General features: G+C 45.3%; 1 protein-coding gene and 1 long non-coding RNA gene across 3 annotated transcripts; one reads left to right on the top strand and one right to left on the bottom strand.

Moving 5' to 3' along the window:
• Positions 1–21,437: 21,437 nt before the first annotated feature.
• LOC131497492 (uncharacterized) lies at positions 21,438–28,899 on the bottom strand. Its single transcript, XR_009254987.1, has 3 exons — positions 28,829–28,899; positions 27,591–27,731; positions 21,438–21,883 (listed from the first exon to the last, which is right to left on the bottom strand). It is a non-coding gene; the product is annotated as an uncharacterized LOC131497492 (long non-coding RNA).
• Positions 28,900–29,041: 142 nt separating this feature from the next.
• On the top strand, positions 29,042–65,477 carry TEKT3 (tektin 3). Of its 2 annotated transcripts, none has more exons than XM_058703880.1 (8): positions 29,042–29,117; positions 39,321–39,927; positions 43,295–43,378; positions 48,784–48,854; positions 53,385–53,528; positions 55,335–55,557; positions 58,103–58,257; positions 65,129–65,477. In XM_058703880.1, the coding sequence occupies exons 2-8, from the start codon at positions 39,349–39,351 to the stop codon at positions 65,343–65,345; spliced, it is 1,473 nt and encodes a 490-aa protein (XP_058559863.1). In that variant the 5' UTR covers positions 29,042–29,117; positions 39,321–39,348; the 3' UTR covers positions 65,346–65,477. The 2 variants fall into 2 exon arrangements, with proteins under 2 accessions (XP_058559863.1, XP_058559864.1); XM_058703881.1 differs by lacking the exon at positions 29,042–29,117 and adding an exon at positions 29,473–29,703.
• The last annotated feature ends 6,164 nt before the right edge of the window (positions 65,478–71,641 follow it).

Here is a 71,641-nt window from a genome sequence, read left to right as displayed (position 1 = left end):
TCAGATGCTTAACCGACTGAGCCACCCAGGCATCCCAAGATGTTTTTTAAAATTATGTATTCTAGATAGCAGTCCTTTGTCAGATGTGGGATTTGCAAATATTTTCTCCCAGTCTCTAGCTTAGTTTTTCATCTTCTTAATGTATATTTAACTTTGTAAGAGCCAAACCAGTTTCCAAAATGGCGGGACCATTTAGCATTCCTACCAACAGAATACTAGAGTTCCAGTTACCCTATATCTTCACCAGTGCCTGAGATAGTCAATCTCTTTCATTGCAGATATTGTGTTGAAGACGTAGTGCAACATATCAGCAAGCACTGTTTTAATTTGCTTTTCTCTCATGGCTAGTGACGTTGAACGCCTTTCCATGGGTTCCTTCGCTACCTGTGCATCTTCTTTGGTCAACTGTTTGCCTAAGTATTTTGCCCATTTTTATTGGGTTGTTTGTCTCCCGTTGGGTTGTTTGTTGTGAGAGTCCTTTAGATATCTTGGTATAAATCATTGATTGGATGCGTTTCGCAAATATTTTCTCCTCCTCTGTGGCTAGGCGGGCTGTGTCTGAAGAAACATCTTTTCTCTAAAAGAACTAGATTTCACCTTTTTTCCTCAGGACAAAAAGCAAATATTTTTTTTCATTTGGCTGGAATTAAGACTTGGGAGGTTAAAATGATTAGTGTGGCAAGTGATGGAAGAAATTTCTTTCCATGTTACTGGACTATCAAGGAAAGGAAGCAAGGACAAGCCAAAGATGGGTGAATGTTTCTAAAATATTCCCTGATTTTAGTTAATTAGTTATTTAGTATTTCACCAATCAGTTATTTTTCATGTTTTTGGCTAGATTATCACTGAATAGCTGCTGTTATTTGGATTTGGTTTTATTGATGAGTGAGATCTAACATTTTTAGTGGATGGACCATCTGTGGTTTTTTCTCGGAAATGCCTATTCATCTCCATTCATATTTTTCTGTGGGATGGTTTGTGTTTTGCTGTTGTTGAAGTTGGTGTGTCTGACCTGTTTGTTAATTAATGTTTGTATATATGTTTGCATATGACTTGCAAATATTTTTTCGGGGGCCAGTTTGATGTTTTGTCGGTGGTTTTTTTTCACATAGGAGTTAAACATTTTATTTTATTTTTTTAAATATTTTTTAGGGGCGCCTGGGTGGCTCAGTCGGTTGAACGTCCGACTTCAGCTCAGGTCACGATCTCGCGGTCCGTGAGTTCGAGCCCCGCGTCAGGCTCTGGGCTGATGGCTCAGAGCTTGGAGCCTGCTTCTGTTTCTGTGTCTCCCTCTCTCTCTGCCCCTCCCAAGTTCATGCTCTGTCTCTCTCTGTCTCAAAAATAAATAAATGTTAAAAAAATTTTTAATTAAATATTTTTTAAATGTTTATTTTATTTTTGTGTGAGAGAGAGAGAGACAGAGCGTGGGCAGGGGAGGTGCAGAGAGAGAGGGAGACACAGAATCCGAAGCAGGCTCCAGGCTCTGAGCTCTCCGCACAGAGCCCGACGCGGGGCTCGAACTCACAGACCGAGAGATCGTGACCTGAGCTGAAGTCGGACGCTCAACCGACCGAGCCACCCAGGTGCCCCAAGAGTTAGACATTTCATAAGCAGGGTTGTAAATGGCGAGAAATGGAGGTAAAGCTCCAGAGACTTGACAGGAATCGCTCCTTTTCTTTGGTACTGGTGGCTCACTGGGATGAGAAGAGGCTCTGTTTTGTAGGGAGAAGGATCAGGTGCCATCTGGGCTTGTTCAGAACAGATTTATGGCAAGAAAGCGGACCTGCTGGTTACAGAGCCCTGGGTTCTAATCCCCACGCTGCTAACACCCAGCAACCTGACATTGGATAAGGCAGCCATTCCCTCGAGGCCTCCACTGTGACAGTGCTAAAAGAAAGGATTTGGTCCAGATGGTTTCTAGTATCTCTTCCCGTTTCAATACTATTTGCAATTGGCCTGTGTCACCATCTCATTGACACGAATCCGCTGCTGGGTTTCTTCAGACAGAACCAAATATCCACCCCAGGTGGGTCAGCCCAGAAGCTGGGGATCTATCACTCCATTTGTAGCTTTCTCTCTGGTCAGCGCTCCTGTCGGTTCCGTTTAATGGCCTTGGCTCAAAATACACAGCTTGTGGGGAAGGGACAGGAAATTGCACAAAACCCTCAGATGATCCTGGGTGTCTGGGGTTGGCAGAAAGGCAGAAAAGCAAGAGCTTGGCTCTTGGAGCCCGATGGGCTTGGCTCTGATCCTAGCTCCGTCCCTCACCAGCTGCAGGGCTTTGCACGGGCTTCTGAAGCTCGCTGGGTGTCTGTTTCCTTTTCTGCAGAATTTCGTTGTCTGCCTTTCTCCTGGATTATTGTGACGATCGATACCAAACAAACATACACTCTTCCACCTGTTATAATAATGAAAACTCAGTGACGATGAGCACGCTATGCATTCATAGATGCTTTTGTTTTTACATTTTAGTTTTAGGTTTATTTATTTTGAGAGAGAGAGCAAACGCATGAGCAGAGGAGAGGTGGAGACAGAGAAGGAGAGAGAGAGAGACTATCCCAGGCAGGCGCTGCACTGTCAGAGTAGAGCCCTATGTAGGGCTTAAACACACAAACTGTGAGATTATGACCTGAGCTGAAATCAAGACCCAGACGCTTCGTCTACTGAGCCACCAAGCACTTGTTGATTAAAGGGATATACAATGTAGGAGAAGAAATGAGCACTCCCGTTTATCGTTTGTGGGGTTTATTGTTTCAAATAGTATACTGGTTTTAGAGGCCAACCTCGCACTATTTATCAAGAGCTTTAAGATTGGCAAGTCCTTTGGGACACCTGGGTGGCTCAGTTGGTTGAGCGTCCGACTCTTGATTTCGGCTGAGGTCATGATCCCAGGGTCGTGGGATCGAGCCCCGTGTTGGGCTCCACGCCACTTAAGATTCTCTCTCTCTCCCCCACTCACTCTCTCTCTTTAAAAAAAAAAAATGCAAGTCTTTTAATCTGGCAATTCTAGTATTTTTTTGTAAGAAAATTATCCAAGCAAAGACTATATAAGGATATTTGGTGCCACAGTGTTTATAACAGTGAAAAAACCCAACAATACTCTAGATGCACAATAATGGGGGACTGGGTTCACCCCCAGTGGATACACGTAGCCGTGCAAATGGTGTTCCAGAAGAACATTTGGTTTTGAAAACAGGCCCCCTTGCCTGTGATGAAGGCTGGCCAGATGCTTGCTAGTTCTGTGGACTTTGGCAACTTTACTTGAAGTTCGTAAAACATTAATTTTTCCATGTGTAAAGTTGTTATAATGATGCCAATCCCATCGGGTCAGAAAAAAACTTGACAAATGCTTAGGACAGCTGCTGGTGGGCCGCCAGGGCCCCCGAAATGGCAAGAATGAGCAATTCACATGAAAAGTTGGAAGATAGCAGGTGAAATAATGTAAGCTAAAAACCCGTAGGATCACATTTTTGTGAGCAATAAATGCATCTCTGGGTGGAATGTATAGAAAAAGTCTGGAAAGATACAGGCAAACCCGTTGATTGTGGTGTTTCAGAGGGGGTGCTGTGGACGGGTTTTAGGTTTCTTTTCGTTCATGTGCTTTATTCTATTTTCTGCTGTGTAATACGATCATTTCTGCAAAAGACACATTCGAATGTGTATATGTATGTGTATATACATATACATATTACGTAATTTCTAGAGTATCTGGGAAAGAAGTTTTGTACTGTTTGGTACAATTTGATGCTTTAAAAAAAAGAGATTACCTGATGGGCAGCTTTATTTAGTCTGATCAAGGTTTATCAGATAAGAGTCAGCTCCATCCATTTTGGATGACCTTACATTATAGTCCCATCAAGGGACTTTGGATACTAACTCATTGGGTGTGGTTAAGAATGCAGCATTGGGGTCTCCACCAGTAGTGTTCCTTGGGAGGTCTATAATGGCAATAACAATAACTAACATTTATTGAGCACTTACTGTCTGCAGGCATATGCTAAACACTTCCTATGGGCCGTCCAGCCATAACAACCCTGTAATATGGAACTCTTTTTACCTGTATTATATGGGCTAGGCAGTGGAACTATGGATTATCTTTTAGTTTATTTTTATTTTAGAGAGGGAGGGAGAGAGTGTGAGTGGAGGAGAGGGGCAGAGGGAGAGAGAGCGCGCGCGCGAGAGAGAATCTCAAGAGAGAATCTCACACTTAGTGTGGAGCCTGACGTGGGCCTTGATCCCATGACCCTGGGATCATGACCCGAGCCGAAATCAAGAGTCGGATGCTCAACCAACTGAGCCACCCCGGTGCCCTTGGAACCACGGATGATCTTAACATAAGTTAAAATATGTTTAGCATAGTATTTTCAACATAGGTTTAAAAAAAATGCCCACGCTTTCATGGCGTTTCACCTTTCTAGGTGCTATGACCAGGAACTGCGATATTCAAATGTATTGCCTCCCAGCTAGAGAATTTTGACCAACGAGACACCTTGACGACACCCAAGGACCCTCATTAGTCAACGATATCTTGTGCAAGCTTCTTCACCAACAAAATGGCGACATTAACGGGGCTCGTTGTGAGGAACCCATGAACTCCTGCACAAAAGGCACCTATCCTGGTGCCCGGATGGAGTAGTATCTGCAGACGATTTGTTCCGGCACCGTTACCCACCGAGCTCTATCGGCAGAACCCCTCCCAGCAGGGATCCAAGGGAGCACCCCAAGAAACCAGGGCCCTTCCTTGAGCTCTTTGTGCTATCACTTCCTAGATGTTCTGATGATATCAAACAACGAAAACGCAAACTCTGGTTGCTTGTGGTCCTTTCACATTCCTCATTCTCAGCTGCTGTCTGCCCGTACATTTCAGAGTTACAATTGTTTTCCCCCTGCCCCGGGGATGCGTGACGGTATTATTAACTCTAGTCCCCTGGCACCACACGCAGTGACAGATTTTTTCCTCCCCCAGACATTTTCGTGGGCAAATTCAACCTGCCAAAGGAAGTGTCTTGCTCTCCCAGAAAACGGAATTGTGATGGGGATGAGCCCTCACCGGGCGGCAGTTCTCCAGCTACACGATCCCGTCCGTAAGGCAGGTGTGTTATTTAGGGAGTTATCTAGAGATTACGCAGCCGTGTTCGACACAGTGACTCATACCTTCTGGCTCTGGGTCACACGGACGTTGCCACATGCTGTGTAAACATTAGCCTCCATCCAGTTTCCTAGTCTGCCAGTGGGAAGAATATTAAGCTTCGTAACAAGAAAATTATATGTTAAAATCCAGCGGAAATAAGTTATGGCCAAAGTGAAAGGGCAGTAGTCGCGGAAACATCCAGGACTCACAAGTATGTGGATTAATTATCCTAATGTGAATACTCCCAGTGTTTTCAGGGTTTCATTCAATTTTTTTCCTCGTCGGATGGAAAACTTGGTGGCACTGTTTCTACTTCTTTGAGGATGGAAGCCCAGGATGGGGGTCCTTCCTGTTGTGGGGGGAATCCAGTTTTTCCACTTCTCCCCAGAGAAGGTGGGTCAGGGGGGCAAAGGGTAACAAAGACCAGCTAACGTTAACCGAGCACTTATCACATGTTAGACACTGTTCTGAGTCTGAGAACTTTAATACGTTTTATTTATTTAAAAAAAAAAATTTTTTTTTAACGTTTCTTTATTTTTGAGACAGAGAGAGACAGAGCATGAACGGGGGAGGGGCAGAGAGAGAGGGAGACACAGAATCGGAAACAGGCTCCGGGCTCCGAGCCGTCGGCACAGAGCCCGACGCGGGGCTCGAACTCACGGACCGCGAGATCGCGACCTGAGCCGAAGTCGGCCGCTTAACTGACTGAGCCACCCAGGCGCCCCTGAGAACTTTAATACGTTTTAACTCGTTTGTGGTACATGCTTTTATTAGTCTGATGTCACAGATGGCAAGGGTAAGGTATAAAGGAGAATTTGCACACACGAGAGTCTGTGGCGGGGCCAGAATTTAAACATATGTGATCTGACTCTAAAACCTGGCTCTCAACCTGTATGATTTGTTCTGCCCCTTCAGTTGCACCCCTACCATTTTAAGCTATAATCTGCCCATCATGACTTGTGGATTCCCTGTTGGTGAATTCATCTACTCGCCAGTACTCATCGCTGTCCTGGTCCTTCTCAGACACGTGCATGCACAACAGGGGTGCCTGGGTGGCTCGGTCGGGTGTCCAGCTTTGGCTCAGGTCATGATCTCACGGTTTGTGGGTTCGAACCCCGCGTCGGGCTCCGTGCTGACAGCTCAGAGCCTGGAGCCTGCTTCACGTTCTGTGTCTCCCTCTCTCTCTCTCTGCCCCTCCCCCGCTCGTGCTCTGTCTCAAAATAAATAAATGTTAAAAAAACTAAAAAAAAAAAAAAAAAAAGAAAACCCCGCAAAGTGGCAAAAACACGTGAGGTGTCCGAAGCGAGCGCAGGGTCACCTCCGCCTTCCTGCTCTGGATCGCCATGAGGCAAGCAAGCGTCCTTTCCCTGGTATATTTAGTGCCATATTTTTCACATGTTTGCGTTTTTTAATTAAAAAAAATTTTTTTATTGGTGATTTTGTTGCTGGAAGTGGCTTCCAGAGGGAGTGCTGAAATGCCGTTTGGTGTTCCCAAGTGCGAGAAGGCTGTGTGTGATGTGCCTTATGGAGAAAAATACGTGAGCAGGGAGGCCCTGCGGAGCACGAGTTACGGCGCTGTCGGCTGTGAATTCAGCGTTAGTGAATCAACAATAGATATCCAATAGACTGGCTTTAAACAGAAGCACGCATAAGACGGGGCTATCTATTGATTGGTTGATGAAAATATTGTGGTCAAAGACTCACGGGAACCCGGCCTCGTATTTCCCGCACGAGCCACGGTTCAGTATTTACTGATTCAGCGTCCTTAGTGACTTTACGGACTACGACTGCTAGGAAAAATGAGAACCAACTGTATTTACATTGGTGATTTCTACACCTATCAAAACAACTAAGCTTCCATAGTGTTAAAATGTGTCATTAGAGCGAAGTCTCTCCAGCAATGTGGGAAAATGATTGCTCCACTGGAACCGTCCTGCTCCCTTGAAGAGTTGAGTGCCGTGCGAGGCTACCGTAAGCCCTTGGGACACAGTGACCAGTGAAGGAGAGCGTTCTGAATCACTTCAGGTAGGTTGGGACAGACCAGCAAAGTGGCTCCCAGTGTAGGCATTAAACCCACACCCTGCTCCCACCCTTCTACTAATAACAAGTCCAAATTTCATAAAAATTAAATTATATGCCCAAGTCCAATGGGAATGACTCACTGGAGGAGAAACGCTGAAAACATGTCCTGCATCAGCCACGAAGGTGAATCTGCCACCTAGGTAGGGCCCAAGTGTGTCTTATGATGATTATTTTGCAAAAGACTTTCTCCTACTGCTTTAGGGTTGACCGCTCAGAGTTGGTTCGCTTCAGTTGAAATTGCCGCCTATCATTCAAAGATTGGGATTTGCTGGTTTTTGTGGTGGCCGGCTGGAGACTGACCTTGGGACAAACCGGGGTTAATTTTCACAAAGAAATAAAGCTGCAGAACTGTGTCTTTTGAGGGCGAGGAGAAAAACTCAGACGTGAATGAGTTTCCTGCCCATATTTATGCAGATGAAGGAATTCCGGTCCTGTCTCCCACCCGGCCCCACCAGCTGGTGAAAGAGACAGCCTCAGGTCTAGACCCCATGACTCCCATTCAGAATTCTTGTCAGCACACTTTCTCCCTAGAGCGGACGGAACAAGTCCCATCTTCTTGGCAAAAAGGAAAGCTAGGGGGTCCCAGCTAGGGCGGACACTAAAACATTAAGCTGTCTTCCAGCCATCTCTCCACTCTGCCCAGTGGTGGTCAGCGTTTAAGACACCTGAGCTCAGTTAATGCCTGAGTGGTCAAAAAGTGCACCATTCATCCGGCCAGCCACCTTCTCAACGCATACGTTTAGTCCCAAATGAGGCTAAAAATTTGTGCATCAGCGCAAGTCCTGCCAAGCCGGAAGGATCTTTCAAAGCATATCTCACTGATCCTGGATAGGTACTTACGATATGGCCCTTGACATGATTACCGTAGGTCCATTTACTGATCACTAAGTGCCGGGCACTCTCCTAAGTACGCCACATTTCCCATCATTCAGTGCTACTGAAGGCCTATGATGGAGGCACGGTCAGTGTGCCCGATGTAAAGATGAGGAGAGCAAAGCACAGAGCTGTGTTCATCTTGTGGCTTATGGGCGAATAAAGAGGGAAGAATGGGAGACAGGTTACCTACTGGTGTGCCAATATTTCCCTCCAGCGGCATGGTCTTCTGTGTGGTAGATGTGGGAATCTACCCAGGGAATGCAGGCCAACAGATGTGGATTAAAATTTCAGCCCCTCCAATTAACCTTCATCCAGATTCTTAACCTCCTGGATCTTTGGTTTTCCCGCTTCTAACTCGGCAATAGTAATACCTACCTAGTGAGCAAAACTGTACCATGAATGTCTCTAATTACAAGGCTTACCTAGAGGGAAATCAAAATGGCCACTTATTTCTACGTGTGGATGAGGGAACTGGGGGCTGGCGCGGGGTTGAGCGAAGCGGGGGGTGGGGGAAAGGTGTCTTTGGATGGCTGGGTCTATACGCGCTTCACACAATAACCCACCCGGCTTTCTAGAGATCGAGTGCTTACGAAGTCCTTCATCCTGGAGTCAACTCTTCTGAAAGTGGCACCCTTTCTTGAGAGGCTGTTTGCTTTCCTTTGATAGACCACGGTCCGCGAATTCCTGGAATAGTTTCGCCGTAAAAGCCAAGATCTGGGACATCTACGATCTGCTCTCTGGACTGTGCCTGTGTTCACTCCCACTGGCTGGAATTTTTTCCGGGAGTTCGGACAAAGGCCATTTTGTGGCTACTCCCTCTGCCCCCTGCCCAGAACTGGCTCTCCTGGAATGTCCTAATTGCTGCTGAACAAAAGGACGCCTATGTCCCTCACTACTCCATGGCTGTGCATTGATTCTTTATGGTGTTGGCAGCAAAACAGCCAGTGTTTCTACTCTGTGGTCATTTTGCAGCGGCCGAACACAGCACCTTGGTCTCCTAGGGAAGTGCGTGCGAGGCTGTGGTATGCAAGAAACGACAGGCTCCCTTTACATAGCAGCCTGTGGAGGAAAACACCTTCGGCTGGTGGCAAGAGTCTATTCCAACCTATTAGAACCATTCAAACATATGAAATCCACCAGCTGGGTGTGGGCCTCAGAAGAAACGTGGTCCTACCCAGAATGGTTTTTTTAAAAGCACAGGGGAACTTGGGTGGCTCAGTTGGTTGAGTGTCCGACTCTCGATTTTGGCTCAGCTCGCGATCCCAGGGTCGTGGGATCAAGCCCCGCGTCTGGCTCCCCGTTGAGCGTGGAGTCTGGGTAAGATGCTCTCTCTCCTTCCCTCTGCCCCTCTCCCCCACTCGCGTGCTCTCTCTCTCTCTCTCTCTTTCTCCAATAAGAAAGAAAATAAAAGAAAAAATTAAAACAAGAACAAAATGGAGGGCACGATGAAGGGGGCAGACAGAACTCCTGTGGGAAAGTTTATTGAAGTCAGAAATCCATTAAGAGCTCGAAAAGATAAGATTGCATTCCCGTAGACAATAAGGATGAGTGAGGGTGGTTCTTGAATACGGAGGGCAACGCAGAACAGCAGGCAAGCTGCCCAGAGGACGTCATTTTGAAAGGCTGAGATGCAGATATAGTGACGGGAGGGAGACCCATGCATGGTCTTCAGCTAAAAACACAGGCGCAGCTAGGACTCCAGGACTTTCTTTGGGGGCAGTAATGAGGGCTGCATTCGGAAGGCCAGGCAACTGCTTCCCCCAGCTCCTACTTCCAGAAGCAATGGTTTTGCCTGATGGCTCGGGTAGCGAAAGTGAGCTCTTGGCACTGAGAGGGAAGGAAGCGCCCCCAGAGGCTACTGAACCCCAAGAAGGATGGAGACCTGTCCACAGCCAGAAAACCCCACCTTGTAATCACTAAGAGCAAAGCGCAGTGAAAACACACCCCATCCACAGCCAGACAGGGAGGGAATTCTCAATACAAAAGGAAGCGTAAGAGTGACCATTCCGGAAGAACAGACACCAGAAAGAGAACCACTGAGCATAACAGGGTGTGTTTGTGGGGGAAAATCATCCTCCAAGGAAATAATAAAAACAGAAAAATACTGTAAAATAAAGGTAGTTAACATCTTATAATGGGTTCATTGGATAATCACCATGAGGTAAGAATAGCTGATGTGAAAAAAAGAACCAAGTAGAAATCCTATAAGCTGGGGTGCCCTGGGTTGTCCAGTCGGTTGAGCGTCTGACTTCGGCTCAGGTCACGATCTCACGGTTTGTGAGTTCGAACCCCACGTCGGGCTCTGTGCTGACAGCTCGGAGCCTGGAGCCTGCTTCCGATTCTGTGTCTCCCTCTCTCTCTGCCCCTCCCCTGCTCACGCTCTGTCTCTCTCTCAAAAATAAATAAAGATTAAAAAAAAATTTTAAACTGAAACTCTGTCCTTGTTCAACGTCAACTTCCCCTTTCCCCTTCCCTCCAGCCCCTAGAAGCCACTATTCTGTTTTCCATCTGTATGAAGTTGACTCCTTTGGGGACTTCGTACAAGTGGACTCATACAGTATTTGTCCTTTTGTGACTGGCTTGTTTTCCCCCTTAGATAATGTCTCCATGGTTCATCCATGTTGTAGCCCGTGTCAAAATTTCCTTCTCAGGAAAGGCTGAATAATACTCCATTGTATGTATATAGCACATACGCCCTTCCACCGATGAACCCTTGGGTTGTGTCCACTTTTTGTCTATTGTGAATAACATGACATGTTCTGGATTTTTATACAAATGATCAGAAGAAAGAATAAGACAAAAGGTAAGAGATCTGGAGACCCAAAGCTCCAAACACCAAATTCTGAGAAGGTTTGAGAAGAAGTAGAAAACCCAAAGAAACCAATAAGCATAGAAAGATCGAAAAGGCTATGAAAAATCTAGCCTTTAAAAGGATACAAGGCCCAGGTACTTTTCTGGACAAATTCTCCCAAGAAATATAGTAATGCTCCCAGAACACAGAAAAATATATAGACCTTCCCAATGCGTGCGATGATCTGAACGTTGAAACTGGAAAAGAACAGAAGGAAAAAAAAGAGCTGGTGAAAGGTGGCAGACTAAATGTACGTATATGTCTTTTCTCTCTCCCATCTTTACATCCAAGACCACTCTGAAATAACATTATAGGAGGGAAAACAATGTACATGTTCATAAGGCTAAAGAGGGAAGGCAGAAGCCACCACGGACAAGAGAGTTAAACACAGTTCTGGCAGATGGAAAACAGATGGGAAGGAGGAGCTGACTTAGGAAAGAAGAAACTTTTCGTGTGATATAAGCAGGGAATACTGAAGGAAAAAGAAAACTATTTAGTTCCGTAAAGTCCCCTGAAGACCCTAGACTCAGAAGCATTAGGTACCTTGGAAAGTTGGAGGCAGGCTGGGGGCTGCAAATAGGCAAGAGGACCATCACCTTCCTTCAGAGCAGCTGGCCTACGTCGCCTCCCTTGCTCCACACAAAGAGCTGAGGGTTTATATTCTGGAAAGATAAGACAGAAGGAGCCCTGGTCTTGGACATTTAAGGCATGATGCTCTGCTCACACAGTGTCAGCAGCTTCACAAGGGTCAGGGTTTGGGGACTCTTCCCCAGAGAAAACAGGTGCACCCGGTGAAATCTGGAGGTGTCCAGGTACGGAGGCCACCGGCTCATGGGACTTGTTCACATAAAGCTCCCGGTCACCATCTTGGCACCTTGCTCTGAAACATAAATGGACAGTCAAGGATCACCAGTGACACAAGTGCTCAAAGCCAACATAAGAAAAGAGGAAAGAGGGGCGCCTGGGTGGCTCGGTCAGTTGAGCATTGGGCTCTTGATTTTGGCTCAGGTCGTGATCTTGCAGTTTGTGAGATCGAGCCCTGGGTCGGGCTCAGCACTGACAGCATGAAGCCTGCTTGGGATTCTCTCTCTCTCCCCCCCGCCCCTCCCCCCTCAAAATAAATAATAAAAATAACCTTTGAAAAAAGAAGAAGAGGAAGGATATTATGCTGGGAAGAGAAGGCAACTGAAAATACTGCACAGTTAATGTTTCCAAAGAGGTGGGAGATGACCACTGCATCCACACAAGAGCACCTTTCTCATAAAAAAAGAAAAGAAAAGAAAAACTGGATCGCAACGAAAGGCTCTTAGAGATGAAAAGTATCACTAAAATAAATGTGGCAGGAAACCTGGGGATAGGGTCGAGGAGGTCTTCCGACAGCGGAGAAACTAAACGGCAAAGTCATGGCAAGCAGGATAGAAACGATAAGAACGTTAGAGGCTCGATTCAGGAGAAGCAAAATCCACCTTATACCGGTTCCGGAGGAAACAGAAAGGAGAAAATTGTCCAAGAAATAGCGTAGGAAGATTTTCTGGAACTGATGGACATGACAGCCTACATCGTGAGGGCCAGCCACGTGCCCAGCATTACGGCAGATCAAACAAGCGAACGCCGACTGCCTAAGAAATCTATCTTCATAAAATTCCAGAACAGTAGGGTTGAAGAAGAGGGAAGAAGAGGGAAAACGAAAGGATGAAGAATCACAGTGGTATCACGCAAACCGGGAAGGCAGATGACAAAATCCTGAAGGAAAATTTTTTTTCAACCTGAACTTTATTACTGAGCCAACCTGTGAATGAAGAGTGAGGGGAGGATGATGCCATTTTCAGATAGACAAGGAACCGCACATTTTACTGACCGTGAACTTTCGCATAGGAAGCGATCTTTATTCCACCGAAGTGAAAGAGAAAACTAGAAATGAAAAAAAAAAAAAAAAGCCAAGGAGCCAAGAAAGAGAATATTTAATAGAGAGAGGGAGAGGGGGAAAAGAAAAGAAGGCACCTGGAAGTCTCAAGATGTCAGCTCTGTGAAGTGAAACTCATATGTGATCTGAGAAAAACATTCCACTGAGTAGGGAAATGTTCCCTGGGGTCAGGGTGCCTTAGTTTTTGGTCCAGATTCTGGCAACAGTGTGACTTTGGGCCACTCACTCAAACTCCCCGGGCTTCACCTGGGTTTCTTTGTTTGCAAAGAAATGAGACGAAACTGTATAAATTTTTAGTGTCCTTAGATTTCTAATATTCTTTGCAGAGCAAGAGGAAGAGGTCAGTGATTAACTTTTTCCAGAAGGAGAGTGCAGGTATATCTACTTTTCACTTCCTGTGGAACGAAGTGTTGGTACAGAAAAAGATGGAAAGAAAAACAAAGCCGCTTGACGTTCCTTCTAGTTCTAAAAGCGACTACTCCTTCGTTTGCGTGACCATCAGAGTTCAATTTGGGGTGGTCTGTGTGCGTGCAGCTATTGTGAAACTGAACTAAGCCAAGTAAAAATGCACTCAGTGTCATCTTTCTTGAGGTCTTGTGTTGGCCCAAGCCCCTTCTGATGGACCTAGTCGAGGCTGAGGCATCTCAACCAAACATACACACTATTTGTTAAATATTAGCCCATGTTTAGATCCAAGAACGTGTTCTTAAATCTTACGGTTATTTTTAACCAAACAAACATCTGAGCGGAAACACAGGTAACCCCTCCCCCCCCCCCCCCACACTTTGACCCAACATCCTCAAGCTCTGGGTCATGTGATATTTTATAACACACCCTAGTCCCCGTTGACTGGTGTCACCACTTGAAATCCCATGTAAGAAGGAGTCACAGAATAATCAACTCTGTCTTCTCTGGGTTCCAGACAAGGGGATGATGGCGTGCTTTCTCCTGCCATGCCCGATGGCATGCCTGATGGAATCCACCAAGATTTAAGAGCCAAGCATCCCCAGACACTGAGTAAAAATCAAGTTTTTTTTTTCTGGGGCATCAGGGGTGGCTCAGTCAGTTGGGTGGCCGACTCTTGATTTCAACTCCGGTCCAATCTCATGGTTCGTGAGTTCAAGCCCCACATCAGGCTCCACGTTGACCATGCGAAGCCTGCTTGTGATTCCTTCTCTCTGCCCCTTCCATGCACTCTCTCAAAATAAATAAACAAACACCACCGCCCCCCCCAAAAACCCCCATAAAATCAAGTTTCTTCTGAGAAAGCAAACAATGATAAATGTCAGAGATGTAGATTTAAATTCTAGCACCGTGACACAGTGGACTAATTGAGTTCTCTAAAATCTTGTTTTTTTCTCCTGTAAAATGGGGCTAATAACACTACCCCTTTGTACAGGGGTTTTGAATTTCAGTGACATAATACATGCGAAGCACACTGTCCTATCTGGGACACATGGAGCGCTCAACATACACTTGCTATTTTGTAGCACTTGTCGTAAGCAAATTCAAGTTTCTTAAGGTACTCGGTAAAATTTTATAGATGTGGAAATCTTGGCAATCACTGTGCAAACAATGTAGTTCTTTCATCCAGTGCCAAATCCAAGGCCGTGAAGATTTTCTACTGTGCTTTCTTCTAAGAGGCTATGGTTTCAGCTCTTTTAGGTCGTTGGACCATTTTGGTTAATTTTTGTCATATGGCATGAGGGAGGTGTCCAACCTCATTCTTTTGCCGGTAGATACCCAGTTGCCCGAGGACAGTTTGTGGAAGAGACTGTTCTTTTCCCATCGGATGGTCTTGGCACCCTTGTTGAAAATCAATTGACCGGAGATCTCCGGGATTATTTCCGGACTCACAGTTCTATTTCATTGAGTGTGCCTACTCTTACGCCAATAGTACGCTGTCTTGATTGCTGTTGCTGTGCAGTAAGTTTTGAAATTGAGAAGTGTGAGTCTTGCAGCTTTCAACTGCATTCTCCATTTGTTTTGGCTCTTCAGGGCTCCTTAGAATTCCTTAAGAATTTGAGGACCAGCTTTTCCATTTCTGCAAAAAAGGACATTGGAATTTTGAAGGGGATTGCATGGACTCTGTGGATCACTTTGGGTAGTGCTGCCATCTTAACAATAACCAATCCATGAACATGGTTGTGTTCTCTTTATTTAGGTCTTGTTTAATTTCTTTCAGCAATGTGTTGCCGTTTTCAACTCGCAAGTATTTCACCTCCTTGGTTCAGTTTATTCCCATGTGTTTTATGTTTGGGGATGATATTATCAATGGAATTGTTTTCCTAATTAGCTTTTCAGATTGTTCATTGCTGCTGTATAAAATCACGACTGCCTTTTGTGCATTGGTCTTGTATCCTGCAACTCTGCTGACTTCATTTGTTGCTCTAGAAGGTTTCCTTCGGAGTCTTGGGGATTTTCTCTATATAACGTCATGTCATTTGTGAACAGAGACAGTTTTACTTCTTCCTTTCCCATCCGGATGCGTTGTATCGCCTGCTTGCTCTGGTTAGAGCTTCTAGTACAATGCTGAGTAGCAGGAGTGAAAATGGGCATCCTGTCTTGTTCTTGATATTAGGAAGAATATGTGTGTTCTGTCACCACTGAGTGTGATACTAGCTATGGGTTTTTCATAAATGCCCTTTATCGCATTGAGAAAGTTACCTTCTAGTACCAGTTTTCTCAGTTTTTTTTTTTTTTATCAGTACAGGGTGTTAGATTTTGTTAAATATTTTTATGCGCCAACCGAGAGGATCATGTGTTTCTTCCCCTTTGTTCCCTGAATGCAGCGTATTACCTCGACTGCTTCTTACGTGTTGAATCACCCTTGAATTTCAGGAGTGAATCACTCTTGACCGTGCTGTACAATCCTTGGAATATACTGCTGGATTTGGTTTGCTGGCATTGCGTTGAGGAGTTTTGCATCTGTATATCTAAGGGATATTGGTCTGTAGTTTTCTTTCCTTGTGCTGTGCACGTCCATTTTACGCTATGCGGGTTTGCGTGCATGCACACACACATTTATGATTCACCAAAAATCCAAGCTGCTCCAAACACCCGAGACAACGTGTTTGCCCAAATAAGTATATTATTATGCAATACGCCAAGAAGGATAACAACCAAGAAGATGTAGTTTTCCTTAGTGTTGTTGTTTCTCGGTGGAGGTTCTCGAGAAAGATACAGGTCTCTGCAACTTACACCAAGTGGCCAACCCTCACCTACTGAACTATGTGCCATGTTGTCCAGTGCTTTGCACGCTTCTGTGTACATACCCCTCGACGTGCCGTAAAACGTCGGATTCTGCAGTTCTGTCATAAAGGCAGGATCTCAGGTTCTGCATTGCTTATAAGCTCCCCGGGGACACTGTTGCTGCTGGTCTATGGACCACACTTGGCGACGCAAGTTCGCGGCCGTGGGTTAGCTGGGGCTGGGCCCATTCTTGCTTTGACTACTCATTACTTTGGCAACAAAACTCTCCGATCGTGAAGGCAGCCACGTCCAAACAAGAATGCTTCCGGAGGTGCTCAAGGAACACGAATGTGTGTGTATGCCCGTGCAGGAAGAGCCAAGACTTTGTTAACGTGGTCAACTGGTGACATGCACAGGATCTAAGCCATCTGTGTGTACAATTCGACTTGCTTCTTCTACCCCGTTGAAAGCAAACAGAGCCAGGCCCTGGCAACACCGTGCAACTGATGAGCTTTTCCTACAGCGTGTCCAGCTTCTGCTTTTGGTGGCCTATTTTGGAAAATTAAGGCCCCTCCCCGATGTCACGGGGCTCAGCGTCTCCTGCGGCTACTTCCTGCTCATTGCTCAACACTGGGATTGAATCTGTTACCAGTCAGTTGCATTCACTCCGATACCCACTTTTTGGTGGGAGATAACAGGCTTGACTCACGGCAATGCTGCTAAAGGGCAGGTTCGTCTGCAGGTGCTGGGGACCCTGAGCACGCGTGGGGGAGGAATACGTTGATTGGCCTTGTGGTTAGCATCTGTCCTGGCATGTCCCCTCCACATCCTTTCTCTGGTCTTTCCCCTCTGGTTCCTGCCAAATCATGAGTGGGAGCTGCCTTGCTGTTCCCCTCTCCCAAGGTCATCTTTTCTCCCATCCCAGATGTAGCTCGTGTGTCCCAGGAACTGCACGTACTGTAGCTAGCTCTGGATAACACTTTTGTCGCTCCTTTTATGCCCTGAAAAGAGTACCATAAACTTTCATATGATTTGTACCTTTTGTGGAAAGATATGATGAAAAGATATTTAACGTTTATTTTCAAAAGGAAACACGAAAAAAATTCACAATATGGGGCTTAGGTAAATTTAAAATTTGGTTTTGAAAAATTTTGTACTCTCACACCCTTCTTAAAGTTGATGTCTTAAAAAAGAAGTATATGTTTAAGAAGTTTTGAAGGACTAATTTTTATGATACTTAAAAGTGAACTTGTCATATCGTTCTTTGTAACATATCCAGTTACGTGCCGTAATGAATAATACCCACATCACCCATGAAAAGCTTTTTTTTAATGTTTATTTATTTTTGAGAGAGACAGAGACAGAGTGCAAGGGGGGAGGGGCAGAGAGAGAGGGAGACACAGAATCTGAAGCAGGCTCCAGGCTCTGAGCCATCAGCACAGAGCCCGATGCGGGCAGGGCTTGAACTCACAAACTGTGAGATCGTGACCTGAGCCGAAGTTGGATGCTTAACTGATTGAGCCACCCAGGCACCCTGCACCATTACCCATTTAAAAATAAATGAACAAGCTTATCTTAATGGTCAGAAATTATACCTCAGTTCTTTGAGCTCATTCCCATTCCAATTCCCTCCCTAGAGAAATGCATTTTATTTGTTTATTTTTTACAAGTTTATTTACCTATTCTGACAGAGAGAGAGAGAGAGAGAGAGAGAGAGAGAATCCCAAGCAAGCTCCGTGCCATCAGTACAGAGCATGATGTGGGGCTCAGTCCCACGAACCATGAGATCATGACCTGAGCCGAGATCAAGAGTCAGACACTCCACTTACTGAGCCACCCAGGCACCCCTGAAAATGCATTTTAATGTGATGTACAGTTAGGCTTGGAAATCTCCCACTGATGACCCTCTTGTACTTCTCTGCCAAAATTTGTATAGAAATCAAACAAAAATAAAATATAAACAAAGTAAAAATGTGTATATAAATGAAATTTAACAATTTGTAAATTCTTTGTAACTCCATCACATAAGATTCCGAGCATAAAAATGTCAAACATAAATTTACTTTATTTTATTTTATTTTATTTTATTTTATTTTAGTATTAAACTCCCAAAGCAACACTTTATTGGCAATGCACCTCTCGGTGAGATGGATGGGAGATGATTTACTTATTTTACTATTAGTACACAGATCACTGTTAAACTGAGCTGAGTTTCAGTGTTATTTCTGTGCCAATGTCTCCTTTTTATTGATGCTGGTGTTGAGAAACTTTGTTTATACAAATTAGATAGGACTGGAAGGAGAATCCTTATATCAATGCTACTCAACTTATTTTATTTTATTTTTTAAGTTTTTAAAGTTTTATTTACTTATTTCAAGAGCGACAGAGAGTGAGCAGGGGAGGGGCAGAGAGAGAGAGAGAGAGAGAGAGAGAGGCTCTGGCAGTGCGGAGCCTGATGCTGGGCTTGAACTCACGACCCACGAGATCATGACTTGAGCAGAAACCAAGAGTTGGTCACTTAATCGACTGAGCCACGCAAGTGTCCATATTTTTTTTTTGATGTTTATTTATTTATTAAAAAAAATTTTTTTTAACGTTTTTTTAAAATTTATTTTTGAGACAAGGAGAGACAGAGCATGAATAGGGGAGGGTCAGAGAGAGGGAGACACAGAATCTGAAACAGGCTCCAGGCTCTGAGCCGTCAGCACAGAGCCCGACGCGGGGCTCGAACTCACTGACCGCTAGATCACGACCTGAGCCGAAGTCGGCCGCTTAACCGACTGAGCCACCCAGGCGCCCCTTTTTTCTTTTAAAAAAAAAAAATTTTTTTTGATGTTTATTTATTTTGAGAGAGAGCAGGGGAGGGGCAGAGAGGGAGGGAGGGAGAGAGAATTCCAAGCAGGTTTCATGCTGTCAGCGTAGAGCCTGACACCGATCTCAAACCCACAAATCATGAGAACATGACTTGAGCTGAAATCAGGAGTCTGACGCTTAACCGACTGAACCACCCAGGCCCCCCTCAGGGTTACTCAATTTAAAATGTAACTCCTTCTGAGTGATATGCCCCCCCAAACCCAAGATCATCTATCATCAAAACCTGTTTGATGAATGGACACCTGTGTAGGTCTTCCTTCAATTTTGGAGGAAATGAACTAAAAAACCGCGAGGTTGGCAAAATAACTCGTTGCCTAATTATTGGAGTGATTCACTTTCTGGACCATCGCCAAGTCTTTGGGCTGTCCCTCTGTGTGGCTCCCCAGAATGTTTTACACTTGAGGCCAACACACTGTTGAGAATAGGAAGGGTCTTGGTGGAAGGGTGAGGGGATCAGGAGGACCCCTTGAACTTGCTCCCCTCAAGGCAGATCCCTTGTAGGAATGAATACGTACTGAAGCAAAGACGGGAGAGTGATGCTGTGAAACCATCTGAGGGCCGACCCGCCCCTTGGAAAATGTTCCAGTGCCTCCAGTAGGCTTGCCTAACAGTCCAGAAGTCTCCACCGGGTTGCACAGAGTTTCTGTGCTGTACCCAGCAGACACTTCGGTGTTTCCTGAGAACCACTCTCAGAGCCATGGTAGACTCACAGCGCCCCTGTCCCCTGCCATCACCTGCTGGCTCTCTTAGACACCCCCTTCCACCCCCCCCCCAAAAAAAAACAGTGCAGCACCCAATAAATTATTTAAACCTCCAGGATGTGTGTCTCAGAAACCAACGAATCTAATTTTTCCCCCTTAAGTCTAGTTATTTAAAAATAGTTGTCACCTTTCCAGAAGCCTTGGCCGTTTTCTGTAAGCACTGATGACCTCATCCAATGTTGTGGCTGACTCGCAGCCACATATGATTAAGTTCTGTCTTGCCGTGTTTCTGCTGCAAGATGATGCGAGGCTTCCCTTCCTGCTACGCTGCCGTGGGAGGAGGACGCCGGGAGAAGATACCGCCGTGTGTGGCTCACAAACCTTCCACCGTCATCCCTGTCTTGCTCTGTAAGAAGGGCCATGCGCTCTTCTGCGGGGCAAGGGGGGGCTGTCCCTTCCCCTGTGCTCCTACTCAATTTGCCTAACAACCTGTAAAGGCAGTAGCATCATCCCCCCTTCATGGATTAGGAAATCGAGTCTCAGAGAGGTTATGATTCGGTCATTGTCTTGCACTGGTGGAGGGCAAACCCAAGACTACAAGGCTCGGTCTGTCTTGTTACTGAGGCTGTGTGTCCTCACCCACGCGCCCGGGGCCACCTTAGACAGAAAACACCTCCTTAGCTGCGGAGGGTACCCCGGGTGGGGGTGCGGGAAGCTGTATTGGCAGATGACTGTGGTCTTCAGAAACGCCTAGCAGATGTGTGCCTAGAGCAGCGCTCCCCAAGGCCGGACGCGAAAGGCCCAAGGCCGTCCCAGCCGCTGAAGTTCAACAGCGCGCTTGCGCCCCAGGTAGAGCGTGGGGAGTGGGCGGTGGGACCCACAGCGCCCATCACACTGTTCCTGGAGGAACAGCCGCTGCGGCGGTGGGGCATCTGCAGAATTGCAGCGATGACACACTGAGTGTCCTCGGAACACCGGGGACTTTGAAAGGTAGGGGGGACGAGGGGGAGAGGACCCTGTTTCGTGGGCAGCTATGAGTAAGACCTCTTGTCCCTGGGGGTGGGGAGGTGGCCTGAGGTTGCCTGCAGGTGATAACACAGGTCATTGTCTTTTCTCTTTGTCTTTTAATTGACAATCCACAGGTTGTTCTGAATGAAGTAGGAAGTAATACAGTGTGGAGTTTATGGTTTTCACTTTGGACTCAAATGATTTCTAAGGGAGGAGAGACTATATAGGTTTATGTGTATATATATACACCTATATATACATATATATATATATACACGTACATACATATAGATGTGTATGTATGTGTATATATATATATGTGTATATATATATATACACATAGGTGCGTATGTACATATATGTACATATATATGTATATGTACACATATATATGTATATGTATATATATGTACATATATATGTATATATATACACCTATATATACATATATATACACATACATACACACCTATATATACATATATATATGTATATGTATATATACATAGGTGCGTATGTACATATATGTACATATATGTGTATATGTATATAGGTGTATACATATACATACATACAGGTATATACATATAGGTGTATATGTATATATATGTGCATATATATATACACACATACGTATGTGTACTTATACACACAGAGACAGAGACAGAGAGAGATAGAGAGACAAGGGAGAACATATAGGCATATATTCCCAGCAGATACGTATAAGCAGGCTCCGGGTATTTATGTAAATGAGAAGAGATTAGAATATCTTGGGGCATGGTGAAATTTGCTTTTTTTTTTAATGTTTATTTATTTTTGAGAAAGAGAGAGAGAGAGAGAGAGAGAGACAGCAGGTATGTGGGGGAGGGGCAGAGAGAGAGGGAGACACAGAATCCGAAGCAGGCTCCGGGCTCCGAGCCGTCAGCACAGAGCCTGACGCAGGGCTCGAACTCACAGACCGCGAGATCGTGACCTGAGCTGAAGTCGGACGCTTAACCGACTGAACCAGCCAGGCGCCTCTGCTTTTGTGTTTTTGTTTTTAATCTCGAAGACTCTTCCGCAGGGAAACTTGGAGCTGTGCTGGGTTCACCCAGAAGTACTGTGTGTGGAAGCAGAAATGAAGCTACGAGGTGAATGCTCACAGGCCTCCGGGGTGTGGGGGAGTCATCGAAGGATGCTGGCGATGTGTCTCCCAGGCCCGGGGAGGGAGATACAAGAGAGATACAAAAATTCCTCCTCCGATCCTTAAAAACAACGACAACGACAACAACAACAACAAGAAGTTAATTTAAATTCGAAATATAAGTAACTATTTTAAAAATCTCACTCACAGGCAGGAGAAAGGACAACTTGTTTATAATGTCGATTATGTCAGTTTAGAAATACCCATCGCAAGCAAAAGAAATCAGGAGGCAGAGTATCTCCTTTGCCTGTAGACGCCCCCTGATTGTATTTTACACCTGAAACTAACATAACCCTGTATGTTCATTATACGTCAATAAAAAAAAAAATCCCTAAGATTAAAGTAAGGTATTACTGCCCAGATCCAAGTAGACTCCTTTGCAATAAAGTTTGTAGGGATTCCCAGGCCCCACCCTAGACTTACTGAATCCGATCCCCTTGGGATGAGAGCCTGAAGTCTGCATTTTAAAAGCTCTCTGGGCAATTCTGATGTGTCATGCTCTGTACTTGGGAATGTTCTAGCAGAGCAAAGATGGCTGTGCATTGTGACTCAGATGAGCTAATTATTGGCCTATGAAGAGCACTTGGTATTTTTATGAGCATTCTAGAGAAGTGTGGGGTGGGGAGGGGGATGATGTTGATTCCCGGCAAGCTTGAATTCTGTTTGCATTTGCTCGTGTCTGTAACATTCTGGCTTTCCATTCCAACATCTCCACACCCTACCTGGCCTGATCCCTCAAAGATCATTCAACGTCCACTTGTGAACAAAGATGTCTGCTCTGTGCTCCTGTCTCTTTTTTGGGGTCCTGGTGAGCCAGGCTAGGTCAGAAGGCCCTTTTTAATCTAGTCATAGAGCAAACATGGAGCAAGTCCCAGACGGCGTGCCTTAGCTTCCATTCTAGTCTGGTCCTGTCTTCGCTGAAGGCATCCAAAGGCATCCAAAGCCCCCAGAGTCACCTCTAAGCCAAAAGGGCTCCACATTTATGGTTTATATATAGTTCCCTCCACCCTCCTGGTTGGTAGACTTTCCACTCTCTGTCTCCTCCTTAGTTTGGGAGTCTCATCTTGGTTGCTGCAAGTGACAGAGGGGCTATGGAAGTCGGAAGATGATTCAGATGCTTTTTCTACCCAAACACGGACACTAGTCGGCCTCCTTTCAGCTTTTCAATATCTCAAACAGATTGCCTCCCATCTCCGTTATTCAACTTATTTGGACACTGATTTGGCTTCCAGTCGCTCCTATTTAAAATCATCATGGCCTTCTGGATAATTCTCAGGAAACTCTCCCTGAAGGATTTGGCAATGAGTGGCCAGAACATTGGGGCCACCGACGAGGTGGTTCCCAGCTTGGGTTGTAGGCTCTTTGGGAAACAGAGATATCTAACTACCTTGAATGCTGAGGGCGGCAGGAAGGAGAGGCAGGTAGAAATAAGAAATCTCACGGAAATGGGAAAATGTTTGCAAACTGGAGAGTCGCTGAGGATACGGTAGCGCCTCAATGACAGGACTGTGTTGTTCCTCCCTGGCAGTCCACATGTATGAACGTCAGCCAGAATTTCGCAACATCAAACATGCCGACTCAAATACTCTCTGCGTGACTCAAAACCAAACTTTCCAAGAGAGAGGCTCTGCCTTGATTGGGTCTGGTGCTAGGCTACCTCAGTCTTCTGGCCAGACTACGGATGGGCTACCTTTGAGCTAGGTGCCCACTTGTGGTCCAATCAGTTGTGGCCAGGGAGAGTGCTGGATGGGAGTAGAGAGCCCATCATAGGAACCATGGCCACTGTCATAGGTTGGGTTCCGTAGAAGCCGACCCTGAGGATTAGCGTGAAAGTGACTTATTCAGAAAGTGTTCCCCTGGAAAAACTAGTAGAGAAATGAGGAAGTGAGATCTAGACATCTAGACGGGAAGTCAGGAGAGGAGGGGTACAATATCTAGCCAAGTCCCCAGGAAGGTGGGTTCGGTTCAGTGCCTCAGGGGGAGCTCTGGAGATAGGGTAGGTCCCACCTCAGAGTTGTCCCAGTCAGGGCAAGGCAACTGGGACATTCATCCCCGTGAACTCGTTAGTCTTGGGTAACGGTTGGCCTGAGGCACAAACTCCTAGACATTTCTAGCGTTTCTTCTGCAGGCAAGGTAGCTGCTGGCAGCCAGAAGGCAGTCCTTCTTCAGGGAGATGTAAAGCCCAGTGTTGCGAGTGACAGCGCTCTGACAGGCTGTGCTCACGAAACGGTCAAAGCATCTGACGGACTGCGGACTGTAGCACTGACATCATCTGCTACAGCCAGCTGAAGAATGTGCTAGAGAGGTTCTCTTCACCAGAGCGCTGCGGTCGTGGCTGACGCCACAAGCTGACTGAAGTCTTCCCCACATTGCCTGACTGTGACGACGACCCAACGAGCCGGGAGCTTAGGTTCGGGTCGTAAAACGTGCAGTCGTGTGTCTAGGGCCTGTGTCTACAGTATGGCACCTGCAGAAATGGCCAACCGAGGCCAACATACGTCAAAGGCCGACACACAGCAGATAAGGTCACGTTCACCAGACTCTGGCTCTTTTCAGTGTAGGAAGAAGGGAGGAACTCTTTTCAACCATGTCAGCAAAGAGAAATTAACTTCCTTATTAATCACTGAGAAACACCGCTTCAAATACCTGATACAAACACAGCACGTCTGTCTATAGAGCCGGCTCCATTTTTATTTCCGCAAACTCTCCTCAGTTTGAGGAGCGGCAGTATTCTGTGTCACCTAGAAGCTAAGCTTTCAGGAGTCCCTGGCTGACTGTGCGTTCCCTCTTTTGGGGACTCTCCCCACACTGGAGCCCGCACCATCCGGGCTTTCCCGTGTCCCATCGGATGGTAATCTCTTTAGAGGTACGAACAGGGACCCACTCATGGGGATACAAATATTCAACCGTTGGCTCTCAGGGTAAAGTGTATTCCTATACACACATACACACAAATTTATTGTATACTTGAATGATATAAAGGATGTATAGCTCACAATTTACAAACGATAACGATATACGATACTCTGTGTTGTAAGTTCCATAGAGCCAACTGATTTTCCCAGAGTGCTTTCCACTGATTTCTCGCTAAACTCTTCTGTCTCTGGGCAGCCTACGGCTGCGGTTGATGAACGAGGAAGCTCCAACCTGAATGTTGGTCGGCATCTTCATTTATGTGAACAGGTAAGACAAGCACGGGGATGTGTGTTGGAACTTCACTCAACGACAAGAGTGACGTCAAAAATGGTTCTGGGGACCACGGCTGGAAGAACATCAGCCCTGTCCCCAAAGGGCTCACAGTCTCACGGGAGAGACGATACGTAAAAGCATGTGACAAGGCGACAATGACTCTGATGGAAACACAAGGAAAGAGAGCCCTGTGGGAGCCTGTCCCACTGGATCAGGAGGCCACCCCAAAATGGGACCTCGGTGCCTCGGTGAGGCACGTAGCTTCTAGAATCACAGCTCGTCACCTGCTACACAAGGGAGTAGAAGATGGTGTTTAAACTTGGTAGGGTCTATGTGTCTTCGGCTCTCCGCAGGTATTCCACTCCCCACAGGGCGTGCCCTGCAAATTCCAGGCTATGACAAAGTCTATTCGGTTGAAAAAGCTTAGATGATACACACCCCTACCTACAAATAGCTTAGTAACGTAAGCAAAACACAACAGCGGCAGCTGATATCGCCTTACTGCGGTTGTAAACGATAAAATTCTCAACGAATGCGTCCCACACTCACATGGCCCAACCAGTGCCTTGTGAAGCCCTTTTCTGTAAGTGTGAGTGCTGTGTTCTGCGCCCTCGAGTCAACGTGGATCTCCTCTCCAGTTCACAGGTTGACGGTGCACCTTCCACAAGCACCCATAGTCAGCCCAGCGCTCAAGGAAAATAAAGGCAAGCCGTTGATAGGGGCGGTGCGAGTTTGAAAAAAATGTTGCAAATCTGTGTCTCCGTCCTTCCTGAGAACGAATGGCGGGGGGACGCAGGTCAAGATTTACACTACTCTGTAATTTTAGACCGCACTTCAGGACTTACGTTATCCTAGGACTTCGGCTCTCACGTTTTTTACAACGCGTTACTTCCGATTTCCCCACTAAATAGCCATTAGATGGACTAACGGAATGAAAAGAATTTAGAAAGAGCGGGCGGGTTAAAGAGACAGCCGGATATAAAGGTAACATACTCTCTTTTATTTTCCTGAGTGCAAATGTTTTTTTGTTTTTACGTTTTTAACATTTAAATTCAGGTTAGTAGGGGCGCCTGGGTGGCTCAGTCGGTTGAGCGTCCGACTTCAGCTCAGGTCACGATCTCGCGGTCCGTGAGTTCGAGCCCCGCGTCAGGCTCTGGGCTGATGGCCCGGAGCCTGGAGCCTGCTTCCGATTCTGTGAATCCTTCTCTCTCTGCCCCTCCCCCGTTCATGCTCTGTCTCTCTCTGTCTCAAAAATAAATAAATGTTAAAAAATTAAAAAAAAAAATTCAGGTTAGTTAACATACCGTGTAGGATGGGTTTCAGGAGTAGAACCCAGGGATTCATCACTCACATGTAACACCCAGTGCTCATCCCAACAGGTGCCCGCCTAATGCCCATCCCCCATTTAGCCCCTCCCCCACCCAACACCCCTCCAGCGGCCCTCAGTTTGTTCTCCGTACTTAAGAGTCTCTTCCGGTTTGCCTCCTTCTGTGTTTTGATTTTTCCTTCCCTTCCCCTACGTTCATCTGTTTTGTTTCTTAAATTCCACAAATGAGTGGAATCATATATTTGTCTGTTTAATTTTCCTAAATAAAATTAGGAACACACTCCCACACACTCCCACCCCTATACACCTCTTTCACTTCCTTACTCTCTCTCTCCCTCTCTGTGGGTCCTTCTTCCATCTTTTTTTCCATGTGCCACCCTTTGGCTTCTCCTCCCCCCCCCCCACCCCCCCCACCCCCAGTTCAGATGGGGAACTGCCTTCAAGCCTCAACTGACTTAGAACCTTTCACTGAATACACAGATAAACCAGGTAGTTTTCAACTGCTTTGGAGAAGGTCTGCAATTAGCTAGACATGCACATGGATTTTTCTTTCTCTCACCGAAGCGTATTTTGGGGACACATTTAATGTTAAGCCAGTGTTGCCCAAACTGTGTTCCGTGGAACAGTTAGTGTTCTTGGAGATGATAACAAGCGTTCTGAGTTGACCAATCGCCTCTTTAATGGTCCGGGAACACACTTTGGGAAACACCCATCTCATGCAGTAAGACTTTTCTTTTTTCCGTGCTAAAGGGCTGAGGAAAGGAGCCCTCAGATTCCATCCCAGCCTCCCAGGGCTGCCCCTCTGGGGACGGAAGTGGCGGTCTGTGATGGGGGTCCCTGCTTACTTTCTCACTCCTGCTCATGTTTGACAAGCTTCCCACCCCGTCTCCTGCTCTGCCCTTCAGGATGAACAGAAGCTTGTCCGCGACCCCCCCTTGTGATCTTCGACTTTGAAAGGATCTCACAAAGCAGCCGTGGCCCGGCACTAGCTTTCTAAGCCCGTTCTCTTGTGGTTCCGTTGGCCTTTGTGCTGACAAGCAAGCATCTTCTGCAAAGACTCTGATCCCAGAACCTTGAGGAGGTTGTGTTTAAGCTCTCTTGGACCAGCCATCGAATCCTGATCTGTGGGCCACTCGCCCTCCCTTCTAGATGGTGTCAAAGTTATTCAGACTGCCTTATTAAAGGTGTTATCCTATAAAAGATGGCTTTAAAGCCTCCGAACAGGGGACCTTCGCCCCCGTGCCTGCCTTACCTGTTGTTACAGAAAGCGACTCCCCAGGTCTTCAGCAGGTACTGATGTGTGCTGGGCTGCAGTAGCTTCCTCACAGGGGTGTGTTGATGAGTTGAAGGTCAATGTAGTATCTACCGAGTCTATGGCCTGCAGGCCAGAATTCTGAGAATTAATACAAAATGCACACTATTCGTGAGACAAGGTAGTTTCAAAAAAAGGTAGCTCGGGGTAAAATGTGTGTTAGGCAAGAAATAGAAAGAGTCCCTGGTAAGGAACATAGGAGGACGGGAGAGGGTTGGGGGAGCCCTGGTGCCCTGGTGGGGTCTGGGGGCCCAGACTCGTCCTGTCTAGTTCTGTGGCTGGGCTGATGAGCAGCTTTTGATCATTGGATGCCGTCTGTGGTTTTCCTACTCGGGGATAATATTCTGGGTTTGTATCCATGGTCAGACCTGCTGTGTTGCTTTAGTGGAGACACTGGCGGAGGAACAGATTTTCTAGTTCAGTTCACGTGAGTTGGCCTCTAATCAACCTGGAAAACAGACAGACTCACGTCTCTGAAGGGGCAGAGCTGAGGTCCCTAACCTTTAGTCACCTCACTAAGGTCTGCCGAGGGCCAGCCTGATGATGCCTTACCCTGGCAGCAAGTCCCCTGGTGTCACCCTTTGGTGGGATGTCACGCGGGGATTCCCAGACCAACCAAGAATGTTTAACCGGGGGCTTTTTTTTTTTTTTTTCCTTTAGCGTTAACAGTAACTCCCTGGCCTCACTGTTCACCCATTAAGACGGTTGCCTTGTAGAAAAGAGCTCCTTGAAGTCTGACAGATCTGAGTTTTAGTGGGACTTCTGCCACTTACTGTTTGGGGGGCCTTGCCTATGTGAGATAACTTCTCCAGGCCTGAAGTTTTTGTGTGTGTGTAAAACGTAAATTCCTACCGCATGGTTGGAAGGAAGTTGCACGGGTGAATAGTGATATATGGAAGACAGGTGGACCCAGTGCCTGGGCGAAATAGGGCAGGCTACTGTTTACGGAAATATTTGCGAGAGGGAGAGAGAGAGAGAGAGAGAGCCCAAATCTTTTCCTTAGAGTGAGGAAGGAGGGGAGGATCACTAGATAATGCCACCAAGGGAGAAGGCTCTGCTAGACAGAGGACAGGTGCGAATGTGGAGTCCTGCCCGTATCCTGCACGTAGAACGGGCCACAAGTCCCCTGCAGCTGAAGAGTTCCGATTCAGGTGCCGCAGGAAAGTCGGGGGAATCACCTTGGCCTCTCCGTTGAGTGGCGCTTCACCCGGTCACCCCCGGGACCCAGCAGGTCTCCCAGGGAGCCGTGGTTACTAGGCGCGAGAGCGTCCATGGCAACCGCCAGCCACAGGGTTCCTCCCGCGCCCGCCACCCGCCCCTCCTCCTACGGGCCAATCAGCTCCCGGAGAGCCGGCAGGGGCGGCCGTTGAGTGGTCCGCGGGCGCTGACGTCACAGGTGGGCAAGGCGGGGCCAGGGCCGGACCGGTAGGGGTCCCAGCCCTCAAAGGCAGGACTGCGCGCCGACAGGTGAGTGGTCTCACCGGCTCCTGCGTGCCGCTGGGACGACCCCTCCAGGGTCCCCTTCCCCAGTGAGGCCCCAACGTCTGACCTCAGAATTGGGGGTGAAGTGGAAACCCTGGAATTCCTCTCCCCCACCTGCACCTCCCTGCTCCCACCCCTCAAAATAGAAACCGTCCAAACCCACTGGTACCCACTACCCAACCCCTACCCGGTGCCTTTGCAACTTACATTTCCCATGCTCTGCAAGGATTGAGGAGTTATTTCTAAATACGGAACCAGCAAAGGGGCGTCCGACCCCCCTCTCCCCCCCCCCCCCCCCGCCCCGTGCTCCCTCGTGTGATTTCTCAGTGCTGTGCGGTTCCACTGTCGCGCTGTGTCCTGCTTCATTAGCTGGGTTTCTAAGTGCCACCAAGGGGAGGGCCCTACAAACACCTGGCCGCTCAGAGAGGGTTCCTGAGGTTCCCATCGAGGCAGGTGTTCTCCCGCGGCCTGTGGCCATTTGTGTTCCTGCTCTGACCATGAAGCTCTTGTATTTTGACCGTTTAGACCAAGTCCCTTTATGTTTCCCCCCTGGATGCTTATAATGATGCAGGTAAGCATTTTAGAAATGGGTTAAAATTAGTTGTCTGGTCACTGTGAAAAAAGGCAAGCAAATTGTTTCACTACTAGGCAAAGTGTTTTGGGGTTTCTGATAAAAATATTCTGCTGTTTCCTTTTTCTTTTTATTTATTTATGTTTAAATGTTTATTTTGAGAGAGAGAGAGAGCATGAGCAGGGGAGGGGCAGAGAGAGAGAGAGAGAGAGAGAGAGAGAGAGAGAGAGAGAATCCCAAGCAGGCTCTGTGCTGTCACTGCAGAGCCCGATGTGGGGCTCGATCCCAAGAACGGTGAAATCATGACCTGAGCCAAAAGCAAGAGTCAGACTCTTAACCGACCGAGCCACTCAGGCGCCCCAACTCTTTTCTTTTTAAAATGAAATGTTTTCCGCGGTAAGTAGAGCATTCAAGCATCCATGCATCCATCATGAGGCCTCCCTCCTATGTACCCCCTTGGGAATCGCGTCCCCTCTTTTCCTTTCCTGTCTGGTTTCCACGGCTCCCAAATGCTGAGGTCAGACGTTGGGGCCTCACTGGGGAAGGGGACCCTGGAGGGGTCGTCCCAGCAGACGTACCTACCAGAATTTAGTGTTTACTTATACTCTGTGTATTTTTATACCTTTACTACTTATGTATTTGTCCAAAAATGAACGTATGGTGTTATTTTTCAAGTTTATATAATGGTGTCATGCTATACATGCTCTAGGTCATGCATTTTAACTGCCCTGTGATAATGCTTTATGAACTTCCTACTGATGATGTGTGCATACTCCTGTTGATAGACTTTTCGACCGTTTGCTTTTAAAAATTGTTAGAAAGGGGCGCCTGGGTGGCTTGGTCGGTTAAGCGTCCGACTTCGGCTCAGGTCGTGATCTCGCGGTCCGTGAGTTCGAGCCCTGCGTCGGGCTCTGTGCTGACAGCTCAGAGCCTGAAGCTTGTTTCAGATTCTGTGTCTCCCTCTCTCTCTGCCCCTCCCCTGTTCATGCTCTGTCTCTCTCTGTCTCAAAAATAAAAATTAAAAAAAAATTAAAAAATAAATAAAAATAAAAATTGTTAGAAACATATTCTTGTACATTCTAATTGTGTACACACTCAACTTTCTCTAGGTATATATCAAAAAGTTGAATTGCTGAATCATAGGGAAGGTGCCTTTTCTTTTCTTTTTTCTTTTTCTTAAAGTATATTTTTATTTATGTTGAGAGAGAGAGAGAGACAGGGAGTGAGTGGGGGAAGGGCAGAGAGAGAGAGAGGGAGACACAATCCCAAGCAGGCTCCACAGTGCAGAGCCTGATATGCGGCTTGAACTCACCAACTGTGAGATCATGACCTGAGCCGAAATCAAGAGTTGGACCCTTTAACTGGCTGAGCCACCCAGGCCCCAGGGGAAAGCGCTTTTTCAACTTTACTAGAGACTGCCCCATAGCTCTCCAGTGTATCCTCACGTATATTTCCACTCTCGGTGACGGGAGTGCCTTATTCAACATTTTTTTTTTTTTTTTGGAAGAAAGAGATTATTTCGCTTTTCCTGCCTTCTTTAACATCTGCTTAAAAAGAAACTGCTTTAATGCTGAAATCTGATACATTTTTTTTTTAAAATTCTGCTGCCCATTAATGTATTGGGGGCAGTGTTTTCTTTCTGTTCCAGTTTGAAACTGGCAGTCATGAGATGGCTATGACCAAGGGGGCTAAGGGGGACTGTATGTGATTATTTCAAGCCTATCTTGGTCACTGATCTGAGGCAGAGTGTGAAGCAAGTCATGTACTCCCACTCTACTTGTCATATCTACTTGTCATATACAGGTTTTTATACCTTAAAATATTTATGAGTTTAAAGTCTTCCCTAAATATGCTAATAAAATATGTTTACCCAACCGAAGGTCATCTTTTGGATTGTCAGTGGAGCCTCCCAGTACTTGACAATCTTTGTGTGATTGATTGTATTTTTGGCATGTTAATATTTATAGAAGACAATTATAGCATTTTTTTCCCCAGTAGGTAAATAACTATTGCCTCCACATTAAATAAATGTAGTCAAACACTGTCTTTGACTTCATTTCTTAAAATGTTTTTCGGTCATGCCTAAAAGTATAATAAAAAAAAAAACACAACAATCGCATAATTTAGGGTCTGAATTTTTCCACAGCTATTTTCGGTCATTTTTCCAAAGAATTTGCTCGGTTTACTTGCAAATAGGAGACATAGCTGATTATCTTAGTATGTGCTGCACGAGCCCTGTTAAGATGTGCCTGAGTTAGAATTTAGAGATTTAAATGTTGTCAAAGGCACATCATCAAAGTAAGCTATAGGCTTTTAAAAAACTGAGGTATTATTCCCTCCTTAAAAGTTTGGTAGAATTCATCAACAAATCCATCTAGGTATGAGGTTTCCTTTGAGGAAAGATTTTAAACTATAGATGGAGTTCCTTTCACTACCAGAGGGCTATTCAGGTGGTCAGTTTCCTCTTTAGTCCCTTTTGGTTGTTTGTATGTTTAAAGAATTTTGTCCATTTCATCTCTGTTGCCAAATTCCTTGGCATAAAGTTGTTAGTAACATTGCTTTATTAATGGTCTAATGTGGGCAGGGTGTATGCCAATACCTCTTTTTCATTCTTGATGTTGGTAATTTTTCATCCCTTTTTATCCTGATCAGTCTGGTGAGAGGTTTATCCATTTTATTGTTAGAATTTCACTGCTTTTGTTTTTCTGTTTGTCTGGTTTCTAGTTCATTGATTGTTCTCTTCTTATTATTTCTTTCCTTCTACTTTGGCTTTACTTTGCTTCCATCCTCCCCACCCCACTGTTAAGAATAAAGTGGAGAGCACTGATTTGAGCTAATTCTTATTTTCTAGAATAATCACTGAAAAATCACTAAACACTGTTTAAGCTGAATCTCACAATTTTGACGTGCTCTGTTTTTATTCTCATTCAGTTCAAAATATTTTCTAGTTCCCCATGTGATTTCTTCAGTGACCTAGAGGATAAGTAGAAGTGTGTTAATTTCCTACGATTTGAGAAATTTCCAAATATCTTTCTATTATGGATTTCTAATTTAGTTTGATATGGTCAGAGAACATGTTCTGTATCATCTCAGTATTTTATGTTTATTGAGAACTTGTTCAATGGTCAGTATATGGTCTACCTTGGTGAATATTCTGTGCAGTTGGAAATAGTATGTAATCTGCTGTTTAAAGATATTTTTTCTTTCAGTTTTATTGAGCCAAATTGAAATAAATATAGCACTATATAAGTTTAAGGTATACAGCATAATGTCTTAACTTACATGTGTTGTGAAATGATTACCACAATATTTGGCTAATATCTATCATCTCATATAGATACAAAGAATCTGCTGCTTTGAATGGTGTGTTCTATAGAGGCAAATTATGTCCAGTTAGTCATACGGTCCAAATAACTTATTTATCAACCAATTTTCTATTTTTTTTTTTTTAACAATTACTAACAGTTGAGTGTTGAAATATCTGACCATAGCTGTGGATCTATTTCTCATTTTAGTTCTGCCAGTTTTTGCTTTATGTGTTTAAAATTTTATTGATGGTTACATAGACATTGAAGATCGTTACATCTCTTTGATTAATCCTTGTCTCCTTATTTCTCTCTTTATTTGTGATAATATCTACTGTTCTGAAGTCTGCTTGGTTTGTTATTAACATAGCCACTTCAGAATTCTTTTGATTTGTGTTTACATTGCATCTTTTTCTATACTTTTATTTTTAACTTATCTGTGTTTTATATTTAAAGTGGTTTTTTTTGAGAAAGCATATAGTTCAATATTGCTTGATAAAAACCAGCTTAAGAATCTGTGCCTTTTAATTTGATTGTTTAAACTATTTATTGTGAGTATAATTATCAGTGTGGTGGGGTTTTTTGCTTACCATCTTGCTATTTGTTTTCTCTTTGTCTTATTTTTGTCTCTTTTCTCTTGGATTAATTATGCATCTTTTTAAGTCTTCCATTTCCCCCCTATCCTATTAGCTGATTAGTTTTAACTCTGTTCTATTTCTTTCTTAGAGAGTGTTCCAGGTCAGGACCCCTTTATACTCAAATAACCTTATGGTGAGGACCTCAAAGAGCTTTAGTTTATGTGGATCGCACCTACTTATATTTACTATATTAGAAATTAAATTGAAAAGTTAAAAATATTATTTAAAAAAAATAAGTATACAACTCATTATAGAGTAACGTAAATAATATGTTTTATTAAAAAGCTATGTTTCTGGAACAAAGATCATCTGGTGAGAAGAGTAGCATTGTTTTACATTTTTGGCAAAGTTCTTTGATCTCTGTCTTAGAAGCTGGGTTCTCCTGTCTACTGTATTCAGTCTGTTGTGATATCACATATCACATCACTTCTGGAAAACTCCATTGTAAATCTTGTGAGAGAATGAGAGTGAGAAAAGAAAACAGCACCTGAGTATTTACTATGAAAACAATTTTGACCTTGTCATCCCTGAGAAAGTTTCAAGCAAGTCTGTGGGTTCTTGGGTCATATCTTGGGAACTGATGCTCTAAATTTTACAATCTGTATCTTAAACTTATTGAAGTACATGTTTAAATAACATTATTCCATTTTAGCTATGACCCTTGCAGTAAGACATTTCCATTTCAGCTCTCCATCATGTGTGCTATTATGACCATATAATTTACTTCTATTTTTGCTACAAACCCCACAGTAATTTTTTGTTATTTCACTTTACACAACCGTCTTTTAAAGAAATTTAAAAGTTACGAAAGGATATCTTTTATATCGGCACACATACTTACCATTTCCGATACTTAATTTCTTTGTGTAGATCCAAGTCTCTATCTGGTATCATTTCCTTTTGCCTGAGGAATTTCTTTTAACAGTTCTTTCAGTGCCGTTCTGCTGATGATCAATGCCCTTGGCTTTTGTTTTCATGAAAAAATTTTACCCCGCCTTCCTTCATCTTTGAAGGATGCTTCCACTGGATATACAGTTGTAGGCCTACACTTTCTCCCAGCCACTTAAAGATGTTGTTCGATCGTCTTCTGGCTTGCATAGTTTTTGACAAGAATTCTGCACTAATTCTTACCTTTGTCCATGTCTTTGTGGTGTGTCTTTTTGCTCTGATTCAAGGTTTTCTCTTTATCGTTGATTTTCAGCAATTTGATTATGATGATCTTTGAGGTGAGGGTGGGTGTGGCGATGATGATGGTGTTGTGTGTGCATCTGTGTGCATGTGTATAGGGTGTGTTTACCGTCTTGGAGTGTTTAGAGCTTCTTGGACCTGGGAATTTATAGTTTTCATCCAATTTGGAAAATATACCGCCATTATTTCTTCAAATATTTTTTCTGTCTCCCCTTTCTCTATGACATTCCCAAGTACATGGTTTAGTCTAACACTTGATGATATGCCTAGGTTCCCGAAGATTCTCTCTCTGTCTCTCTCTCTTTTAAGTTAAAAAAGCCTGTACTTTGGTTTGATTAGATTTGAACTCACTAACTAGACTATGTCTAATTTGCTGTTAATCCCATCTAGTGGAATTGTTCAAGTATGTACTGTAGAAGAAGATATTTTATGTTTTATTCCGAAAGTTACATTTGGTTCTTTTAAAAATCCTCCACGTCTCTCTTCATTACGTTCTTGTTTTCCTTTAACTACTTCCCTGTTGTTTCCTTGTTCTACCACATCTTTCCTGTTGACTGATTTTCTTTTTTTTTCCTAATCGTATGTCACATTTTTCTGCTACTTGGCATGTTTGGTAATTTTGATTCAATGCTGGACATTGTTAGGTTACATACATGAATGTCTTGATGTCATCAGGCCATCAAATTACTTGCAGATTAATTTGATCCCTTTGAGGCCTCTTTTTAAGCTTTGCTAGAATGACTCTTCAGTACTTTCATTCCAGAGATGGGTCAGCCTCATCTCTAACGTGTGACTCCTCTGGGTCTCCATGGAATGCTCTGGATTATCATCAACAACTCTCCACGCTGATTGGTCTGAGTTCAAAATGTCTCTCCACCCTCTGTGATCTCTAGAAATTGTTCAGTAACAACCCTGGCATCCTTCTTTGCCAAAGTTGGTGGAGCGTCCCTTGATGTAGGTACAGCCTGGTGCTCAGCAAAAACTCAAGCGGATGCCTACATAGACTTAGGGAGCTTGACTTATTCTGGAATCCTGCTTCACACCTTCCAGCTGTGTCAGCTTCTCAAAGTTCTGATCTCCTCCTCGACTCACACGTGTTGACAGGCTCTGATCTGTTTTCATCTGTTTTTCCCATAATCTGGAAGTTGCCTCCAGGCAGAATGCCAGGACGAGCAGAAGGCTTGCCTTATTTGTTTCTCTTCTCTCAGGAATCAGAGTCTCGTGCTGCTTATTGTCCAGTGTCTGAAAACAGGTGTTTCATATATTTGGTCTAGTTTTTTATTTTTATTTATTTATTTATTTATTTTTTTTTAATTTTTTTTTTTTTTTCAACATTTTTTATTTATTTTTGGGACAGAGAGAGACAGAGCATGAACGGGGGAGGGGCAGAGAGAGAGGAAGACACAGAATCGGAAACAGGCTCCAGGCTCCGAGCCATCGGCCCAGAGCCTGACGCGGGGCTCGAACCCACGGACCGCGAGATCGTGACCTGGCTGAAGTCGGACGCTTAACCGACTGCGCCACCCAGGCGCCCCTGGTCTAGTTTTTTAGATGTAAGAGCCTAAGTCTAGTCTTTATTACTCTATCATGGTTGGAGGCGAAAGTCTATTTTGAATTTTTAAATATCGCTTAGGCCATGACACTCTCAGTTTCTTTGACCAATAATGATTCGAAATAGAAGATGTTGCCGTGCTGTCGTCTTTTGGTTGGTCCTCCTGAATGACTTTTGAGATGGCTGACTGGAGCTGTTGTGTGACTGTATAGAACATTGTGTATCATGTAGAATATTGTGTCTCCATGTGAAACTTACTGCCACCCACGAGGAGCTCTACATCTGTGAACATTAAATAACTGAGCTTTATGCATCAGATTCCAGATTTTTAAATTACGTCCCATCCCTAATTTAAAAATATAGCACTGGAAACTTTTGTAAACTGTATTGAATTTCTTCATCCGTACGTCTCCTCTGGGTTATGAACCTCAGCATTTCAAAAATCACCACTCAGAGTAGATGACTCATGGTTTGACAAACATGGGTTTAGATGCCTCAGGACCTCAACATAATAGGTGCTGGGCAAACATTAGGGAGCTTGACTTATTCTGGAATAAGCTTTATGCATCAGATTCCAGATTCCAGATACCACAAACATATGTGGTAATTCTACTCTTGGAATTCCTCGGTTGAAGGACCAAGGGAGTCGCTAGCTTTTATTGTCGAGAATTAAGAAAATCCAAGTAAGAGGGGTCCAGTGCCTGCCTGAAGCTTCTTGCTGAAGGAAAGATGACAAGATTATTTCTAGATTTGACTGGAGAAGAGTTTAGAATTGAAAGTAGCCACGGGGACCCGAAGGGCTCGAGTTGCTCTGAATTTGCTCTTCCGAAAAACAGCGTTTAGCTTTCAAACGGAGGTGAAGAGATGTGACTGATTATTAAGGTTTCTTTTTCACCGTCATGCTTCTAGGCTTGGCCAGTACAAGGTGTTTGGGCACTGAGGGAGGGAAGAATTGGGAAAAAGTCAGGAAGGTAGGGTTGTGTGGGCCACCACCACTGGCAGTGGGCAGCTGTTTCACCACATGTGGAACGAGTGCATTTTGATTTGACCACAATTCTACAAATAGATAATTTTGTGGTTTGGGGGCCAAAGGCCTCAAGACATAGCTATTGAAATAATCATCGAATATTTTTTTTTTTTTTTAAATTTTTTTTTCAACGTTTTTTATTTATTTTTGGGACAGAGAGAGACAGAACATGAACGGGGGAGGGGCAGAGAGAGAAGGAGACACAGAATCGGAAACAGGCTCCAGGCTCCGAGCCGTCAGCCCAGAGCCTGACGCGGGGCTCGAACTCACGGACCGCGAGATCGTGACCTGGCCGAAGTCGGACGCTTAACCGACTGCGCCACCCAGGCGCCCCTTGAATATTTTTTTTTTTTTTCCCAAGACGGGTACGGAATTGGATCTGATTTATTTTTCCTTTTCAGCAAATGGGTCCATAGACACTGACTCCCAAGTAGAATGACATTTAGATGCTGGAAAGTATGTCACAGACTACGGCATCTTGCCTTTCTGGACTAATAACGATCAAAAGTTCCAAACAATAGACTACTTTTCAAGGGGTAAAGCAGGAGGAAGTGGAGCTCTATGTTCTAAGAGGGAGAGAAGTCAGAAACATATATTTTTAAAAATGTGTGCTCTAAATGATACATAAAATGATTAAGGTAATTCAATATTTGTATTTAAAAAGCTCTGTTCAGCATCGGGCTCTGGGCCGACGGCTCAGAGCCTGGAGCCTGCTTCCGATTCTGTGTCTCCCTCTCTCTCTGCCCCTCCCCCGTTCACGCTCTGTCTCTCTCTCTGTCTCAAAAATAAATAAATGTTAAAAAAAATTAAAAAAAAAAAAGGGGCGCCTGGGTGGCTCAGTCGGTTAAGCGTCCGACTTCGGCTCGGGTCATGATCTCGCGGTCCGTGAGTTCGAGCCCCGCGTCGGGCTCCGTGCTGACGGCTCGGAGCCCGGAGCCTGCTTCTGATTCTCTGTTTCCTTCTCTGTCTCTGCCCCTCCCCTGCTCACGCGCTCTCTCTCTCTCTCTCTCTCAAAAATAAACATTAAAAAAAATGATACATATGTTGGCATATGAATAGGAAAAATCTGGAAAGAAACAACTATTAATGAACCATTCAATGTCTACTTGGGGGGATGGATGGATGGATGGATATTTATCTTTTACTTTATATACTCTTTTGTATTGGTAGTTGAAAAAGCTAACATTTATCGAACATTGAATTTGTGCCCAGAACTGTGCTAAGCAATCCAAATACTTACCATTGTCTTGCTTGGGCTTCACAATTGCCGTAGAATGTCTATACTGGAGGTGCCTTGAGGTGGCAAGTTGCCAGGAAAAGGGAGCTAGGCACCTGCCTTGAGCTGTGTTTGCAAACCAAGCACACGGTTGTTACCCAAACCGTGTGCTCATTTAGGATCGCTTGGTGTGAGGGGTTCTGCCAGGCAACCCGTTTTTATTAACACCTCTCCTAACAGTCCAGAGAATTAAGCGCTATTTTTATTGCCAATTTAGAGATGAGGAAATTGAGGCACAGAGAGTTTAAGTAACTTGCCCAGTGCCTCACAGCTAGTAAATAGCAGAGCCAAGATTTGAATCCCTGTCTGTTAAAATGCATATTTCAGCCTCTTCATGTAGATTTGTTACAAGATAATAAATTTAAATCACAATTAAAAAAAATTCAGCAACTCAGATGGCTCATCTAAAAACTGTGATTTTAGTGTATTCTAGAAACAGAGATGGGAAAAAATCCTCTTGGAGCATATTATCGCCGGTAAAGGTGGCTGTCGAATTAGAACAGACACCTAATATGTTAGGGAGCACTGCTACTAAAACTAAGTCAAATGTGCCTTTTAATTTTTAAATTTTCACCAAAGATGAATTTATGTGACTGTCTATTTTTATGTTACCCCCCCCCCCTTTAAACAGAGAGATTTACAAACAGTGTCTGAGCATCATGGAGCCTCTAGGTTCTACGTTAACGGCAACTTACGCCCATCCTAAACCAACACCGACCAATTTTCTACCAGCCGTCAGTACTCTGGCATCCAGCTACAGGGACCGCTTCCCCCACAACAATGTAACCCATCCCTTGAGCCTTCCTTGGAGACCAAGCACGTACTACAAAGTAGCCTCCAACTCACCAACCTTGGGCCCGTACTGCACCAGATCTCAGAAGGTGTGCGACAATACCATGCTGCCCTTTGTTTCCAACCGAACCACTCTCTTCACAAGGTATACTCCTGATGACTGGTATAGGTCCAATCTAACCAACTATCTCGAATCCGACACTTCCCGGCATAATTCCGAGAGGCTAAGGGTAGATACGTCTCGCCTGATTCAAGACAAGTATCAACACACAAGAAAAACTCAGGCAGACTCCACGCAAAATTTGGGAGAACGAGTCAATGACATAGGATTTTGGAAATCTGAGATCACTCATGAGTTGGATGCAATGATTGGAGAGACAAATGCACTCACTGATGTTAAGAAAAAATTGGAGAGGGCCTTGATGGAGGCAGAAGCCCCTCTTCAGGTAAATATAAGACCTTTTGATGAAAAAACACTACGCATTTGTATGATTGTAACCCACTGGTTGAATTACTGAGGTTATTGCCTATTGAATTATGTTTCCTTTCACCTGTAGAAGCCAACCTCCTATCAATGCATCTGTAATTAATTTCACCATTGGTAAAACCGTTACGAGTTTCATACAGAACAACTATTTAAATAGAAAGAATTCTGAATGCAAAGCAAAGGAGGCTAATTAGAGACATATTCTTTTTTTTTTTTTAATTTTTGAGGGATAGAGAGTGAACATGAGCAGGGGAGGGGCAGACAGAGGGAGACAGAGAATCCCAAGCAGGCTCTACACCATCAGTGCAGAGCCTTACTCAAGACTCAAACTCACGAACCATGAGATCATGACCTGAGCCGAAATCAAGAGTCGGCGTGTAACCGACTGAGCCACCCAGGCGCCCTGAGGGACATTCTTAAGACACACAACGTTTTATGGTGAGAATGCCATCTTCCCATCTATTAAATAGGCTGCTTGGTCATTGCTGTCCCATTATTTGAGGAAAAAAAGTACCGTTCTTTTAATCTGTCTCGTGAAAGGCCCCCCGTGCGTACGCTGATTCCTTTTGAGGGCACAGTGAAACGTTCAAGACCATCTTAGGAGATAGAATGAGTTTGACTGAATAGAGAAATGGGCCTGAGGTCAAGCCAGTTCTGGTGATCGTGGGGGCAGCATTTTAATTTGTTGCTGGCCTCTGGTTACCTCTCACCCCCGAATGTGTGATGGGGGGGCCCCCTCCAAGCTCATTCTATGCCCCCCCCAACCATTGAAAGAAGACATTCTGTATTTGAAGATGCATAAGTTACAGAAATTATTTCTGGAGGTGTATATATACTGATGAAGCTAACACCATTTTTCTTCACGCTTGTATGACTCATTTCCCATGTGATGAGCATTTGCAGGAGGTCTTTGTTATGACATCTGTGGCAGAAGGGTTTAGAGAATTAAGGAGCCAGAAGTCTAGTGGGTTGAAGAATTTGTTGGAGACCTCTGCACATTGTTACTTCTTATCTTGCCCCCCCCCCTTCCCGGTACCCCCACCAAACACAAGTACGCACAAACACGCACAACCACCAGAAATCCCAAGAAAGAGTGACGGTGCACGAACGATGTCCTTTTAAATTCACTTGTCATGAAATGTTTTTTGAAGATCGGAAGCCCTTCCATACTCTCTTCACACTCTGGCTCATTTTGAGGATTCCTGGTCTGTTCTGCATCCCACCTGACCTTCAGAGTATCCTTGAAGTGACAGCCACTTATGCTCTGAATTTCCAGAGCACATTCAGTTTCTTCCTTTTAGTAGTAATCCTTTCAGTGAGATGGGCCTAATTTGAATTTTGTTTTAATACAATTTTTGTCCAGATGTTCCTGTGTGCTAGAACGTTTACTATCAGCACAGTGTGAGAAGGTCTTGATTAAGATTAGTGTTTGCTGGGCGTCCAACTTGGGCTCACGTCATGATCTCACAGTTCATGGGCTTGAGCCCCATGTCGGGCTCTGTGCTGACAGCTCAGAGCCTGGAGCCTGCCTCAGATTCTGTGTCTCCCTGTCTCTCTGCCCCTCCCCTGCTCGTGCTGTCTGTCCCTCTCTCAAAAATTAAAAAAAAAAAACATTAAGAAAAATTTAAGATTAGAGTTAGTCACATGAACAGATACATCTCAGAAGGGAAAACACAGATGATCAACTAACATGAGCAAAAAAGTTGGGGTGCCTGGGTGGCTCAGTTGGTTGAGCATCCGACTTCGGCTCAGGTCATGATCTCACAGTCCGTGAGTTCGAGCCCCGTGTCAGGCTCTGTGCTGACAGCTCAGAGACGGGAGCCTGCTTCTGATTCTGTGTCTCCCTCTCTCTCTGCCCCTCCCCTGCTCATGCTGTCTCTCTCTTTGTCTCAAAAATAAATAAAACATTAAAAAAAAAGTTAAAATTCAGGGATAAAAATGAAAATTAAATCAATGATGTATCCATCTTTGGCCTATCACATCTGCAACAATGAAAACTGATGACATCTAGAGTTGGCCAAAGTACGGGAGATCGATACCTTTCTATGTGGCTGGTAAGATTAGTAGAGTCCTAATAGACTGTGGGTTAGTAGAAACTTACGAAAAGCAGGTTAGTGATACACATTAGAGTAATCAGCGTTCCTCTCAACCCCTTAATCCATCTTCTAGTAAATGTGACTTTTCCTATTAAAAAATATACATTCACTGAAAGATTTTGTTCAGTGACACTATGTCCAGATTACAGTATGCATGCTATTATATTTTATGCTTAAAAGATTAAGATTATACAGTTGTTCCATGTCAAGAAATAGTCTTTGGAAAAGAGTATTTTAACATTTACATAATGTTCTTTCATACATAATTTAATGTTAGCAATCCAAGCTGTTTTCTACTGGAGTCATTAACCTACTTTGTCTCGAAGAATATTTTATGACCGGAGCCTACCATTTAATGTCAATCCTAAAAAGCATACTCTAAAATTGTAAGGGCATTATAACCTTCTTTAAAAAATTGTTTTTAAACTTTTATTCAGTTTTCAGAGACAGAGAGAGACAGACTGTGAACGGGGGAGGGGCAGAAAGAGAGGGAGACAGAATCCCAAGCAGGCTCCAGGCTCCGAGCTGTCAGCTCAGAGCCCGATGCGGGGCTCAAACTCACAAATGATGAGATTGTGACCTGAGCCGAAGTCGGACGCTTAACCGACGGAGCCACCCAGGTGCTCCATAACCTTTCTTTTTTTAAATTAAAAACAACAAACAAAACAGGGATAGGAATATAGCTAGATCATTTTCTACTTTTCTATATTTTTTCTCTTTAATGGACAAGGCACGTTATTTTCGTAATTAGGAAACAATAAATGGAACTTGAAAAATAATCATTAAGATTTTTGGCTACACAAATATTTTGGCGTCTTTAAAGGTAATAATTTGTTTCTTCCTCACCCTCAGTCGAAAATATGTGGAAATAATATCTTGAAAACTATGTTTCAGGTTGTCGAACTATTTCTGTAGAAGAATTAATGCTAAGTAGTTTTCTCAGATGCTAATTTGTGGGAATCACGTAAATGTCATGTGCTTTATTTTGTCAACTTTCCAAATTAGAGTTTTTTTTCACACTGATGTGAAGAGCTAACTCTATCTCTTAACTAGCAGTAGGGAGTTTCTTAGTTGTCACGGTGGGTCTCATACTAGATTCCCAAGAAAATGGCTTGAAAAATTGGTATTGGGCGTGTCCATTGACTTGTTTTAGAAATAGGTCCTTAGAGCTGCTGGTCACTGATTTTAGTCAGTTTGGATTAGTGCTTTCTGTTCTTTGTGTATCTGTAGGTAGCCCGAGAATGTCTATTTCATCGAGAGAAGAGAATGGGAATTGATCTAGTTCATGACGATGTGGAAATCCAACTACTGACGGTAAATATGGGGGAAATGCACCAGTAAGGAGAAATGTAGTTGTAAACATGTCCTTAATGTATAGAAACAAACAAAAAATGATATTACATGAAGCCATTTATAAGTAAGAAGTTATAGTATCCAAATGTACATAGCATTTACAAAAGACACCTTTTTTTTTGGTTATACATGTAATAGATGTTTATCATATGTTCATTATATGTTCAATAGATGTAAGAGAGTTTGAAAGATACAGTATAGGATAAAGAAAGATAAAAAATCATCTGAAGTTCAGCTGGACAGAAATCACCTTTAATTTTGGAGAATTTCAGTTCATCCAGAGAATTTCAGAGAATTTCTTTTTGTTAGTCGTACTTAGACACCACCCAACTTAAAGACACACAAACAGGTCTTCAAGATTCGAATGATACTGTGTACACAATTTGAATTGTGGTGGGTTGTTTTTCTGGATAAATGCTCAATGATGTTTATTCTTAGATATGGTTGTAGGGAAGGCACCACCGTTCTTTTTAAAGACTTAGTTTTTTTAAGAGCAGTTTGAGGTTCACAGCAAAATTGAGGGCAAGGCATAGAGATATCTCAATTAGCTCCTGTCCCCATCCGGGCACAGCCTCCGCCCATTACTAGCACCCCCCCCCCCCCCCACACCAGAGTGGTACCTTTGTTACGATTGACAAACCTACACTGGTCCATCATTAACATCCAAAGTCCAGTTTTACCCTTAGGGTTCACTCTTGGTGGTGTAGATTCCGTGGGTTTGGACAAAGGTATCATAACATATCCATCATTGATGTATATGGTATTTTCACTTCCCTAAGACTCCTGTGTGCTCTGCCTAGTTATCCTTCCCTTCCCAAAGTGCTTTATTTAATTAAGAATTCTATTGGGGTCATTTTCCCATAGCATTAGATATACATGAAGGTGTGATTTTAAGGGTTGCATTGGGTTCCACAATGTCAAGGTGCTATCATTAAAAAAAAAAAAAATGAGTCCTCTCTTTTTCTATAGTGAAGCTGTCACCCTTTCTCACTCCCCCCCCCTTTTTTTGCTATTTTAATAACACTGCAGTGTACAAAAATATTATTATTGATAACTGTATTTTTTCTGATTATTTCCTTAGAACACATTTCAAGAGACGTAATCGATGTGTTAAAAGGCATACGCATTTGGGAAGTTTTGATATATAGCCAAATTGCCATCTAGAAGCATATATATATATATATATATATATATATATATTCCAAACCTTATATATATTTCAATATATATAATATATATTCATATATATATAATATATATTCATATATATATAATATATATTATATATATATTATATATTCATATATATATAATATATATATATGAATATATAATATATATATTCATATATATATAATATATATGTTCCAAACCTTGTATATATATTTCAATATATATATTCATATATATAATATATATATTCCAAACCTTATATATATTTCAATATATATATATTCATATATATATATACATATATTATATATATATTCCAAACCTTCCACCAATTAAATGTGATTTAGTTCTGAGTTCTTCGGCCTTCACTTCCCAGACTTACCCCCAGAAGATCTGTGCCATTCTTTTAGATGTCAGCCACGATGTGCCTCGAGCCCTTCCTCATCTTTTTTTTTTTTTGGCCAGATTCTCTATTATGCCTTAGTCCTGTGTCCCTAAGTCCCAGAAATGTATTTCTGTTGGGGTTATAACCCTGTCACCCCTCCCCCACCTCTTTTTTTGGTTCCTATTTATGAAGCTCAAAAGTGTACTTTTCTTCCACCCTGATGCCTCCAGCCTTTCCCTTCCTAGTTTCGGCGCCACAGTTCTCCAGGCACGGTGCCATCGCTTGACCGTCTTCACCCTTGGTAGTCAGTCTGTAGCTCCTGTAAATTATTCCTCGGATTTGATTCCCAGCCCTCTCCTTCCCATTCCGTTCTCCCTACTGGTCCTCCTTCCTAGCTGGTTTATGCACAATCCCCAAATATCTTCCCTTCGGTCGGATCCATACTACCTGTGATCACCAGAGGTTCTGTCCGCTAAAAATCTTTTCCCGGACTCCCGAATCTCTAGGACCTTCCATTGTCTGGCTCTTACACCTTCTCCCTCTCATTTCCTACTCTGACCTGCTGAATTTCTGCCGCAGGCAATCGGTTCACTATCCCCGAACCAGCTTGGCTGGGTCCCACCGGTTGGCCTTTCCGTGACTGGTCCTTGGTAAAAGACGAAATCCTTGGTAAGAAGGGCAATTGGACTAGCTAACAGCCTGGCCATCAGTAATTGTATCCTCGCAAGTTATCAGGGTTCCTTTTAACATTGTATTAAATTATTTTTAGTGAGCTCTTGCCGTGAAGGGTCATAAGCAGAAGACTGTCCCTGGCTCTTCTGCTTTTCTTCACTGCCCAATTCTCTGAAAGAAATATGAGTGGAAATAAGAAACTCAGGGAAATTTGGCCACTACAGAGAGGCCACACAAGCTACTTTGTAAAAGCCACAGACCCCAACTGCTGCACACGAGTGATCAGGAATAGAGTATCCTGAATATATAGTAGAGTTACAAGTCCCTTCCCAGTTCGAGAACGATAATGTTGTCTAGACCAGTAGCAGAGGCTGCTTTATATCCAGATAATGAAATCTGCAGCTAGAACAATGGTTCATCAGTTGAGGGGTACCTTGGTCATTGCCATTCGAGTAACGAGGGCACCCATATCTTACTCCAAGTGGTAATATTAGCATATCTTCCCTTTTTACCAGCACGACTCTACCTTTTTAGAATAATTAAATAAGCACCGGCAAAGACAAGAAATAGTCTTTTTTTTTTTTTTTAATTTTATTTATTTTTGGGACAGAGAGAGACAGAGCATGAACGGGGGAGGGGCAGAGAGAGAGGGAGACACAGAATCGGAAACAGGCTCCAGGCTCCGAGCCATCAGCCCAGAGCCTGACGCGGGGCTCGAACTCACGGACCGCGAGATCGTGACCTGGCTGAAGTCGGACGCTTAACCGACTGCGCCACCCAGGCGCCCCAAGAAATAGTCTTAAAAGGCCTGCTTTTCGTGAAGGCGGGTGCCTCGACATATTTTCTCGTGAATTCTGTTGACTCTGACTCACATTCAATCAGTGACAGCCATCAGATTCTTCCAGAATGGCTTCTCTTGGGGAACCGATCAGGGTACCGTCTTTTTGGGCCTCCCAGGCCAGGCTAACTCCTTGACCTAGTTAAAGCCAAGTGAACCTTTGAGTACCTATTAATATATAAACTAACACTGGGGACAGTTCCAAAGGTCTTTGGTTTTAGGCATTCTCTATTCCATGAACCCTTCTCCACCCCCCCCTCCCCCCACCGCTGGCCACCCTCTCTCTTTCTCCTTATGCCCCCTCCCCTGCTTGTGTGCTGTCTTCTCTGTCTAAGGGGAAAAAAATGGCCGCCCAGGTGGCTCAGTCGGCTGAACGTCTGACTTTGGCTCAGGTCACGATCTCACGGTTTGTGAGTTCGAACCCCACGTTGGGCTCTGTGCTGACAGCTTGGAGCCTGGAGCCTGGAGCCTGCTTCGGATTCTGGCTCTCCCTCTCTCTCTGCCCTTCCCCTACTTGCCCTCTCTCTCCCTCTCTCTCTGCCCTTCCCCTACTTGCCCTCTCTCTCCCTCTCTCTCTTTCTGTCAAAAATAAATAAACATTAAAAAAAAGAATGAGAAGACTATATAGTTGAGTAGTAACCGATATTGGAGTGAAAGGCCTTTATAGTCAAATTAATGAAGGCAGAGACCAAAAGGGGATATTTAATAGATTTGACATTATAGAAATCACGACTGTCTGTGTATGGAAACCACTATGCGAAAATACAAAGGCAAGGGACAAACTGGTTAAAAATATACATATATTTTAATACTATATGTATTTATGTATATAGTTATGACTTCTGTGATGGGAAAGGATTGCATTTTAAATATATAAATTAATAAGAAAAAAAGCCCCAGAAAAAGTGGAGACACAGGTGGTTCACAAAAGAAGAAAGCCGAACGATGAGCAAACATGAGTCAAACTATTAATTTCATCACGTTTGCTGTTTGGGGGAGGGGTCCTGTCACCCCAGGAACAATGGAGAAGATCTGGTGGTGACCGCGTAACAGGTGAGGTAATGAGGTGTACCCTCACTTGTGGTTATACAGGGGCACGGCTTCTGTGAAGGGCAGTTGGGCTGTATTTGTCAAAACCTCGACAAAAGGCATACCCTTTGGCGGTGTCCAAATATAGACTGAGGGTGTTCATCACGGTATTGTTTAATGTCATGGGGAAACATTCAAGGTTCAAATGAAAAGGCAGGCCACAAACAAGTGCGTCTAGCGTGATCACTCTGTGCTTGAAGTAGTGGCAGCAATGACCATGGGCGCTTTTGAAATGTCTTCTCTCTCTCTTCTTTTTTTTTTAATGTTTTTTTTTTAAATTTATTTCTGAGACAGAGAGAGACAGAGCCTGAGTGGGGGGGCAGAGAGAGAGGGAGACAGAATCCGAAGCAGGCTCCAGGCTCTGAGCCATCAGCACAGAGCCCAACGCAGGGCTTGAACTCACAAACCGTGAGATCATGACCTGAGCTGAAGTCGGATGCTTAACAGACTGAGCCACCCAGGCGCCCCTGAAATGTCTTCTTGCTGCTGTCTTGGGTTTCTGGGTTTTCTTATGTGAACGCGATCTTCAGAGGGAAGAGAGAAATGTTTATTTAAAACATCTGTGATACAACACATGCTATGTAATAGTGCATGTATCCTGGCGGCATCTGAATGCCATGCGCGTGGACAAGGAGAGAGGCTACAAAGGTGTTTATAGGAGTGTGAGAGCTGAACTGTAGGGCACGGGCAGGGCCGAGGGAGGGCTGGCCTCCTGGTGTGGAGGTCAAGTTTCCATTTGGACCAAAGAGCTGGGTCTGTTGGAGGTTACATGCCCCGCCAGAGGGAAGTCCCTTATTGGCTGTTCCTCTGTCTCCCCAGTTTATCGTCTCTGAAGAATAGTTATTATAAAAGAAGCCTGCGTTAAATTCACCAGAATGTCTGTATTTACGTACTGTTTGACTGTTTTAAGGACCAGAGATGAAAATAAAGAAAAATGCGACAGTTTTATCCCCGTCCCGACTAGTTCCTTCATGTAATTTTCCGGTAGCCCCAGAAAAGGGAAACTCTCATTCTCATGTTTAGATTGCAGCATCATGAGGGGATGTCGGTAATTAAGTGGATGTAAAAACTGTTCTCTTGTTTTTATTTGACGCTTTCTTTTTTTTCCCCCCAGGAACCAAGTTGCCCTTTATTGATGTGTTGTCACGTTGTTGGATGTTGTACCTGATGATGAAAAACGTTAATGTGTTTTGTTTTTTAATCGCATAGGAGGTTGACATTATTCTGTGCTGTGAAGAAAGGATGAAGCTTCATTTGGATAAGGCCATCGCTCAACTTGCGTAAGTTGTAACTCTATATACAACGTAAAATCACGTCTCCAAACTGTGCTATTGTGCCTCCTGTTTAAATTTCTCTTAGCGTCTTATGTAAGGATTTGTTGTAGATGGATACACATACACACACGTGCATGCGCACCTATACATTTTAATTTTATTTATTTTATTTTTAAAAAGTTTTATTTTTTTTACATTTTTAAAAAATTTTTTTAATTTAATTTTTTTAAATTTCCATTCAAGTTAGTTAGCATCTAGTGCAACAATGATTTCAGTAGATTCCTTAGTGCCCCTGACCCATCTAGCCTCTCCCCCCTCCTACACCCCCTCCTGTAACCCTCTGTTCTCCATATTTATGAGTCTCTTCTGTTTTGTCCCCCTCCTTGTTTTTATATTCTTTTTGTTTTCCTTCCCTTATATTCATCTGTTTTGTCTCTTAAAGTCCTCATATGAGTGAGGTCATGTGAGTTTTGTCTTTCTCTGACTGACTAATTTCACTTAGCGTAATACCCTTCAGTTCCATCCACGTAGTTGCAAATGGCAAGATTTCATTCTTTTTGATTGCCGAGTAATACTCCATTGTGTATATATACCAACCACATTCTTTATCCATTCACCCATCCATGGACGTGTGGGCTCTTTCCATACTTTGCCTGTTGTTGATAGTGCTGCTGTAAACATGGGGGTGCATGTGTCCCTTCGAAACAGCACATCTGTATCCCTTGGATAAACACCTAGCAGTGCAATTGCTGGGTTGTAGGGTAGTTCTATTTTTAGTTTTTTGAGGAAACTTTATACTGTTTTCCAGAGTGGCTGCACCAGCTTACATTCCCATATACATTTTTATTTGGAGGTTGAAATGAGGTTTTTTAAATTTCTATTTATTTTTGAGAGAGAGAGAGAGAGACAGAGACAGAGAGAGAGAGAATGTGCACACCAGTGGGGGAAGGGCTTCAGACTTGGAGTTGTCAGTGCAGAGCCCTAGTCAGGGCTTGAACTCAAACTGTGAGATCATGACCCGGGCCAGAACTGACTGAGCCACCCACGTGCCCTGGAGTGCTTGCTTTAAGTTCATAGTTAAAGAAATCATTTTAAGATGCTAAAGAAAGGATTTCGGCCCTAATTTGGAGGCATGGCTAAGATTTCTTTCAACTCAGGCTTTCATTCTTTGACGGGAGAGTGACTGGTATATATTCAGCCCAACAGTGGGAGGAGTAATGAATTGTGGCTCACTTTAATGGTGGTTTCCATAACTCCTTAAAGACTCAGACTTCCCTGATTTCCCACGGTGCCCTCCCCAGTGCTCTGGTTGTGCTATTACAGCACTGACTGCTTCCCATTGCTTTACAATTGTTCGCCCATCCTACTCTCTACCAGAATACAAATCCCTCTTTTCTGGGCAATAGCAGATAGGAGGTATTTACTACTTATGGTGGGGGTTGGGGCAAGGGAGAATAATAATCAAAGGAAGGTCTTAAGCAATGATAAACAGCTGTCAGCATAGAAAACACATTGGTTGAGCCTCTTCCCTAACATGACTAGAAAAATTAGTGTTCGTCTGGTTATGGGTCATGGAAAGCAGCATCGACTATGTCATCCAAAGGAGAGGCTGCTTCTGCTTATATTAATGTTATCAAGGATAATGTGGGATAGCCTACAGGGTATACCTAAGTGTCATAGAGGTATCCATAGTGTCTGTATTGTTTGCTCACTGTGCCCATCAGGATTGATGCTCTGAAGTTTGGCGAGATTTAGATGGCTGAGATCTCTCTCTCTCTCTCTCTCTCTCTCTGTCTGATTGGAAAGGCTCTTTAGTACAGAAATACTGAAGAGAGGTAGAAGATTAGTTAAGGATGACTGACTGTACATGGTTTGGTTGACCATATACAGTTTTCCTGAGCTGTAACCACAAGGCAGTGCAGTTCTGATATTACTTCTTGGCTTCTGTTCCCTGGGAATCACAGAACCACAGTTTAGCATGGTTCACAGAATCGTGCCTGTTCTCTCTTCTCCAGGTCCAGTTCCCAATCCTGTTTTCTTTATAACCTAAAACCTTGCAGCTCATCTTCCATGTTCTTCAAGCTTCTTGCCCAGATTGTTCTACTGTGGAACAGCCACATCTTCCTATCAGTCTCATTTATAAATTGTCTCATTCCCAGCCATTCCTGGCCCTGTTCAGGCCTTTGCAGAAAGTTGTGTCTCCACACGTGCACTCGTTTGGAACCTTTGTTAGCGATGCTTTAAAGACCGTGGCTTTCATTTCATACGCAGTGGGCAGAGTGTCTACCTCATTTCCTGGGTGGGTTTCTCCAGGATTTGTGGGGTTGCCTACATGGTCTTTGGGCTTGGTCCAGGAAAGGTGATGGGAGGAGAGTTTCGTAACTTTATTTGTTTTGGAACACACAACGAAGGCCTCAATTTGGATCTCAGTTGAAAATGGAATGTCATTAGGCAGCAATGTGGCAGCCAGGATTTTTCCCATCTTGGGTTATAAGATAGGTTGATGGGATGCTGCCTCTAACACCTTCCTAAGGGAGTTTCTGAGGTCAGGTCAGAGGAAGTCCAGGGCATATCAGCCCAAGAGAGGAAGGCTATGGGGCATCTTGGTCCCAGACCACAAGTCAGAAAGGCCTTAATCTTAGGGTTTCAACAGAAGAACCCGAAGCAGGAGACTGAATGCAGAAATAGCAAGGGGAGGCAACTCTCCCATCTTTCAACTTTTGCATGTGTTTTAGAGTTCCCAAGATTGTTTTAGGATTCACAAAATGCAGACTACTGGCATGTTGCTACCCTCGTTTCCATTTCACGGAAAAGGAATCGGCTCTGATAGGTCAGTTGACTTACCTAAAGGTACAGGCAGCTGGGATTAGTCTAGTCAGTTCAACACAGGCTCTACCAAATGGCTTCCATATGCCAAGACCGTTCTGTGTGCCAGGAATACCGAAATGATGAAGACCATCCAGTTGTCCTGCGTTTTCAAATGCTATCTAGATGCTAATGATCCCCCAATTTTTATTTCCATCCCAGACCTCTCTCCCAAGTTCCAACAAGCTCCTTGGCAGCTCCACTTGGATGTCTAATGGACGCTTGAGCTCAATGTATTGGCTGAACTTCCGTTTTCTCCCCAGCCTACTCACCCACAGCCTCACCCATCTCTGTTGATGGAATTCTGCTATTCCAATTACTCAATGGCACCTCCTTATTCTCCATTGATGTTTAAGCTTCTAGGAGAGATTGGCTCTCTCTTTAAAACACTCAGAATCCGAACGCTTGTCACCTCCTTTACCACTACCCTGTTGGTCAAAGCCACTACTATCCTTCTCCTGCGTAACTTAACTGTACCCATCTGCTAATGGGTCTACCTGTCCCCTGCTGTCTGTTCTCAACCCAGCACCAAATGATCCTTTAAAATTGTACATCAGCGGTCTCTCCCTTCACTCGGAACAAAACTTGACTCCTTCCAACACCCAGCAAGGTCCTGCCTGATCTATTTCTTCCTCCTGCAAGTCTTTGCTCAAACACTGCCTCCTTAAGGAGTCTTACTCTGACCATCTTATTTAAATAATCACTCACACTCTTGTTTCCCTTTCCCTGCTTTGTTTTCTGCCTTGTTCTGCTAACCAACCACATGATTTCCTTATTCCTTAGGGGTATTGCCTGTCTCCTCCTGCTAGAATGTCAGCTTCTTTAGAGAAGAGATGTTTGCCTTGTCCATGGATGCATTCGGGCTTGGAGAACAGTGGCTGACATGTAGTGGACGTTCAGGCATTTGTTGAATCGACTGCTGCCTGAGTAAAGATGTGGCTCACCCGTCACCCATGCCCACCCCACGGGCCTATCTCTTTGGTGGTGAACTGCTGGGTCTCTTCTCTGTTTGGCAGAGCAGGAAGCACCATGCATCTGAGAGTCTCTTCCTTCCCAGAAGGGTGGCTGCTGGAGCATATGAGCTTGAGGGCCACCAATTCCTGATCTGCTTTCAAGCACTCTCTCCCCTGCCCCAGAGCTGAATTTTGACTCTTGGTTTCTATCTCCTGGCAAACTTCTTCAGCCTCCCGTGAGCACAAACTGAAGTCACTTTTAGATGGAGGGAAGCTGGCTTTAAATGTCTCAAAACTTCTCACAGAGCGGGACTCAAAGAATGGGGGGATTAGGATATAGAAGAGGGAAAAGAAGAAGGAAAGAGAGGCACAGGTGTGGACAGATTACTTTAAACCAGTATCCTTCCTGGAACAGGGCTTGTGTGAGGAAGATGGGCCCCAGCCTCAGGGCTTCAAACCTTCTGTTTGTCTGCACCTCTTCTCTCCCAAGCCCCACCACACACCATGGGAGGGGCAGTGTGGGCAGGGTTCTAATTACTCGCATGTATGGACACCTTCGGGGAGGGTGCCTGTTAATTGGGAAGCTGGACATTGTGTGCGAGAGGAGAGACCCAGACCGCAGTGGTGGACGGGTCCCTGCACAGAAGGGTATTTACTCTTCCTCATATCAAATTGTTGCCTAAACCTGAAGCTCCGTTTCCCCCACTCGGTGTTACAGAGCTAACAGAGCTTCCCAGCACGAGCTGGAGAAGGACCTGAGTGACAAACAGGCAGCTTACCGAATCGACGATAAATGCCACCATCTGCGCAACACGTCGGATGGTGTCAGCTACTTTCGCGGAGTGGAGAGGGTCGATGCGACGTAAGTTGGGCACGAGGCACTTCTAGGGTTTTGACGTCATTTGATTCATTCTCTCTCCCTTCAAAATGATGCAGGTTAGAAGCGGGAAACACGGGAAGAGAAAAGATCCTCCCTGCTTTGGGCGGATCTTCAGTAAGCGTGCATGTTCCTCCGTCAGGCCTTGACTCTTGCATCCTGTATTATTTTGTAAAAGAATATTTGCTGTTTACACTTATTGTGGTGAGCACTGAGTAATGTATAGAATCATCAAATCACTGTGTTGTACACCTGAAACTATTAGGACGTTGTAATCCACTCTACTTCAACAATATATATATATTTACAAGCTCAAAAAAAGAATATTTGTTTATAGTTTATTTATTTATTTTATTCGTTTATAGTTCTACCTGTGAAAATAACAGCTACTTGAAGCAGAAACTGTGGGACAAAAAAACAGCTTCCTGTTTTACCATCACTGCTTGTTGCTTAAAAAAAAAAATTTCTTTAACGTTTATTTATTTATTTATTTATTTTTTAAATTTTTTTTTTCAACGTTTATTTTATTTTTTTGGGACAGAGAGAGACAGAGCATGAACGGGGGAGGGACAGAGAGAGAGGGAGACACAGAATTGGAAACAGGCTCCAGGCTCTGAGCCATCAGCCCAGAGCCTGACGCGGGGCTCGAACTCACGGACCGTGAGATCGTGACCTGGCTGAAGTCGGACGCTTAACCGACTGCGCCACCCAGGCGCCCCTAACGTTTATTTATTTTGAGAGACAGAGACAGAGTGCAAGTGGGGGAAGGGTAGAGAGAGCGGGAGACACAGAATCTGAAGCAGGCTCCAGGCTCCGAGCGGTCAGCCCAGGGCCCAACTTGGGGCTTGAACCCACAAGCTGTGAGGTCACGACCGGAGCCGAAGTCGGACGCTTACCCAACTGAGCCACCCAGGCGCCCCATCACTGCTTGTTGCTTTAAATGTTGAACATTAAACTTGTTCCATCAGTGGTTTCCATGCCAGGCCCCTGGATGCAGTCTTGGGTTCATGGTCTTTTTCCAATCCTTCCCTTAAAAAAAAAAAAAACAAAACCCAACTTGATTGAAGTGAAATTCACCTACACTGAAATACATTTGGTGTACATTGGGGTGGGTTTTGACCAATTTCTATGCCTGTATCACCATGACCACAGTTGAAATGAAGCATATTTTCCTTGCCTTGGGGCACCTGGCTGGCTCAATTGGGTAAGCATCTGACTCTTGATTTCGATTCAGGTCATGATCTCACAGTTCGTGAGCTTGAGCCTGCATCGGGGAATCCTGCTGGGGATTCTCTGTCCGTCCCTCTCTCTCTGCCCCTCCCCCCATGAATAAATAAACATTAAAACACGTTTAAAACATGCTCACCACAACATTATCATTCTCTTCACTCTTTGCTATTCCAGTAAAGGGTTATTACTATATTACTGTTTTCGTTAGTACTTCCTTGATTACTCCTGAGGTTGGATGTTTCTTCATATGTTTAGTGGGCCAGTGAGACACATTTCTTAGGACTCAACACGCTGATACCCTTCATCAATCCCCCCAGGCCTCCCGACTGGACTTAGTGTATGCTTTGGATTTACAGAAACATTAGCAGGAAAATAAGGAACAATTTAGAAAAGTTTTCGACAAGCTTTGCTCTGATGTTTATATTTTAGGCAATAACACCAGGATTCATTGCTACGGGGTTCTGTCTTTCACAAAATGAATGATTTCCTGCAGACCATCTAGGCCGATTCATCCTTGTCACCCACGTAGGATTCTACTTTTTTTTTTTTTTTTCCCTCCAGGGTCTCAGTGCCCGAGTCCTGGGCCAAATTTACGGATGACAATGTTCTCCATTCGCAAAGTACGCGAGCGGCCTCTTCCAAGCTAAGGGACGACATTCACAACCTGTTGGTTGTGACTGCCAATGAGATGTGGAATCAGTTCAACAAAGTGAACTTGTCTTTCACCAATCGTATTGCTGAGACTGCAGATGCTAAAAATAAGATTCAGATTCACTTAGCGAAGGTAAATCAAGCGCCCGTGGTACCCCTTGGCTGACCCGGATAGATGGGGCAGGGGGCTCTGAGATCACAAATCTCTCACCGCTGCCGCCGAGATGCCGTAAGACGCGTGACCTCCTGGCCATCCAGACTGAGAAAAATTAAAGCCAGTACAAAGCACGCCGTTTATTTTAGCCACGTAGCCAGGTGTCAAAATGAAATCGGAATCCACTTGTGTTTGGAATACAAAGAATGCACTGTGCATGGAAAGGTTCCTAGTAGTTAATAGAAACAAAAATATTATGGTTAAAGTTTAATGGATCACTGGATGTAACTAGGAAGCGAATGTATTATTAGAACATATGGCAGGGATGTTTTCTGTTCAATTATTTCAGGCCCTTTTCCTGGCATATAAAACCCAAACCAGGAAACGATTAGGTGGTTCAAAGTGTTTCTGATATTGAACTTCTTAAAGTGCTCTAAGCATAAACGTTTTACGATGACAATAAAATGAAGGATTTCAGCAGAAGTCGAGTGTTTCAAGATAAACAAGGAGCTCTTTCTTTCGCGTCTCTCTTGGAGCCGTTATGATTTCTGTGGATTATGCTGCGTGTGGGTTTTCATTTCTTATTTTAAGAACCTGACGCATTCAGCCATGTTGCTGGAAGGTGATATTATCCCCCTGGGGGCACCAGGCTCTCCTGGATGGCAGCAGTTGAAGTCCCCTTCTCCTGGTGTCTTCTTAGGGCAGGAGATCTGTTGAGCCGGGCAGTGCGCTACAGAAGAGAGAAGTAGGATAGTCCGTCGTGTCCCCAGGAAGCTTGTATTTGTGAAGCTTCCCAGCGACACACGGGAAGCTCATGAACAATCAGTAACGATAGAAAGTTATAAACCGCGGTCGCCAGATACTAAATACAGAAAGTGTCGCCGGGGTCTGGGGAAGGAAGCGAACATTCAGGCAGAGTGACGTCTCCAGCAAAGCCTCAGGAGGTGGCCGGTCAGAGGCGGAGGTCAGGTCTGTAAACGGATGGCGTGTGTCCTGGGAAGAGAAACTTGCCAAGGCAGGCTGGAGCCACACGGTAGGACACATCAGTGGGAAGGTGTCCACGGGGCAGTCCGAAGCTATTCCAAAGGCCTCTAGAAGGCTCGCGTGATCGGAGTCCCTTTGTTCAACGAACCTGTATTTACTTCTGCATCAGTTGGCTAAGGCTGTCATAACAAAGCACGACAGACCGGGCGGCTTACACACCACAAATCGATTTTCTCACAATTCTGGAAGCTGCAAGTCCCAAGATTGAAGAGTCAGCAGGGTAGGGTTGGTCTCTTCTGAGGTCTCTCTCCTTGGCTTACAGATGGCCATCTTCTCCCTATGTGTCCTATGCTCTTCCCTCCGTGCCTGCTCGTGTCCTAATCTCCTCTGCTTATGAGGACACCAGTCGTACTGGACTAGGACCTACCCTCATGACCTCATTTAAAAAAAATTTTTTTTAAATTATTTTTGAGAGAAAGAGAAAAGGCACATGAGCGGGGAAGGGGCGGGGGGGGTGTGGTTGGAGAGAGGATCCGACGTGAGGCTCGAACCCACAAACTGTGAGATGGTGACCTGAGCTGAAGTCAGATGCGTAACCGACTGAGCCCCCAGGCGCCACACCCCCATGACCTCTTTTTAACATAATTGCCTCTCTGAGAGGCGCTTTCTTCAAATACAATCGCATTCCGAGACACTGGGGTTAGGATTTGGACACAGGAACTTTTGGGGGGCTGGGGAAGAGAATAGCATTCAGCTCCTACCAGCTGCATTCAAAGTACTATGCTGGGCACTTTGGGGGGTAAACACACATGGGCAACACACTGGTCCTGCCATCTTGTATCTTAGAGAGACCCAGAGGTTGGGTGACCCTGGGATGTGTCTCCAGGCCACAGGAAGGTGGCCGAGGAAGGGGAGAGTGGTGGGCTGATGGGGAGAATTGGGAGTGCAGAGGTCAAGGTCGTGGCAGAAGGCGGAATTGTCAGGGTCTAGGAGAAGAGACCAGGGAGGGATCCAGGGTGATGCAGTTTCGGGGCGGGGGGAACCCTCTTTACGAAAAGAGAAAAGTCAGGACCCCCAAACTGCCAGTGCTCCTCTCACGCAAGTGAGACACCCAGAAACTTGAACTTGATTAGCTTCAAGGCAAATCGTCCACCAGCAGGAAAACGCCTCTATGAGGCTAGTAAGAAGACAAAGAGGCAGGACGTCCTGATTGAGGAGGGAAGTAAGGGCCACTCACACCTCCCGCCTTAGGCACACACGCGCGCTGCTAAATATTTAACAACAGGTGATCTAGCGGTTGTGGGTGGGAAGGAAGCTCCAATTTGCAGTCTTTGCTCATCTCTATCGTGTAAATACTCTCCCCACCTGGCAGGTGGCACCTGGCCCTGGGAAGAGATGCCCACAGTCAGCTCTCCGGAGATTCCCAAGGGATGGGGCTGGGAGGGATCAAGGAGCTCAGAGAAACCCCCTCCCCACGGGAGGGCAAGGGGCCCTCTCCTCAAATGCAAGAAGCCTCAGGCATTTGCTCCTCTCCCTACAGACCCTGCAGGAGATCTTCCAGACTGAGATGACCATAGAATCCATCAAGAAGGCCATCAAGGACAAGTCCGCCTTCCTGAAGGTGGCTCAGACCAGACTGGACGAGCGCACCAGGAGACCCAACATAGAGCTCTGCCGGGACATGGCTCAGCTACGGTGAGGCGGGAGAGCGCCCCTGGCGGGAGGGCCAGGCTGGGGGGGACGCGCCTGGGGGGCAACCCACCAGCCCGATGGTGGCTCTGTGGTCTTCATGAAGGCGCTTCCTGCTTTCACACCGGTCAGATCGCGGAGCACAGTGATGCTGATTCTGTAGGAGCATCCTTCAAAAGTGTTCGTAATTATTCACGATGGGCATGACGTTGCAATTGAGGAGAATGAATGATAATTCTGGGGGTGGGTGGTGGTGACGGAGGCCCCACAGTTTGAAAGTATTTAATGCCACTGAACTGTATGCTTACAAACAGTTGAGATGGGGGCGCCTGGGTGGCTCAGTGGGTTCAGCATCTGACTTCGGCTCAGGTCATGATCTCCCAGTCTGTGCGTTCGAGCCCTGCATCGGGCTCTGTGCTGATGTCTCAGAGCCCGGAGCCCTCTTCGGATTCTGTGTCTCCCTCTGTCTCTGCCTCTCCCCTGCTCATGCTATGTCTCTCTCTCTCTCTCTCTCTCTCTCTCTCTGTCAAAAATAAACTTAAAAAAAATTTTATAGTAAATAAATGGTAAATTTTTTGCATGTACAATCCACCACAAAAAAAAAAAAAAAAAGGAAATGATACCAATACTATATGCAAAAAAAAAAATGATAATAAACACTGAGGCTCATTCATTGGGGCCAGTGGGGCGTCCGGGTTCCTCTGCACTCTCCTGGGGTCTGGGTTTTCCAGAACACCTCTCTTATAAGTACCTCTCTTGTAAGTGTTGTTTCCTGTGTGTATTTCAGCGCCTGGGACTCATCAGAAAAGGGGCGTGTGGTACCAGTTCCAATGACCCCTGTCTATTTGCTCTCACTCACTTGTTCTCATTGGCCTCTCTTGGCATTTAATATCTCTTGTCCTCATTAGGACCATCATCGTGGTCCCCTAGGACCCTTTTTGTTAGGCTCATTTCAGTGTATTCTGTTCTCAGTAGAAATCAAAAGCAGCTGGCCCTCGTCACGTCCTGCACATACACAGGAACAGGAAGATTCGGAGGCCGCTGAACGCTAGATGCATCTGATTAGGATGATGATTTTAACTTCAAACATCCCTTTTTGGGATGGGTTCCTGGGGAATTGGCCAAAGCTTCCCCCCACCCCACCCCACCCCCTCCGCTCCGCCCCACATTCTGGCTTCACGTCCAATTTCCCAACACCTGCCAGTTTGCCTTTTCTTTCTGGATTTCATCATTGCCCTTCTCAGGTCAGGAAAGGCCCCGTGCGGAAGCAAATCGAACTTATAGCAAGTGGAGGCCGAAAGGGGCTGCGCTTGAACTTCCAGATTCCTTTCTGGTGCTGGGGGTGGGGGGGGATGGCCGCCCGCTGGTCTTGTCTCCCGCCTGGTTCCCGGGTGGGGTTCCCTCATCATCACAAAGGATTTATCCTACGGCTAAAACAGCTTTGTGTCTGGAGACACAAGTGTGGATGGAGACACAAGTGTGGATTCCTCGGAGGCCAAGGGAGATGGCTGTGAGGCCAACAATCCAACGATGGTGAAGATAAGAAAGAGGGCGATGGCCGGGATAGAGTGGCTGCTTGGCTCTCGTTCAGTGCCGGGGCCCGTCCTCAGCCCTCCAGGACCTCACTGACTACCCGCATTTTACAAACAAGGAAACTGAGGCACAAGCGGGTAGAGACGCAGAGTGAGTCCTTGCCCACCGCACCGCAGAGCCCCATTCAACCCAATCAACCATTTCTCTCCCTGCCTCTCACGGGGGTGGTGATTGTACCATTCCCCTACGGCGGGTGCGTCGGATGCTAAGAAGCTTGCTTCAGCCGATAGGCCAACGGAGCGGCTGCCTTTCCCCCGGCGGGGCGGCCGTCCGGGCCATCACAGAGCAGTGCACCCAGGCTGGCACCACGCTTCCCCAAGTGGGTTCCAGGGAGCCCCTCCCCACACGCAGCCCGGGCATTATTTGGGGTGAGCTGACCTCCGCCACCCTGGAGGCCAGGCAGGTCCCCCGACGGCCAGTCTGCAGCACCCGTTTGCTTCCCAGGACGCCGGGAGTGAGAGCAAGGCCCATCCGGCCCCTTTAGGATTTGCTCGCGGGTTGTGGCTCTCTGAAAATATTATCAGGGGACGCTGAGCGAAGTTTGCTTCTCTGAGAGTTTCTGCAGCGGCACCAGAAGGGGAGACGGGGGTCCGTAAATTGTTCACACTGCCATCCGACCCACACACAAGGGGCTGCTTTTTAAAAGGTTTCTGAGCAGCCGTCTAAGTTGTCTAAGCAGACAAGGAGGCATTCAGGGCTGCGTGATTTTTACCTTCTTCCCCCTTCAGGGCTACGCAGAATTTACTCTCCCTTTGCTTCCTGTAGAACCCACAGTATGTCTGTTGCTCCTGCCCCTTTCCTGACCTCAGGACAAAACCGACTTTTGTTTCCGTCAAGATTTCTCGTTAAAGTGTCGTTGCCAAAAGATACGGTCCTAGAGGAACAGCCGTGGAATTTGGGATGACGACTGAGGGAGGGGATCATTTTCCTTATTCACCCTCATCCTTCGGAGAGGAACCCTTTGGCCGTGTAGACGAAGAAACGAGAAAGACCGTGGACTCAGGGGAGTGAGTGACAAATTGCAGTTTTCGTGTCCAGACTTTTGTTTTCATTTCAAGTTTTCCGAAGGGGTTCTTTCAAAAGCAATGCTAAAACATTTTTGGCATCTTTGGTGGGAGGCCAGACCAGGCTCTGCTTCACTTAAATAATCTTGGTACGTTAAAAAAAAAAAAAAAAAAATGACGGTAGCTTTATTTGTATTTGAACGCAAAATGTTTTTTCAGTTCTGTAATTCCCCTCCCAAAATGAGTGGTTTCAGCAGAACAGCTCTCTGTGATCTGCGGAGAACAAGGAAGCCAGGGGTGAGATGTGGCCTTGAAAGATGAGTGAGAAGGGGCGTCTGGGGGGCTCAGTCGGTTGAGCGTCCGACTTCGGCTCAGGTCATGATCTCACGGTTCGTGGGTTCGAGCCCCGCATGGGGCTCTGTGCTGACAGTGTGGAGCTTGCTTGGGATTCTCTCTCTCCCCCTCTCTCTCTGCCCCTCCCTCTCCCACTCATGCTTTCTATCTCAAATAAACAAACTGCAAATTTTTTTTTTTAATGGTTAAGATGGTAAATTCTACGTTGCGTGTCGTCTGTTGCAATTAAAAAACTAGTATCCTGAAAAAATTGCACATTTATCTGGAATTCAGATTTAACTGGGCATCCCGTATATTACCTGGCAACCCTACATTGTGGGGATTACAAATAGGAATGAGACGGTCTTACCCAACGGGGTCCTGTATCCTGAAGCCAGCTCCCCGGGTCTCTGCTTCTGTGCTTTGCTTGCAGGGAGCAGAGAGGGCAGGGGCAGGAAATAGGACCCAGTTCCTTATTACGGCCAGTGAGGCTCCTTATTTCCTTCTTGGTTTCCTGGATAACCGCGTGAAGCTTATAAATTCATGTGGGCCGCCTGCTTGTGGAGAGGGCAGTTCATCAGTCCCCCAGCTCAATTTCCTTGCCTGCAAAACAAGGAAGCCGGGCTTGATGACCTCTCACATTTATATTCCAGCTGCAGGGTTCTGTGAAGCTATACGGTTGCCTTGGTATAATGATTTTCTCATGGCCTGGGTGTTTTTCTATGATGGAGAAATCCCTTTCTATCTCTAGGGACACCGTATCTTTATTCTGTTCATTGTCACTGTTCTCTTTATATTATTACTGTCTATTTTATTTTATGTTTTTAGGGGCGCCCAGGTGGCTCAGTCGGTTAAGCGTCCGACTTCGGCTCAGGTCACCATCTTGCGGTTTGTGAGTTGGAGCCCCGCGTCGGGTTCTGTGCTGACAGCTCGGAGCCTGGAGCCTGCTTTGGATTCTGTGTATCTCTCTCTCTGCCCCTCCCCTGCTCACGCTCTCTCAATAATAAATAAACGTTAAGACAATTTTTTTAAAAGTAGGCTCCATGCTTAATGTGGGGCTCAAACTCATGACCCTGGGATCACGAGTCACATGCTCCACCAACTGAGCCAGTCAGGTGCCCCTATATTATTGTAGATTTTGATTAATTCCGTGCCCCTCCAGTCTGCTGACAAATGAATTCCTAAATAAAGACGACGTTAATTTTTTTTTTTTTTAAGAAGACCTTAATATTGAATCACTAGTTAAAATTTGATAAATTTGAAGTTGTGTTTTCAACAGACTAGAGTCAGACAGGGGAGCAGCACGGTAATTAAAAGCAGCTGAAAGGGGCGCCTGGGTGGCTCAGTCGGTTAAGCGTCTGACTTCAGCTCAGGTCATGATCTCACAGTCCGTGAGTTCGAGCCCCACGTCGGGCTCTGTGCTGACAGCTCAGAGCCTGGAGCCTGCTTCGGATTCTGTGTCTCCCTCTCTCTCTGCCCCTTCCCCGCTCATGCTCTGTCTCTCTCTGTCTCAAAAATAAATAAAAACATTAAAAAAATTAAAAAAAAATAAAAGCAGCTGATGGCTAGTTCCATGCAAAACTAGGAGAGTTTAGGAGAGTTACCTAAATTCCTATGCCTTGGTTTTGTCATCTGTAAAATGGGGATAATAGTAGTATCTACTTTGTGGTGTTGTTATGGGGATTAAATTGTCTGATCATGGAAAGTACTTAGGACTGTGTATACATATGCATATATATATATATATATATATGTATATATATATATACACTACATGTATAGAATGTATATAATACACATATACATGTTATATACTATATTTATATATAATAAAGTAGTTAAGAAGTGTGTTGCTATCATTATTATTGTCTGTTTTTTTAATTTAAAAAAATCGTTTTAACGTTTATTTTTTTTTTGAGAGACACAGAGAGACAGAGCATGAGTAGGGGAAAGGGCAGAGAGAAAGGGAGACACAGAATCCGAAATAGGCTCCAGGCTCCGAGCTGTCAGCACAGAGCCCGACGCGGGGCTCGAACTCATGAACCGTGAGATCATGACCTGAGCTGAAATCAGATGCTTAACACACTGAGCCCCCCAGGCGTCCCTGGTTTTTAAATTGTATTAAGTTTATTTATTTATTTTCAGAGAGACAGAGACAGCATGAGTGGGGGGGGGGGGGAGACGGGCAGAGAGAGGGGGGAAAAAGAGAATCCCAAGCAGGCTCTGCTCTGCCAGCACAGAGCCTGACGTGGGGCTTGAACTCACGAACTGTGAGATCATGACCTGAACTGAAATCTAGAGTCAGATGCTTAACCGCCTGAGCCACCCAGGCGCCCCTATTACTGTCTCTTTATAAACTGTTTCCTATTCTTTCTCTTAAGTGACCACGTAGTCCTCTCTCCTCAGTGTAATTGGCCAAATCCGTGGGTAAAGGAGCGCCTGCTTAACTGCTCCTCAGGAAGAGAAAGACTTTCTAAATACCAACACGGTGGAAGGAATCACCGAAAGAGAGAGAGAGGGAAAGATTGGGCTTACTGTAAAAAATTGAAATCATACGTATAATAAAAACATCATAACCAAAATCAAAAAGGCAAAAAACAACTTAGGGAAAACATTTGCCAGAAGGAAGGCAGACCAAAAACAAAACAAAACAAACAAAAAAAAAAACAGCAAAAAAAAAAAAAAAATCAGCATGCCTAATCCTGAAAGAGCTCTTTGCAAATGAACAAGATAAAAGTAATACCCCAGTAGAAAAGAGAACAAAAGAGAGCAGTGGCTCAGAGCAGACCAGGCAGTTCACCAGGCAGTTCACCGTTGACAAGGTCAACAGACGTTTGGGGAAGTTTCACTGATACTCAAGGAAACAATTCAAACAATATTGACCCATGTAACTTGAGGAGATGCTATAGGTTTTTCCATGGAATGAATCTTTTTTCCTCTTTTATCTTAATGAAAAACGTGTCATGTTTCTTTTTACCGTCACAAGGTAATTGGAACTACGGCCTGTTCCACGGTGTTCTGTAGCTGATTTCAAGCACGATCAGCTTCCTGTTCATTATGTTTTCCTGCCTTTACAAGTACGTTGACTCTGGGAACTTGAGGCCTGACCTGGGGACGCTGCTGGGGGGCAGGGGCATTATGATCCAAGAAAAGTCCCATTAACTAACCCCTCCCACTGTCCCCCCCCTGCCCCCAGGCTATGGTGACAGTTTGTGCTGCATTTTAGCCACTGAGTAAAGTCCCTAACAATGAAAATAATTTCCATGATGAAATAAATATAAGAAAGTCCAGCTGAGCTTTGATTTCCGCCCCCCCCCCATTTTTACTATTTAAAAAAATATCACACTGTCACAGGTTTACAAGTTTTGCCTCTGTTTTTAAAATATGACATTTTGGGGGCGCCTGAGTGGCTCAGTCGGTTAAGCGTCTCGACTTCAGCTGGTTCATGACCTCGCGGTCCGTGAGTTCGGGCCCCGCCTCCGGCTCTGTGCGACAGCTCGGGGCCCGGAGCCTGCTTCGGATTCTGTGTCTCCTTCTCTCTCTGTCCCTCCCCCACTTGTGCTCTGTCTCTCTCCGTCTCTCAAACATAAATAAATGTAAAAAAAAAAAAAATTAAAGAAAAAATATAATATTTTTTAAAAAGTAGAATCCACTCCCAGCGGGGAGCCCAGCGTGGGGCTTGAACTCCCAACCAAATCCTTGCTTTTTGGATTCTGGGTGTGGTTAAGGGGAGTGGCCCCGGCCTGGTACCGCAACCACAAGGGAGCCCAAGCACTGGTTCCTTTTTTTCTGACGTCGGGGTGCCCCGTGGGGCTGCTGGGGGACTCAGCCCAGCAGCCACCGTCCAGTGGGAATCCAGTAACCATGCAGGCCCTTAATTCAGCACATAGTCGGTCTCGGGGGAGTGACTTCCGCCAACCTAACCGGGCGCTTCTCTGCCTCCGCAGCCTTGTCAATGAAGTATACGAGGTGGACGACACCATCCAGACCTTGCAGCAGCGTCTGGAGGAGGCAGAGGACACCTTGCAGTCGCTGGTCCACACCAAAGCCACCCTGGAGCACGACCTGGCCGTCAAAGCCAATTCCCTGTACATCGACCAGGAAAAGTGCATGAGCATGCGGAAAACTTTCCCCAACACCCTCCGGTTGGTGGGCTTCTGTTAGGGGACCCCCCCCCCCCCCACCCCCCCAGGAGGAGCCGGGGAAAGAGAACCAAAGCCACAGGGCTTTGGTGGCAGCATTGAAATCAGCTGCTCCTCTATTCACTTATTAAAGGATTGCGTTGATAGAAAGGTACGGGCGTCCTGTCCTGGAAAGTCTTATGTTTCCTTCCAAACCTTAATTTTCTACTATTTCCTAGGCTTCTGAGCTACGGGAAGGAAATAAAGACACCCGATCTAAAGGAGAAATTAAAAACAAAAAAAGAGAGAGAGAGAGAGAGAAAGGATTATTTATATTATACTCGTTATTCTCTGTGTAACACGAATGGGTTGGGAAGTAGAAATGTATCTCCTCTGAGGGTGGTGGGGGCTGGAATCACAGATAGGGTGGATTTTCAGCTCTGCCTCGAAGGAAACAGAAAAGGAGAAAGACCCTTGGGTACGCGGGGTACCTTGGGGGTAGTCTGAGCCAAAACACGGGCGGAAAAATACACAGTGCGTTGGGAGCCCTAGTTAAGGAGACCAGGCTGTGATTCATGATGGCGGGGCACGTGAGGTGGGGAGGCCTTCAACTGCAGGTCAAGGAGTTGGGGGAGGTCCGAGCGGGGAAATGGCCCGATGAAATCACGACTGAGCAATGAACTCAGAGAGGTGGCCGTAGAGGCACAGACGGGAGAAATGCAAAGCATATTCTAACCCATCGACGGGACTTGGGGAACCCTTTTCAAGGGAACTGAGCGTCAAGGGGTGTGGAATGACAGAGGCGTTGACCCTGGATGAGCTGCAAAATGGGGCATTGCTTGCATTCCAGGAGGTCCTGTGGTATCTCAGGAGTTGTTTTGCTTAAGTAACTTTTTCTTTACTGTAAATGAAAAACATTTGCATGCCGTATTTTGGAAACTAGAGAACACAGGCACACACAGACTCCTAAAACACACCCCTTATCATAACACCCAGCAGTGATCACGGAGGTTTGTCAACATCTTACTGCCTGTGCTTTTAAAAAAATTTTTTTTAATGTTTATTTATTTTTGACAGAGAGAGAGAGAGAGAGAGAGAGAGAGAGAGACAGGGCATGAGCGGGGGAGGGGCAGAGAGAGAGGGAGACACAGAATCCGAAGCAGGCTCCGGGCTCCGAGCTGTCAGCACAGAGCCCGACGCGGGGCTCGAACTCATAGAGTACGAGATCGTGCCCTGAGCCCAAGTCGGACGCTCAACCGACTGAGCCACCCAGGCACCCCTTACTGCCTCCTGAACTTGCATTTAACCATCTGGAATTCAACCTCACAGGATGTCGACCGCGTTTGAATCCTTTGATGCAGAAGCCCCGACACGGAAGGTGGGGTTACCGGAGGGAACGGTTTTCTCTCTGGGTCTCCTGCTTCTCGCTTAGGGTAGCCCCGTGTCTCCCATTAGCTAGCTAGCATCTCTGTGTGTTCTCTCTGCTCTCATCCATCCGCTGATTAACCCCAAACCCCATCTCTCTCTGTTCCCTAAAACTTTCTCAGACCTGGATCAGTCAACTTCACGAAACGTCTCAAAAGGCTAGTAGAGTTGACGTAAACACGATAAGCTCGGACCAGGGTTCTTTTTGTGGTCTCAGTATATGATTTTAGAAATCAGACTGTAGGCTTTGCACCCTCTCCCTTCGCCTCTAATGGAAACAAAGATGTTTAAGTGCCACTCGAACACTTAGGCAATTCGAGCAATGAGGTGTGGATGGTCATCAGTTTTAGACGATAGTGACCATAAATTCCGCATGTCTTTTATTTGTTACATGCTTCGGGGAAAATCTTGCTGACATTTTCCATGAATTGCTCCCTTTTTTAAGGAATATATGCTTGCGGAGTTTTTCTCTTTTTTCTAACTTAAACATAATGTTCCCGGAATTGCAAGAATGTGATGGGAAGACGACGTAGTTCCGACACAGAAAAAGGCTGGTTTTCTTGTTAATTTTGGTAAACCGTGGGCAAGGCTAAATTCTACAAATAAACATTCGGTGTCTCGTCTTAAATGTCGCGGCCACTTCGCGAGGGTAAATATTCGAACGCTGAAATCCACGAACAGCCAAGAATCGCCAAGTGTGATCCTGTTGAAGAATCACCAGCCTGCAAATATCGACCCGTGATGCAGCTTTATATATTCGGGCCCCAAAGTGTCTTTCATAGTATGTGGCTTTAAGAAGGGCTTCTGGAATGCCACAGGCTTCCACCTCCCCAGGCATCGTTCAGATTTAGAAATGCGAGTAACTGCCCCTAAATAGCAATTTCCATTCGTGTCCCCGGGGAAGTGTTGTCATAAACGCCTCACCTGGCACTTTTTGGAGTCCTGAGTTCAGGCTGTAAATAGCCGAGGTGGGGGTCTAGTTGGGGGTTATAATTTTTGTTTCGCTCCAAAAGCAAGGACGGAGCCCTTCCCTTCGTAGGCAGGGCTGACCCAAGGCACCCGGGAGGAGGCAGAGTGGCCGCTCAAGGTCGCCTCCCCAGGCTCCCCCTCACTCTCCACTCTGCTGGCCCTGACTCCTCCACTGTTTCCAGCAGCACTGGGTTCATGGTTGGCATCATTGCCAAGGCCCGCCTTCTACGCAGAGTGCGCTCGCTGATGGTCTTTCTGGAACCCTGTATATTCATGCATCCGTGTGGGGAAGAGAGACAATACTTAATCTCCTCACCAGAGATGGACAATCTGTTTCACCTTGCAGACCAGCTCTAGATCAGAGTAGTGTGCACTTATGGAGTGTTAAGAAGGATTCTGAGGCCCCGTGGGAGCCTGGACAGGTAAGCGTCTAGAGGTGCCATAGGCCAGTGTTATCGGCAAGAGTTATCTGCACAAACACTGTCAGCCCTGCTCTCAACGATCTGAATTCTCAGCTCAAATCTTTCTCTGTCGGCATCACAAAGGTTCCGTCTCGTGATCTCTGGCTCATTCCCTCTGCAACCTGCTGTTTGCTAATTTTGCTAGGGGCTCATAGGAGACCCTTTCTGTGGCCAACTTTTTCCCTTTAGCCAAAGGACCTTCTAAAAGAGCTGGCCGAGTCTGAAAATCAACTCCGGTGGCCTCATGGCACAGGGAAGAGGGAGCTTGTTGGGGACCCGGAGGCTTCGAGTACGGCTCTAAATGGTGCCTCATTGTGTACGGAAGGATAGGGCCTTGGAAACCGCACAAATTACGGGTATTTCTCCATTACTATGTTTTCGTCCCCTCCCTGTAAGGTGAGTTGATCTCTTTGGACGAAGTTTCAAGACTCTAGTCTTGGGTATGTCAGCCCCGCAGTCACTCAGACATAAGGACGCTTTTCCTATCCCCCAGCCCCCCACCCCATGGTGCTCTGCTTGCCTGAGATCCTGCTCTTTCTGGACACCCATGTGTTTACTGATAGGAAACTCATTTTATACATTGGGAGGGGGTGAGGGAGTATCTGTTTATTTGCAACAAGCTGGTCGGTTTCACCTTTCAACCCCAGGCCCTTTGATGTATGTAACATCTCTTTGAGAGAGATGAGGCCAGGCAACCTGAGAGGAAAAAAATAAGCCAGAGCCACAGCCAAGAATTAAGAGCACCACCCACACCACATTATGAGACACTGAAGCATTGATGCTTTATTTATTTATCTATTTATTTATTTATGAGAACAGAGGAGAGAGGAAGAGGGAGAGAGAGAATCTTTAATTTTTTAAAAAATTACATTCATTTATTTTTTGAGAGAGTGAAACAGGGCGCGAGCAGGGTAGGGGCAGAGAAAGAGGGAGACGCAGAATCCAAAGCAGGCTCCGAGCTCCGAGCTGTCCGCACAGAGCCCGACGCGGGGCTCGAACCCGCGAACTGTGAGATCACGACATGAGCCGAAGTCGGACGCTTAACTGACTGAGCCACCCAGGTGCCCCTCGGGAGAGAGACAATCTCATGCAGGCTCCCCACTCGGCACACAGAGGCTGATGCAGGGCTTGATCTCAAGGCTGTGAGATCATGACCTGAGCAGAAATCGAGAGTCAGACGCTGAAGTGACTTAGCCACGGAGGCTATAGTTATAGTTACTATGTGACTATATACATAGATAGATATGGTTATATCTGTAGTTATAAGCATGGTTATATACAGTTTTAATATCAATATGTATTGTTACATATAGTTTAAACGTTAAAAATAAACAGCTGCCTTGGGGCGCCTGGGTGCCTCAGTCGGTTGAGCGTCCGACTTCGGCTCAGGTCACGATCTCACAGTCCGTGAGTTCGAGCCCCGTGTCGGGCTCTGTGCCGACAGGAGCCTGGAGCCCGCTTCAGGTTCTGTGCCTCCCTCTCTCTCAGCCCCTCCCCCGCTCATGCCCTGTCTCTCTCTGTCTCAAAAAGAAATAAAAACGTTAAAAAAATTTTATTTATTTTTTTTTTTATTTATTTTTGGGACAGAGAGAGACAGAGCATGAACGGGGGAGGGGCAGAGAGAGAGGGAGACACAGAATCGGAAACAGGCTCCAGGCTCCGAGCCATCAGCCCAGAGCCTGACGCGGGGCTCGAACTCACGGACCGCGAGATCGTGACCTGGCTGAAGTCGGACGCTTAACCGACTGCGCCACCCAGGCGCCCCTAAAAAAATTTTTTTAAAAAATGAAAAAAATAAGCAGCCGCCCGGATTACATCAGTCACATAAGTGACTTTATCTAGCTTTTCGTCACTGGATTGCTTTTGTCGACCAGTTTCATTTCTATAGTCATGCAGGAATATTTGCCACCGGGTCCTTCAAAATGACCAGTTTGGAACTTGTACAAAGTCCTTCAACTACGTGCAACCCGCACGAACCTCTCCCTCTAGGTTCCCCGTTGCCATCTCAAACTTAACATTAGAGAATGCCAAGCTCCTTTTAGTTTTCATAAATGGAGTTAAACTACGTTATCGTGCTGTTTGTGCAGCATATTTGTGTATTGTACTCTGAGTTAGGTCATCTCTCTTGATTGGTAGCTATGTATTTTTAAAGTTATTTTCTGGGTCTTAGTTCCCCTAAATGGTCTTCAATCCAAGCTCCTATTTTTCTTCTCTCTCCTTTTTTAAAGTTTGTTTATTTATTGTGAGAGAGGGAGAGAGAGAGAGAGAGAACGAGAAGGGGAGGGGCAGAGAGAGGAGAGAGAGAGAATCCCAAGCAGAATCCACGCTGTCGGCACAGAGCCCGATGTGGGGCTCGAACCCACGAACTGTGAGATCATGACCTGAACCAAAGAGTCAGACGCTTAACCCACTGAGCCACCCAGGTGCCCCTAAATGCATTTTTCTGACGGTATCTTCCACCTACGATGCGCTTATCGGGATGCAACCTCAACGTAAGTCAGGGAAGATCTGTATCCCTTTCTGTTTAATGTAGTTAGAAGAGATTGTTCTCTCAGGAAACCACCCCATACAGTCATTATCTCGCCCCTGATGGGTCTTTCTGTCTCATCCCTGAGTCTCTGAGCCTTCTCCACCTCAAGAGGTAAACATTGTCCTTCTCTTCTTGAAGGATGAACAATAAACACAAGCTCAAAACTATGAAGGTGTTCACTCGTCGACTCTTTCTATATTTCGTAATTAGACCCTTTCCTACATTCCCTATCGGAGTCACAACACAATGCTTAGTGTTCGTTTTGTGAAGGTGTCCCGGTGTCTCCTGAGCTCCCCATGAGCAAAGAAATATGTTGTGGACTAAGGGTCTCAAAATCCACAAGATGAGATAGAGAGAATCCAAATCGCGGTAACAACGGGAGAGACCGAGTTCTGAATTCTCTTTTCCCTCCAGAGGAAGTCAGGGAGCTATTTTTGTGGCTATAACTCCAGCTCAGACAACAACACAAAATGCACACATGCGGGAAAGAACCTATTTTAGTGGACTAGCACCAAAATGCTGGTGTATGTGGTCAGTGAACACAATCATTTCCTATCTGGGACTGAAGGCTTTTTGGGAAAAATATGCTTCCAAAGACGCAGGGGCTATATACAGGTGTTGTTTATGGCCAGGACTGGCTTCGCGGGCATGAGACCTGTCAGCCACTCAGGGCCCTGGGCTCAGAGAGGCTCGTACCTAGTGAATGCTCTCCTGTCACAGTCTTGAAATTCTTAACGATTTTTGAACAGGGAGCCCTGAAGTTTCATTGTTTACCGTGTCCCCTAAAGTCTGTAGCCAGTCCCGACTGTGGGAGTTTGAGCTTGATTTCACTTGCGATATGCAGGCACGGGAAGGTCTTAAGCAAGGAGGGACACACCTCAGTTTCTGGAAGACCACTCTGGTTTTGATGTGAAGAATGGAACTGGATGCTGATTGTCCTTTAAGAACTTAGAG

Source organism: Neofelis nebulosa, chromosome 16 (genome assembly GCF_028018385.1).
Source record: "Neofelis nebulosa isolate mNeoNeb1 chromosome 16, mNeoNeb1.pri, whole genome shotgun sequence".
In the NCBI taxonomy this organism is placed as follows: Eukaryota; Metazoa; Chordata; class Mammalia; order Carnivora; family Felidae; genus Neofelis; species Neofelis nebulosa.
Note: the sequence above shows the minus strand (reverse complement) of the source record. Positions and strands in the feature narration are given on the sequence as shown.

Coding starts and splice junctions, on each gene's coding strand:
- TEKT3 (XM_058703880.1), top strand. CDS start 39,349: ATGGAGCCTCTAGGTTCTACGTTAACGGCAACTTACGCCCATCCTAAA. Junction 43,379..48,783: donor TGGAAATCCAACTACTGACG/GTAAATATGGGG, acceptor TTAATCGCATAG/GAGGTTGACATTATTCTGTG. Junction 58,258..65,128: donor CGGGACATGGCTCAGCTACG/GTGAGGCGGGAG, acceptor CTGCCTCCGCAG/CCTTGTCAATGAAGTATACG.